General features: G+C 32.1%; 6 protein-coding genes across 8 annotated transcripts; 2 read left to right on the top strand and 4 right to left on the bottom strand.

Annotated features, from left to right (window-relative positions):
• Positions 1-3226: 3226 nt before the first annotated feature.
• On the bottom strand, positions 3227-7870 carry LOC129315755 (leucine-rich repeat receptor-like kinase protein HAR1). Its single transcript, XM_054959765.1, has 2 exons — positions 5176-7870; positions 3227-4095 (listed from the first exon to the last, which is right to left on the bottom strand). Exons 1-2 carry the CDS (start codon positions 7742-7744, stop codon positions 3731-3733), a joined length of 2934 nt encoding a protein of 977 aa, XP_054815740.1. The 5' UTR covers positions 7745-7870; the 3' UTR covers positions 3227-3730.
• A 12972-nt stretch (positions 7871-20842) lies between these two features.
• Positions 20843-22569, bottom strand: LOC129315926 (uncharacterized). The gene is made up of 2 exons (XM_054960088.1): positions 21911-22569; positions 20843-21050 (listed from the first exon to the last, which is right to left on the bottom strand). The coding sequence occupies exons 1-2, from the start codon at positions 22423-22425 to the stop codon at positions 20960-20962; spliced, it is 606 nt and encodes a 201-aa protein (XP_054816063.1). The 5' UTR covers positions 22426-22569; the 3' UTR covers positions 20843-20959.
• Positions 22570-28943: 6374 nt separating this feature from the next.
• On the bottom strand, positions 28944-31429 carry LOC129315213 (leucine-rich repeat receptor-like kinase protein CLV1B). Its single transcript, XM_054958780.1, has one exon. It carries the CDS (start codon positions 31335-31337, stop codon positions 29379-29381), a length of 1959 nt encoding a protein of 652 aa, XP_054814755.1. The 5' UTR covers positions 31338-31429; the 3' UTR covers positions 28944-29378.
• On the top strand, positions 30719-37376 carry LOC129315216 (protein PELPK1-like). Its single transcript, XM_054958782.1, has 6 exons — positions 30719-31417; positions 32555-32695; positions 33655-33805; positions 34001-34064; positions 34334-35381; positions 36205-37376. Exons 5-6 carry the CDS (start codon positions 35267-35269, stop codon positions 37035-37037), a joined length of 948 nt encoding a protein of 315 aa, XP_054814757.1. The 5' UTR covers positions 30719-31417; positions 32555-32695; positions 33655-33805; positions 34001-34064; positions 34334-35266; the 3' UTR covers positions 37038-37376.
• A 222-nt stretch (positions 37377-37598) lies between these two features.
• On the bottom strand, positions 37599-41912 carry LOC129315215 (probable nucleolar protein 5-2). The gene is made up of 9 exons (XM_054958781.1): positions 41786-41912; positions 41272-41370; positions 40781-40822; positions 40503-40682; positions 40255-40419; positions 39352-39552; positions 38630-39127; positions 38415-38549; positions 37599-38327 (listed from the first exon to the last, which is right to left on the bottom strand). The coding sequence occupies exons 2-9, from the start codon at positions 41347-41349 to the stop codon at positions 37956-37958; spliced, it is 1671 nt and encodes a 556-aa protein (XP_054814756.1). The 5' UTR covers positions 41350-41370; positions 41786-41912; the 3' UTR covers positions 37599-37955.
• Positions 41913-43231: 1319 nt separating this feature from the next.
• LOC129316240 (CSC1-like protein At3g54510) lies at positions 43232-50111 on the top strand. 3 transcript variants are annotated; one of them, XM_054960558.1, is made up of 10 exons: positions 43232-43612; positions 44131-44271; positions 44832-44895; positions 45055-45267; positions 45983-46177; positions 46306-46604; positions 47365-47644; positions 48039-48317; positions 49136-49369; positions 49673-50111. In XM_054960558.1, exons 1-10 carry the CDS (start codon positions 43329-43331, stop codon positions 49823-49825), a joined length of 2142 nt encoding a protein of 713 aa, XP_054816533.1. In that variant the 5' UTR covers positions 43232-43328; the 3' UTR covers positions 49826-50111. The 3 variants fall into 3 exon arrangements, with proteins under 3 accessions (XP_054816533.1, XP_054816534.1, XP_054816536.1); XM_054960561.1 differs by having other exon boundaries at positions 43418-43612; positions 44163-44271; XM_054960559.1 differs by lacking the exon at positions 44131-44271.
• Positions 50112-72089: the final 21978 nt, after the last annotated feature.

Raw genomic sequence — 72089 nt, 5'->3', positions numbered from 1 at the left:
ATCTTGATTACTAAGGTAATTAAATAACAACCAATAAACATTTGTATGTAATTCTGAATTCTAGGAAGGTTTCCAATAAAAGTATGAAAATCAACTGGTTTAATTTCTTTTGTGATGGTGAAGCTGATTCTTCTTTGAATCCCTCTTTTCGTTAAAGGCCTGAAAGAGTATTTGATTAAGGAAGAATAATTTCAATAATTAGTAAATATTATCACATATGGAAGGATATGTATAAGAGATATCCTTGCCGTTGGTTTCTTTTTTAGGGTAACTTTTATGAAACTTGGTAACCAATTAATAACTTATGTGACAGAATTTAAAACCAATCTTTATGTCACTGAGTCTTAATCAAAATATATAAAAGAGAATAATCTCTTAATAATAGCATGACATATAAATGACTTAATTGAACACGATATATTCTTTGTAAAAAATTATCCAACCGTTAAGATATTAAAACCTAGTATATATGTATGTATGTATGTATATTATGTGATCATATAATTATTATGCTACACACGATAATTAGTAGTTAAAGTTATTAAACATGATAGAGAGACTTCGCTAATAATTTTCACATCAAATTAAGCCTACCCACACTTGACTTCTCAATACGTTGACACATCTTACAGCTTACAACTTTTGCCAATATACCTATTTGCTTGTGTATGAAAAAATATTGTTATTGAATATTTTGAAATTTTCAAATTATTTACTGATTAATAATAATAGTCTAAATTAAATATATTAAAAATTTTATTAGAAAGAGTGAATATAAATACTTGTCCATCGTAATACTTCCTCTATGTCCTATTTTATAAGACATTTTTTAAGATAATTTGGCAATTCAAAATATAAAATGTTTAGAAAAAGGGGGTTTTTTTTTAGTGATGATATATTTTTCTTCCCTCTTTCGTATTTATGAAGAGTATTTTTGGAATTTTATAAAAAAATTAATATTGTAAACTACTCCTTTGGTCTTATTTAAAGAGAAAAGAAAGTGTATTTGTTTTGATTATATTTACAAAGCTTATCAATGATTATTATATTAATCTTTATCCTTATTAAACGTTAAAAATATTATTAAATAATATAATATTTTAATTTTAAATTATATCTATTTAATAGAAATAAAATTAAAAATTTATTGAATTTGTAGATAGTTAATGAAATTAATTTAAGGTTTTCCTTGATTCCAATAAAAATATTAAAAAATAATTTTTAAATAAGATTAAAAAATTATATTTAATAAATTTTATTAATATTTGTAATTTTATAAAAAAAAGGAAAGTGTAGAATCTATGCTTGACCTTTTTACTATTCTTGTCATTTTACGTGGTAAGTGTGTGAACTAACTTGCCAAACTATATAGCACTTATATAAGTAATCATTTATTACCATAATTACAAGGAGACAGAAACAATATAATATTGTTCGTGTCCACTAACTAATATTATTATAATGATCATAACCTCTAAGATGTGAAACAAGTTTATGCATGATTGATGAAATTATCAAACTTATTTCAAATCTCAGTTTATGCCCTGTCTCCTTGCGGGTGTTTTGTCAATCATTTCTTCTACATTTATAAATTATAAATCTTCCTATTTTCCCCAATAGCATTCTCCATTAAGTTAATGGCAAATTTTAACACAGATTTTCTTTTGTCATTTCTTTGTCCACTATTCTTCCATTTCACGGTAATTAATTAATTAATAAGAATTTCATTTGTGGCTCCACTTGTCAGGTTTAACAGATTGTGTCTCAATTTAATTTCATGATATTCTCTCTACAGGAATTTAAACTAACCCAAATAAAAGGAAAGCTCCTATATACTTAATAAATTTATATTCTTACGGCAGTTATATTCGATTAAATTAAAATAAGTGAATTTTTAATTCAAATATAAGCTTAAAAATTAAATTATCAATGTACAAAAGCTAGTAGTTTTTTTTATTGCTCACATGTATCTTTTTATTGAAGACAATTTTATTCAAAGCATAGTTAGTCACTAAATATGAACACATCTTTGAGCACAAATTTAAACCTTAATTCATTATATTGTAAGAGATTAGTCTTTTTTGTTGAACCTAATTTCCATTGATGCAATTGCTAGTAATAGTTATGAATGCAAACTGGGGTAAGGCTGGCTAAAAAAAAAAATACTGAGTAAGTAATGGATAAAAATTAAATTCACTTATTTTAATTTGATCCATTGAAAAAAAATCATTATGTGTGCCAGAGTCGGGAATAAGGGCCAGGCCTGGAGGGCCGGGCTTGGAGGTCCTGTTTAAATAAGGGTTCGGGCTTTTAAAATAATTTTTTTTAAAGTAATCGGGCTTGAAAGCTTGGCCCTGATAAGCCTTGTAAAAAAGGGCTTGGGTTCGGGTAGCCCTTCAAGCCCTGTTATATTATTATTATTATTATTATTATTTTCTTTGGTGAAACACATGTTTAAAGTTAATGACCTGCTCACCTGATCCTACACACATTATATTATTATTAATTTTAATTTCTTCTAAAATTAATTTAATATAATTTAATAAATATTAGTGTATAGTATAAAATTTTTGATATTTTTTATTTTTATATAATTATTATGTTTGTATATTTATAAAAAATGAATTATTTTTTAACCAAGATTTAAATTTTATTATTAGACTTCTAAATGTGTGTTGTTTAATTTTTTAAAAATTATGAGAATTTTATTTTTTAATTTTAGAATATTTTAATTAATTTATAATGTTTAATTTTATTTTTTTTAAAAAGGGCTTACGGGCCCAGCCCTAAGCCCTTCACATAAGAGCCGGGCTTGAAAAACAGGGTTCAAAATAGGAAACCGAGCTTTAGGGCTCAAGCCCTTAAGGGTCAGGTCCGCCCGTATTCCTAACTTTAATGTGTGTGTGTGTGTGTGTTTTTTTTTTTTTTTTAGAATATATATTAAATATTTTTAAGTAAAACTTAGTTATGTATGAGAAGAGAAAGATGCTAAGCTCTTGAATGAAAACGGATCAAGACACCTTGAATACATGCATTAATAAATTCGAATCCCCGCTCAAAGGTGGTCTCAACAAAAAGATTGTAAAATAGACAATATATATTATTAGGCACAAAATATTCATTACATTATAATTTCATCCTTCTAACTTTCAGAATTCTTAAATAAGTTCTGCAAAAAAAGTACCACATACATAAATGAAAAAAGGAATTAGGGAACAAAATCACAGAAAAACATAATCAACCATTCCTCACTTAAGTTCTATATATACATATTTTGATTGATTTTGACTTGAGCAAACTTACATATATAATTACACCAAAATTCAACCACATCACAAAGAAAAAAAAGAAAGAAACAACAAGACAATATATATATATATATATATATTTATATATCTTCTACTTCCACATAATGATTACATTTCATTTTTTCTTTAAAATTTCCCCTGCGTTTATTCACTAGTCACGAACAAAAGCTTAGGTTGTGCATGGATTCCATGCAAAATAAGACAATAATTTTCAGTCTAATTTTACTAAGAAGATTTAATTCACCATTTTCATCGTGCCACGTAAACGTCACACCTCGTGATGACGTGGCACACGATGATAAGTGAGATAGATCAGAGAAAAACCGAAAATATGATCTTCTCAATAATCTCGGACTGAAAACTAAAACTGGTGATTTATAAAAGTATAGGGTTTTATTAATTATAGAGCTTATATGATATTTTTAGAGGTGAATCAGATTGGGAGGAGACTGAGGAGGAGGATTAATATTGGTGAGCATATGAACGACTTCTCTCATGGTGGGTCTGGAAGTGCCTTTCTCTTCCACGCACATCATGGCTATCTTGAACATATGAATCACTCCTGTGAGAGGATATCCAGTGAGCCTCGGGTCCACAACGGCCATCACCATCGCCGTGTCCGACGGCGACGGAGCCAGCTCCGACGTCGTGTTCTTCACCCACCCAACGATGTCGACGCCGTCGCCAAACTCGCCCACCGGTTTCCTCCCCACTATCAGCTCCAGCAGCACCACTCCGAAGCTGTACACGTCGCTCTTCTCGTCCACTTTCAGTGTGTATGCGTACTCTGCAACACCATTCGAGAACCACAAGAAGAAGAAGAAGAAGAAGAAGCTGTGAGAAGAGCTATGGATGTTGAATATGCAGATGAGATATATTTACTGAATAACCGTTGTTTTTTTTTTTTAAATTTTTGTAGTGTTTCTAACTTGTTGTCTCAGAAGGCTTTGCCTGGAAATGAAGACCATTTATCTGTTGCAAAATATGTGGCTTTATGATGAAAATAATAATTGAATTTTAGTATGTTTTTATGTGCATTTAAAATGGATGAAGTTCAATATTTAATTCAATTAAAAATAAGTATTTACTTTGAAATATCTGACAAAATTATGATACTTCTTTGATAAATATGTTAAACTGTATGAGCTCATTTAATCGAGCATCTAAATTTTATTATTTGACTCATTTTAAATATACATATTTAGACAAATGAAATCTGAATATATGTGAAGTACGAAATTCATATATATTGACCTCTTGGAAATTCGCTTTGTGCCTCTATGCTATATACATGCGTATCATATAATGAGATTTAAATTCTCTTTGAAGTTTTGAGATGTGTGAATTTTTTTTTTGAATTTTTTAACATTTTTATTATTTTATTATTTTTTATAAAAATATTTTCTTACTTTTTTGAAAGACACAAACTTCACTGAAATTCATATATCTTAATTTCAGAAGATTGCAATCTCATATAATAAATTTCTTGACATTCTTAGATATAAAAAATCAAAAAAATACTTTTGAAGTGAAATAATAGGAAAAGAAGAAATAAATTCAAATTAAAATTAAAGTAAATGACAAATTTAATATCCAACGTACCTCTTGTAAAAAAAAAATAGAGATTAAAAATTCTCATAAAATTTGAAAAGAGAGATGAAACATGAAAAGTAAAAGTGTAAATATAGAATCTAGTCGTTTGTTTTTTTACCTGTAATTTGTTTTCTCTAGTTCTCTAAACTCCAAACTCTATAAGACAAATTTCACAGAATATAATGATTTGTGATCCAAATTAAATATTACGAGTATTAAAAGAATCGTAGTTAGTTATAGGTAGTTAGAAAGAGAGGAGAAACAGAACCAGAACCTGGAGCGATGTAGCCGTATGAACCAGCAATGGAGGACATAGACTGAGAAGCTCCAGGATCAAGAAGAAACTTAGCCAATCCAAAATCTGCAACATGAGCTTCAAAATATGCATCCAACAATATATTATTCGACTTCACGTCCCTGTGTATGATCCCCGGCGAGCAATCATGATGAAGATAACACAGTCCCTTCGCCGCCTCGACGGCGATCTTGTATCTTGCTTCCCACTGCAAATGGCCTCCTTTCGCGCCATGAAGCCATTCCCCTAAGCTTCCATTGCTCATATACTCATAAACCAGCAAGTTGGTGTCCTTGTTCGATACGTACCCTAACAGCCTCACTATGTTTCTGTGTCTGATCCTCCCTAACGTCTCTATCTCCGCCTTGAACCCGTAATCGTTCCGGCCGCTCCTTCCCTGACCCACTAGTCTCTTGATGGCCACGTCGTTGCCATCTCTGGTGGACCCTCTGTACACGATCCCTGCCCCGCCTTTTCCGATTATGTTCTCTTCCTTCAAGCATTCGAGGACGTCGTCGGCTTTGAAGTTTAGACGATGGAACAAGGTGAGCTTCCAGGTCATGGATTTGTGGTGCTTTCGTTTTCTGAGTGCGTAGATTGTGATGAGGACGACGAGGATGGTGGTGAGGAGGGAGATTGTGATGACTATGATTTTGATGGATTTGAGAGGCTTGTGGGGTTTGCAGGAGTGATCTTGTGGGAAGCAAAGTTTGGTGTTCCCGGCGAAGCTCTCGCCTGAGAAGACGCTGAATTGGCCGCCGGTGGGGATTCTGCCTTCCAGATTGTTGTTGGAGAGATCGAGTGTGGTCAGGCTCACCATGTAACGGATTTCGTCTGGAATTGAACCTGTTAGGTGGTTCGATGAGAGGTTGAGAATGCTTAGGACTGTTATGTTATTGATTCCTCTGGGGATTTCTCCAGCGAGCTTGTTCCGGCTGAGATCCACGGCCGTTAAGGAAGCACAGTGAGTTATGGAATCTGGAATTGGACCCGTGAGGTTGTTGAAGCTCATGTTCATCTTCGTCAGCATCGGCAGGTTGAACATTTCCTCGGGAATCTCACCAACGAATTGGTTCATGTCTAGTAAGAGACTCTGCAAGCTCCGGAGGTTTCCGATCGCCGGAGGGATTTTTCCGGTGAATAAGTTATTCGAAAGCGTCAAAATCCCGAGAACTTCGCCGGACATGTCCGACGGAAGCTCGCCGGAGAACATGTTGTTACTGAGGTCGATCATCGACACAGAAGGAAGATTGAAAAACCCAGAAGGAATCGAACCGTTGAGGAAATTATTAGAAATTCGAACTTTCTTCAGAGATTTACACTCACCCAACTGCTCAGGAATTGGACCGTAGAAGGAATTGTTCATGAGAATGAAAATCTCTAACCTTCCTCCTTTACACAAATCCTTCGGAACCATCCCGGTGAAATGATTACCGGCAACGTCAAGCATCTTGAATTTCCCGTTCGTGCCCAGATTTTCCGGCAAGATGAACGAGAAATCGTTCTCCCAAACTTGAAGAACTTCCAAATGAAGAAGGTCGCCGATGAATGATGGGATAGAGCCACGAAGCTTGTTCTCGTACAGATTGATCAAAGTTAGGTTCCTTAATTCCGAAAAACTGGAGGGTATCTCTCCGGTGAGGCTGTTGGCGGATAAATCCAGCGACATGAGGCTAATCATGCCTGAGAGTTCAGGTGGGATTTCTCCGGTGAGATTGTTCTGCTGCAGAAACAGACTATTCACCTTCTTCAAATTGCCCAAGCTCGGTGGAATCTCGCCGGATAAATTACAGTACGATAAATCAATTAGTTCAAGCGAACTCGTCGTGCCCAGCTCCGGTGGAATACCTCCTTGGTAGGCATTACTGTACCCCAAATGCAATTGCCTGAGCTTCTTCAATTTCGCTAAACTCGCCGGGATTTTCCCTCCAAGGTTGTTCATGTTCAGCCGCAGAATTTCCAAGCTCTCAAACTCTGAATAACTCTCCGGTATCTCGCCCGAAAAGTAATTCCCGGCTAGCCAGAGCTGCTTCAGTTTCTTCAGTTTCACAACCTCCTCCGGTAACGAGCCGTTGAAGCTGTTATCATAAACGTCTAGAATCTCAAGCTCCGGCATGTTGAGTGTGATCTCGCTAGGGAAGTCTCCGTTCAAGGCGTTGTGTGAGACATTGAGGACTTGCAGAGAAGTAAGTTTGGCGAGCTCTTTGGGAAGACCGCCAGTTAGGTTGTCTTGTGAAAGGGTTAGATTGACCAGCTTGTCCAGAAGACCGATCTCCGGCGGAATAGAGCCAAACAGAGGATGGAACGAAACATTCAAAGAGACAACCCGGGAATAGTCGTCACAGGAGACTCCGGAGAAGCCACAGTGAGCAGAGGGAGAAGGAGAGGGTTTCCAATCCTCCATGGCTGAAGGTGAAGCGTTTGGTCTCTTGAGGGAAGCTTTGAGCTTGAGCAGAGCATCGAGGTCAGAGGATGCACTGGACAGAGTGGAACCGTACCAGACGAAGGAAAGGAAGAAGGGGATGCAACAGAGAGTGGATCTTCTCATGGCTCTCTATGTTTTGTTCTTCTTCTTCTTCTTGGGAGTACGGTGAAGATGAAGATGAGGGTTCTAAATTTGCATTTGGGAAGTTGATGTTTGTGGAGTGGCAAAGCTGATGAAGCTCTGTTTTGGGTTTCAGTACATGCAGTGTATTTAAACTACGTTTCAAATGCAAGATTAACGAAGGGGCGTTGGCCTCCGAAAAAGACAAAACTCAGTCATAATTATCGAGTTATTGAAGTGGAATTTTAATCTCTATTTGTTTATTTTTCACATTTCCTAATTATATTCTAGCTAAATATTTTGTATAAATACTTTATTAATAATAATTAAAATCTTAATGTATCACTTTTAAAAATAATAATAAATGAAGTAATTGTATTGTATATTTGGAAAAACAAGGCTAAAGTATATAATTTTTTTTAAAACTTTAAAACAGTTGCACGGAAATCTTTATATTTAAAAGTTTAAAATTAATACCTCTAATTTTTTTTTATCATGAACTTTCTTGTTATTTTTTTTAATTATCTTATTAATAGAAATAATTATGTCATATTAAAAAAAAGCACTCAATAATTTATGTGGCATTTAAAGTAAGTTAATAATAATTTTATAAAAAATTTATTCATATTTTTCTATTATTATTAGCTTTCATTGAATACCTTATAAATTCTTATATATCTTTTTTTTTTAATATGATATGACAACTTCAGTTAGTAAGATACTTTCTTCATTAAAAAATATAAAATATTTTTAACTAAATTTTATCTCTCAATAAAATAATTATTTATCTTCAAATTAGTCCTATCTTTTTATATTTATTTCTATTTAATAGGATGTTTCATCCTAAAATAAATATAAATAATTTATTTAATAGGGACACTTAAAAAAAGATAATAATTATACTTTGAAAGATTAAAAATATTTTACATTTTCTAACATTTAATCCCTAAATTTTTTTACATTTTTTAACGGAAAGAATATTAAAAAGTAAAAAAAGAAAGTCTATAGTAAAAAAAATAAAAATTTAGAAAGGCTAATTTTAAACTTTTAAATGTGAGGAGATTCTATGGAACTATTTCAAAATTAAAGAAAAGTTTGCATATTTTTAAAAAAATCAATTATAAAAATTATATAATGCTTTATATTTTTAGACCATGATTTCTAAATAGTTGAGAGGGAGTAATGGGTAGCTCATGCCTTGAGGGCTTACACTTCAATAAATCTTTAAAAAAACATTATTTATTATTAATTTGATTGTTTTTCAAGTTTTTTATTAATTAATAATGATTAAAAATTGACATATTTTCATACAATTATGCTGGACGATAAATAAATGTAAATATCTGAATAATCCTGTTTACTATTATTTATATAAAAAAAGTTATCTTATTAGTTTTGTTGTAGATATATACTCCCATTAATTAAATCTCATCCCAATAAAATAGTTACTTATCTTCAAACTAATCATATCTTTTCATATTTATCTCTATTTAATAAAATATTTATTTTAAACTAAATATAAAGTGATTTATTCAATAAGAATATTTAAAAAAAAGATGATGATTATATCTTGAAAGACTAAAAATACTTTATTTTTAACATTCAACCCTTTAAAAATGCTTTATAATTTTTAACAGATGGAATATATATATATATATATATATTACAATTTATGTGTGAATCTGTTTGTGATACAATTTTTTTTTGGGTAATACAATATATTCTAGTCTAGTATCAAATTGAGTATCATTTTTTTGGTTTTTTAAACTAATAAGCTACTCTCTCTCTCTATAAGATATACAATCAAAATATTTAAAAAAATATGAGGAATAAATAATTAGCAATAAGAACAACACTTGGATAAGACTAATTTACTGATAGTTATAAAATATTAATTTAAATAATTATAAATATTAGTTGTAAATTAGACATTCAAATCTATAGATTACTTCTTTTTCATATAGCTATTTAATTAGATTAAATTTGAATATTATGAGGTCCAATAAGGATAATTTTCTAAAGACATTTTTTGCATTTACACATGCTCGAAACATTATACTTAAGCGATCATAGATGAGATCTAATGCCAGTTGGAGATATATTACTTCAATGATTTGCAACTAATATTCTCACGTACAGTTGCAATGGACTGAATTCATATTTACAGTTTCTTTTATAGTAAAAGTTATATATTAGTATCTAACTATCATCAGATTAATCTTTTGAGGTATATAAGTGTGATTCTGCCTAATTAATATAGAATGGGATCTTTGAGAAATGAAAGAGAAATTAGGGAAATGAGAAAAGTAGAAGAAAGTGGAGATAGAGGGCAAGAATAAAAATGGAGGAATTGATGCTCGTGGGCTTCAAGTTGTGTGTCAACGAAAATCCACTACGTTTTGGAACATATTCGTATGCTGTAATGTATATTTATTGCAGTGGCAACAGAATTTGAAATCTCATATACTTATTATTAATTTATATTCTTCAATATTTATTTGCATCTCTCCACTGCTAATGCTCTCCTTTACAGCTTTGACTCCTCATTTAACGTTCCCTGTTAAGTCAACTACTGAGTATTTGCATTTTCATAAAGTCTACTTTTATTATTTAATCTAATAATTTCACAAATGTTAACATGTTCTGTTACATTCTTTACAAAATTTATTTGAAACAAGAAACATGATCTTGCGTTTTACAAAATTTAAAAATTTAAATAATATTCCCCCCCTCCGCTTCAAATTACAAGATATTTTTGAAGGCAAATTAAAATTTTAAAATATAAGATATTTTGATAAAAATAAAGTTTCATTAAATAATACTTTTTAAATATTACTTTTGCTATATATATTATTTTATAAATGAAATACTAAACGAATGACATTTTTAAAACTTTATATTTTTATTTGAAAAAGTAATATAGAGTGTATTTAAGAAACTTTATTAATATATTTAATTTCATCTAAAAGTGTCTTATAAATTGATACAGAAAAATTACTATTTTAATTTATTATATTAATAATAAAATTTATTAAAATTTCTTTAATACATTTTTTCATTTAGCATACTAAATAATGAGGCAAGGAAACACAATTAAAATGTATGGATAATATTTTTTACAAATAAATTATATTAAAAATCCACATATTATACTGAATCTATTTTTGTAACTATAAGTGTATTATTTTTAGGATAAAATATACAAAACTCTCTTAAATTTTGAGTTAGTTGCATAGAATCCCCTTCATTTTTAAATATTTAAAATTAACTTCCCTAACCGTTTTTTTTTTGTCATATACTCTTTCTGTTCAAAAAATATAAGGTATTTTTTGAACAATTAGATGTTAAAAAATATAAGGTATTTTAAGTCTTTCGAAGTGTAATCATTGCCTTTTTTTTCAAAAAGTTTCCTTATTGATAATGACTTTATATTTATTGTAGGATGTTTAATAGATGTAAATATAAAAAGATAAGGTTAGTTAAAAAATAAGTAATTACTTTATTAAATGGTGGGAGTCGATTAAAAATATTTTATATTTTTAAATGAAGAAAGTATATACTCTCTTACTATTATTTTTAGTTATTTTACTAATAGAAGTTGGTATGTTATATTAAAAATAGAGATGTAGTAGTTTATGTGGTATCCAATGTAAACTAGTAATAACTTTATAAAAATTTTATTCATATATTTTTGTTGTTATTAGTTTACATTCGATACCATATAAACTATTACATGTCTTTTTTCAATATGATATGACTATTTCCATTAGTAATATAACCAAAAAAAAAAAAACCACTAGGAGAGTCATGGGTTAAAACAAAGTTATAAATGTTAATTTTAAACTTTTAAAGTTGAGGGGTTTTTTATATATGCCTCAAAATTTATAAAAGTTTTATATATTTTAAACTTATTTTTTAAAATCAAGAAAGGTAGATATTTCATTGTTTCCAAGAAAAATTAAATATCATACTATTCATAATTTATAAATGATATGATTTGTTATAAATTTTATATTAACTTATCTTGTCATTTTTATAAATTAAATCACCCACGAAGGTAAGTGATGTGGTACGTGTTTACTTAGGAGCTATCATGAATTTGACAAAAAAAAAAAAAGCATCCATCCACTGAAAATATGTTACTTGTATGAAACAAAAGAGATATAAATGATTTCAGGAATCAATACATACATTACGTATATAAAAAATAGACTCACTTATTATTCGTGTTTTGGAATACATATATTATTTTCATTTTACAAAGATTCTCGAACATTTTAAGTCAACTACGAAGGATTTGGAATTCAAAAAGTCTACAATATCTTGTTTAATCTAATGCAACAAATTTCTCTTTCCATTTTAATTTGAAAGATATGTCAACATATTGTGTTCATCTCGTCCCAAGGTGTGAAATGTTCATTGGCACAGTGTTTTTTTATTCTAAGATTCACTTGAAGTTATTGCTATCTAATCGTTGTTGTATTTAAAAGAAAAAAAGTTTTGTTAAACTCCCTAAAAATTTCAAATTTGAATAAATAATATGGGATACGTGTACATTTCAAAAATTTTGAAATAAGTTGCTTTGTTAATGATTAATGTTAAGCCTTTAATTAAATCTTTCTCTTAAATAAATGTTAATATTATGTTCGCTCCGTTCATGTTTTTATGTTAATTTCTTATGAAATTTGGATTTCATTATTCTTAAGTTTACACACACACACACTCTTCATTGTTCATAATTTTATAGATAGCATGATTTGTTATAAATTTCATATTTCATGTTAATTTCTTAATCTTGCAAAATGTACACTGAAAGGCTTCAAAGTTTTAACATTTTTGTCCAAAAAGTTTTAATATTTAAAGCTTCAAAAGATCTTAATTTTTCATACATGCTCAAACTTTTTATGGAAAAAAATTATATAATGATTTTAGAATATTTAGAATTGAAAATTTAAATAAACATAATTGAGAATCTGATAAGAATAATTATAAATTTTTTTATAATTATCAAAAGTCTGTTTTTACCGATGAGTTGTGAACATTTTTTGGGGGTATTTTTATATCCATAAAAAGGTTAAAAAATTAATATTTTAAATTGTTTGAATTTTTAAGATCTTTTAATTATAAATTTTCACAAATTTAGCAATCTATAATTTTATTTTCAATTTTTGAATATAATTTTTTGAGAGAATTTGAGTTAAGAGTCATTACAGAAACTAATTTCAAGGTTTATTTTTTTAAAATTTTAATTCAATCTGGAGGAAAAAGGTCAAAATAATTTTGACCGTAAAAAACACAAAATATCCTTAACTTATTATACAGAATTAATAATTATTAATTTTTTTACTGTACTTATTAATTTACTAATATTACTTGTAAATTATATTTGTTTGTCAGACAATCAATAACATTAGTTATTAATTTACTAAATTTATTTATTAATTTACTAACATCAATTATAAATTACAAAGTCTATCAATAATTTATAACTATTGTTAGTAAATTAAAAAATAAAGTTAGCAATTTAATAATTGATGTTTTTGTTTATGATTGAATAATTGATATTAAATTATACATAATTATTAACATGTCAACTCATATAATTTATAACTTATATTTATAAATTAATAAATAAAATAAAAAATTACTAAAAAGTGATTCTGTATAAAAAATGAAGAGTATTTTAATTTTTTTATTATTAAAATTTTTTTATTTTTTTTGGATTGAATTACAATTTTAAATTTTTTTAACCTACTTAAGATTAAGTTTTTATTGTGATTTTTAATTGAAATGTTCCCTAATTTTGTTCCGAGCACTGACACCTAATGGGACTAATTGACTAGACAACAGGATTGAGAGTGACATGACCAAAAGTCCAATTTTGAGCTCCTCATTGGTGGCCGCTGACGGGGATTTATTTTTGTTCATCCCAAAACATGATGTTTGTTTTTCAAAAAGATATTGGCAATAATTCTCTCAATCACAAAAAATGACAAGTTGAGAATATACTCTAATAAAAGAAATTCCCTGAAACCTTGAAATGTAATGATAGTTATATATATAATAAGGTGCTTTTGAGGCCAATAAAATGCTTAGCTGGAAAAGAAGGTAGGAAGAAAGCATAATTTTTTTTAAATTATTATTGGACGTTTGAGAGGAAAGAATTTAGAAAGGAAAGGAAGGAGTAAAAGTGGCAAAGGTCTGAATGGCCTGATAACAATACGGAAGTTGAGTTTTTAATAAAGTTGATAATTTAAATGAGGTGAGTTTGTTCGAATCGAGTTTAATTTAGGCTAATTTATTTAGATTGAATTTAAAGTATCTCACTCACTTAAAAAAAAAACCTAAATAGTCAAGCCTGACTCTTAAATTTTTTAAGATGAATTTAGGTTAGCCTATTATACTTGACTCGAATTATTAACTTTAGTTTTTAAAATCATAGATACTATTTTAATATAAGGTAGAAGATTAATATTTTTTTTTTGAGAAATGACACTTAAATATTTATATGAAACAATATTTACTTTTTTTAAAAAAAAAGTTAGAAATTAAGATATTTTAGATTACGAAGGGATAAGATAGTCAAAATTTTTATAATTTAGCCCAAAATTAGCAATGAATCATTTTGTTCTTAGTAGAAAGCACCTTTCCTTGACCGAAACAATAGAGGTTTAAACCTCATGGACGAGGGATATATCAATTTCTTTAGTAAACTTATTTAGATAAATAATCTTTTCTCTATCTCCCTTTCTTAAAATTCCAATTCATGCAAACATGGCTTTAGTGGTCAACATGACATTAATTTGTAATTTGGCACTTCAACTTCAATTTTTTTCAAGTACCAAGTGATATTGAGTTTAATTTTACTAGATTACACGATCATTGGCTCACTCTTTTCTTAATCTTAAATACTCTTAGGTAATGTTTCGAGTAATAAATTTATATTTGAATTTTGAATTCAAAATCTCACACACACACATATATTAAATATCAAATTTAAAATTCATGTATTTCAAATTCATACACATACAGGTAAATCTCAATCCATAAATTTTTAAGCATTCAAACAAAAAATTTAGTTCAACTCTAAATCTAAATTGACATGTGTCCAAACATAGTATCAATATTTTTAATTTTTTTGTTCCCTATGTAATGAACTTGAACTTGAACTTTGCTCCTATTAGTAATGTAGTCCATATCATGGACATATACTCACATAGCAAAAGGAGCTGCAAAATAAATGATGTGACTAAGGAAAGAAACACGTGGAAGTTGAATTGGCTTGGCCGAATATTGTCAATTGATCACCACATTGAAATGAAATGCACAAACAAGTGAAAGTGTGAAGCATGATATACGATAAAGAAGATGCAAGGATTAAGAGAATGATACTCTACAGGTGGATTTGACTTAAAACCAGTCCCATGTTTGGTGTGGTGTAAGGGAGAATGGCATTAAACGTCTCCAGATCAATAAATTTATGACAATTAGGCTATCTATATAATTTTATGTAAAACCAATTGTAAATGTTGATTCAGATAATTATAAATATAAGAATTATAATCATAAATAAAATATTTAAATTCTAAATAAAACTTTTAACTTATATTTGTAATTCCATTTGAAATTATTAAAATCAATATTTACAACTTATTTCAAAAAAATTATTGAAACTTAAATATCATAAATTTCTTATCATGAGATTCTATTATCATTTTCTCTTGGTGTAATAACAGTAGAATTAGTCATATTAGCTTTAACCAAGTAAAATCAATGGGTTAACTAGTCAAATCAATCGTATACGAATGCTCGCTCCTATCTACAGTATATATATATATATATATATTTATATACTATGCTATTTTTTAAAAGTGTTTTATTTGATTCAAAGTATAATATGTATTAAATCCATGCTTTGTAACTCCCTAATGTCCTGTGCTCTGGTGTTAGTTGAGAGTTTATTTGATGTATTAATAGTTAGATGAGAGAATTTCACAGTAAAGGATCGCTGTAAAAGTTTTATATCAAATTAGGACTACTGAAATACTCCCTCAATCTCAAATTATAGAGCATGAAGGGATTTTTCTATTTTAAAATATAAGATATTTTGAATAGCTTAAGATTTAATTTTAATATTACTCTTTCTCTCTTTATAATTAAGTTTCATTCCTTTTTTTTAATATATTAAATCATGGATATTTTTGGAAGTATATATTTTTGTTTTGAAAATATAAGGTTGTTAGATATATTTACTAAGGTTTATTAGTATGTGAGATTTTATCTAAAAGTATCTTATAATTTAGAACGGAGGAAGTATGAAATAATATTTGCAAGATCAAAAAAATAAATTAAAATTATATTTTGATAGGAAATAATTAAAATGTCCTTTATTTAAATAAAATAATCCCATTCCGCCGGAGTTCCATTGCCGATCTCGGACCCCCACCACCACTGCATCTCCGGGATTAACAAGTATTTTCAATTAACTTTCACATTATTTACAATCATGTGATGGATCTGAGCACTATTTGGAAGCTCCTAGTGAAAAACCAAAGCATTTTATATTAATAGTATACACCAACTTATGCTTTCTTTTAGTTTGTACAAGTATATATATTCCCACACAGAATTCTTCAACTATGAAAATCAAAATAGAAAGAAATTTAAATAAATTATATAATACTTTTATAAAAAAAATTAAAATGTTGTTTTCATCCTTTCTTTGGAGTTTGAGTTAAATCACATTACTTATGACTTAAAAAATGTAGTGTAATATATTTTATATTATCCTATAGATTATGGGTTTATGTAAATTTAGGATTGGTTACATTGCTTAGAACTTACGAAAAAATATGAATTTTTATAAATTTTATGAAATATTGACACTGATTATATACAAATATGATATTTTAGAGAATTTTTAATCACTGTAAGAATGAAAAATGGATAATATAAAGTACTAGCATAATGTGATATTATACTGATTACTGAAGCTAGTACTGCTTTGAAATCACAAGGCATGAGACAACCGTCGATTCACTTTTAAAGAGCATAAAAATGTCAATAAAAGGAAGGATTGTTCAGAAAAAGAATGACTATAAGAACACCTTGAAAAAACAAGAATAAAAAAACAATACAAGGAAAAGAAGGGCCTGTTTGATTTCTGTTTTATTTTTTTGTTTTCAAAAATTATTTTGTATAATTTTTAAAATTGTTTTTCAAAACAAAAACCACATGAAAATCTGTTTGGTTATATTAATTTATAAACAGTTTTAGAACTAAAAAATATATTGATAGTGATGATTATAGGTGGTTAATGATGGTGATTTATGATAAAAATTGATCAACATAATTATAATTTTTAATAATTAAATGTAGCATATTTTAAAAATAAAAAATAAAATGAAAACAACTTCAAGTTGTTTCTATTTTTTTTAAAACAAAAAAGTAAAAATAGTTTTACAAACAAGTAAATAGAAAATACTCAACCAAACAAGTTTTTAAATTTTTCTGTTTTCAAAAGCAAAAAATAATTTTTAAAAATAGAAAGCAAATAGGCTCAAAGAAAATGAGCAGCAGCATCACAACAGCAGATCATCATATATTACAACAAAAGCTTGATGAATCAAAAGGTTATTTTCTCCGGCATAACGATGATCAAATAGCATCTTTCACTGAGTACACTCAATTCATTAGCCAAACTTTATCAACTCATCCAATCCACATACCAATTTCACCTAATAAGACAAGGCTTGTTGTTATTGTTGTTCACTCAACTAGAATTCTCTGCATTCCTCCCCTAGCAAGTAGCAAATAGAATCTGGTTGGAGGAAAAGCTAACATCAATACTTGTAGTACACCCTCCAACCTCATCCAATTATTTGCATTCTAAGAATGTGATTGGAACAGTTTAATCTGCAGTAAAGTAAATCCCACATGGCCAAGAGTAAGATTGTAGTTAAGCAGAAGCAAAGGCGAATTAGGATCATAACTTTGAGAGATCAATAACCAAGTAAACATGTTTGGGTGGACAGTAACAACAAGAATAAGCCTATGGTAGTTGATTAAAATACACAAACATTGAGGACAACTAATTTATGTTTGGTCATGTAACTCAAATAACGTACACCGATCAGAAGGCTCAGACGGGGAATAAATAAAACGGCCATAACCTATAACAAATGAAGAAATGAATAAAAAGATTAACCCTTCTAGTTCAGTAGTTCAGGTTACTTTACTTCCCATCTAATTTGTTTGAGTCTCTAGATAACTTGATAAAATGTCTTGAAATTTTGCAACCCCCCTACCGCGGATATAAAACTCGCTCACACACACTTGCACAAATCTAAACAGAGGGAGAAAGAGTAGAGAGAAATCTAAACAGAGAGGGAGAGAGACGAAGAGATTGGAGATGGGAGCTGGGGGAAGCTATCAGAACATTCAATCAAGCATTTTCATTCATTAAGTCTCCATTTCAAGAGCAAAACCTAATCTATTTAAACTAAACTTCCTTACCTATCAAGGAAACCTTAATTACTCACTCTTATAAAACCAATGTTCAGATTTTCTTTTACAAAATATTGCGGGAGATTCTGCTATAATGAATGAAACGTTTGTTGGGATATGTTTTGTGAATAAAAATATTTTGTTGTTAATGAATAATATTTAGGTAGCATGACATTTAAGTTCCATACGATCATGTTATTTAAATAAAGTCTCAAAATTTTTTTAAAGTGTGCCATATATAGCATTTTGTTTCCAATTTTAAAATCAGAAAAACGTGTTAGAAATTCAATAATACAAAATTGCAAATTTATGAGATAAAATTGTAAATTTTTGAAAGTGTTCAAATAATGATATGTTACTTTTGAAATTTAATAATTGAGATTTTTTTTATTAAAATTCAAAAAGAGATTTAAAAACTCAAGACAACTAAATTGCAAATTTGTCTCCCAAATTTGATATTTTGTAACTTTATCTTTCAAATTTGCAATTTTATCATCTTGAATTTGCAATTAGATATCCCAATTTTAATTAGAAACACAAATCTTAATAAGTAAACTTGACAAATGACATCTTACTGTTTAAACACTTCAAGGAACTTGCAACATTGTCTTCCCAATTTGCAATTTTATTTCATTGAATTTGCAACTCATTTTTTCAATTTTAAGATTAGGAATAGATTGTATTATATGAAAATATTAGTTAAAGGTCTAAGGAACATACTTTACATTTTAAAATTTATTGGGACTTTAATTAAATAAAATGAAGACTTAAGTGTCATTACCCCTAATAATTATTAAACATTTATAATTGTTGTTTCATAACATTTTTATTCTACAAATACAAATGTGAAGCGTACTATTTTTTTCTTCTCAAAAATTAAATTTTTGTTTAATATTTTATTTTATCCTTGTTTATTAAATTGATTTCTAATGATTGGAGATAAAAAGTTTTAGTTAGATGGATACACGGGGACGGACCTACTTGTAACATAGCGGAGGCAATTTCCCCCACAAGCCCAAACAAAATATACATAATGATTCTAAATATTTTATTTAAATTTATTTAAAAATTTCATTTGCCCTGCCCCCTGAAAAAAAAAAGAAAAGAAAATTCATATGACCTCATTAAAAGCTTGACTAATTTTCTAAAAATTTTATTTGATCAAGGTCTTATTTATGTATTTTAACCTTAAATAGATAGAGTTTTAAAAAGAAGGGAGCAATAATTTAGAAAATAATTTTTTTTGATTGTTTAAATTAAAAATTTTACCACAATAAATGTATATTATGCAAAAGAGTTAAAATTTGTTAGAACAGAAAAGTTTAGATGAAACAGATTTTAAGGGATCATGAACTAAATCCTTATTAATTGAATTCACCTTTATTGATTAAAATTAAAGAGAGTTAAGTTTTATTTATTAAAATGAACAGCAGAATTTTAATAGATATATAATTTCTATGTTATTATAATTTTATATTTTATGTTTAGTTCTTTGATATCATTTAATTTTAATAAATTTTATATTTAAATAATTTAATAAAAAATTATAATTAATTTATTAATAATATTAATATTTATTTTATGAATAAATTTTGTCCCCACAAACTAATTTTTCTGGATACACGTCGCAACATCAATTCACCTAAAATGTACTGTTCTAAGTTTCGACATTAATATAACACTAGGCTGGCTAAAACGTGTGTAAGTTGTAACATTAAGTTTGGGATTGATTAAGTTACTAGGAAACTGGAAATGTATGCATGGATGGTAACAGCAAAAGAGAATAAAAAAATTAATTATGTGTAATATAAAATATAGAAAGAAACAAGTTTGGGATTGATTAAGTTACTAGGAAACTGGAAATGTATGCATGGATGGTAACAGCAAAAGAGAATAAAAAAATTAATTATGTGTAATATAAAATATAGAAAGAAACCATAATACTTCTGCTCGTTCATGTTGGACAACGGAAAAATAAGATTACGGAAAAAGGAAATCTACTTAAAAGGACCAAAATAGCACAAAGTCCTTTAATAAAAAATCATTCAATAGGTAATTTTCTTTCGTAGCTTTCTCTTGAACCAAAAACTCAAAGGTTGGTGGGCTTAGATTTGTACTAAAATTTCCTTGACCTGCTAAGATGTAATACTATTTTTTTTGTTTTTTGAGTAAATATAAGATGAGGCCTTTTAATTCATATCATCTAGGCGCTAGACCAAACGCATGGGTGCAATTAGCAACCTTTCTCTGGTCTCAATATTTGTTTGTCCCAATCATAGTCTCATCCCTTTCAGAATCCTCTATTCTTCAATAAATTATCTTTCTCTAAGCTTCCTATTATTTTTTAACTACAAGAATCAGAGTTCATAACAATGGACTAACTCATGGTTAATTATTATGAATAAAAAAAATTCTAAAATACTCCTCGCATTAATCTAGTTTAGATAATGAAGATGAATAATTTGGAGAAATATTAATTAATGATACAGATAAAAAAGATAACAACAAATTTATCAGCCCCGACATTCAAAATTGGAGGGAGCAGTTAATATCCACATTTATTGCTGGCCAATAACAAAAAAAAAAATACACTCCCTTTTTTTTTTTTAGTATAACAAGTTTAGTCCAGTTGATTTTTGAAAACTCACTAAAGTCAAGGTATTCATTACCAACTGGACTAACTTTTAATTTTGAAATACAAAAAGCCCAAAATCAACTCTTGAGACCGGCTCTAGCACTTTTAGCCCATAATGTATCTTTGCACCAAGCCAGTCTTATTTCGCCAGAAGAACAAAAAGAGTACCTCAATCAACATCAATATAAAGTGTTGTTAGTAATACAGGTTGGTCCAGTCAGCAATGATTTGACTCATAATTTACGAAATCATAGGATTAAATCTGACTGTTGATGTGTGAATCTTATTAGTAAGTGATCATGAACAGTTGTTGTGTGATCAATATAAAATATAAATTCCTCAATCCTTAATAAATGGGCCAGAAATCCCTTGTAAATTGTTAAATGTGCCTTTATTTGTGGGCAAAACAAATATAGAAAATGCAGGTAAGGCAATGCCTTGCCTTCTATAATCAATTAAAATAAATAGGAAACATGCTGCCAGACTAGAGCACTCAATCAAAGTGTATTTTTACCCTGCTCTTTCTTCTTTGATTATTAAGAGGCGGCATACCTGAATAAGAATAACTAGTCTGTAGAGTCTGCAGTATAGAGAGTTAGAAACATACACAAACTTTAAGATATTAAATCTTCAATCCACTGTTTTGCCACACTGATGTTCCTTCCTATGAAGTACTCTTTTCATTTAACTTTGAAATTTATCTTTCTCAATCCTTCACTCAAAAAATCTAACTTTGAAATCATTGAATACTCTACTACAAATCTAACAACTATGCGGAATGGAAGTTCCTGGTGAGAAACCAATGCAATCCTAGGATGTCAAATAGCATAACCTCCTACACTTTTATTCATCAGGCAACAGCATGATCATAATTGATTAAACCACTAACTGCAGAAAACCAAAGATAATATGTTTTCCATTCTGAAATGGGGTGAAGAGATCATCATTCACCAGCAGAATTGGAAACCGGCATTTGGGCACTCAAATTTCAAAAGTTAAGAAATGTTTCCTATATATATTTAGACTACCTAGCACTGAAGGTACCAGACTTCATGCTGCTCCAGGGAAACTTGGCAGCACCATCAGCACGACTTGTCCTTCTATCGTTCAAAACCTTCTCAGGCTTAAACCTCTCGCTCTCCTTCCTCTGATCAAGCCAATGCCTCTTGGTTTCGCCATCCTCAACGACGCTCGACTTGGACTGCTTGTTAGCTCGCTTCTTCTCCTCCTCGATCATGCGAATCGGGTAAAGATCCGGCGAGATGGAGAGCGGGTTCCTCAGGGTTACGTAGGCCTTTTTATAGTCGGGCTTCGCGATTAACAAACCACCTCGTTTCTTCTTTTTGCCCTCCATGTTTAGGGTTCGCACCTTTTCGACGTCGAAGCCATATAGGGATTCGAGGACTCGCTTGATCTCGATTTTGGAAGCAGAAGGGATGGTCTTCAGCGCAATTTCTGTGACGTTGGTGAAGGAAGATGGCATGAGGAGCTTGATCGGTAGATTTGCAAAGTGAACCACTCTCCTTCCCAATCGGCTTCCCATGATGTGAAGTCTCCAGAACCCTCTAAAGTCTTCACTTACTTGTGGAGACGAATATGTCTGACCTGAAACACAAGAAGCGCAGGCTTGAAGAGATTAGGAAGAAGGTGCGAGAGATGCGTGAAGATTGGGAGAGAAGACAGCAATCAGCAAGGACTGCCGAAGAAGATGGTGAAGATTAGGCTTTCTTTTTGGGCCATAGATTGGGCTTCCATTTCTTTTAATTTTTTTACGAAAAAACATTGGGCTTTAGCATCAACGCTTTTGTGCAATTTAATAGCTTTGGGCTTATCATATAATTCATTTTTTTATTCACAAGACATGTTTTCTTTTTCCCCCCTTTAATAATTTAAATTTTTAGGATTTTGCCGAATAATATAATTTTTCCTTACTTATTTTTATCCTATACTCATTTTAGAATTCTTATCTCAATCTCATTAATTTTTTTCCTCTAGACTAAATAGGGCCTTAGGATTTGCAAAGGGAGAGGGATTTGAGAGATAAAGAATGGGAGTTACAGATTTTTTTTAAAAAAAAAAATTGAGAGGCAGGCACTCATCTGCGTGATCGAATCAGTGACCTCCCATTTATAGGGAAGCTTGCATGTCTCTAAACTATAATGCCATTGACTAGAGGCATTAAATGTATGAAGATCATGACTCTTTACCACTTTATTATGTTGCCAATTTGCCATGCATATAAACGACGGCATTAACTAATGAGGTGAGGTGAGGTAACAAAAGATCCCTAGACTCTTAAGAGCCTGTTTGGGATAGGATGCTAGAATTAGACAGCATGGATATAAAAATGGAATTGGAACTTGAAAAAAAGTATTTGTTTGGTATGAATTCCATTAAAATTGGTGGAAAATTCTAATATCAAAATCTTTATGATTTATACATGGGTAAGCCAATTCACAAAACTATTCATTTTTGTGAATACATGATCAAGTGTGAAACGGAGAAAGCAGAAATGGAAGACGCATAATGGAGATGAAATGGAGAGAGTAGAAACGAGAGACGTATAATGGAGCACAATAAACTCTTTGTAACCTCCCATTAATTTCTATAACCTCTCTTTTAATTTGTAAGCTTCAGTTTTTCACGATTCAGGAACTATAAATAGGGCCCTTTGGTTGTCTAAGGAGCTCAGACTTGAAAAGAATAAAATTGCTTGTTTTTCATTTGGTTTCTGTGCCATTTTGGTATCAGAGCAAGGTCCAGAGCGCGAGAGAGTGAGTTACAGTTGAGAAAGTACGCCGGAGAGGAGAGAGATTCAGTAGAGGAGTCCCTGACGTCTTCTCGTTTTGAAATCCAGGCCTTTTCTCAGAAAACTAACGTCACCATCGCACTCAGGAGGTCTGAAAATGTGGAACAGGAGGTTCCCTGTCACTGAAAAATTCTTCACGCGCCTACACGCGCCTCCGCCTTCTTCACACGCGCCGCATGCGCTATTCCAAGGTAGACGACGCTGACGTCATCCACCACGTCATCTGTCTGACCGGTCAAACGCTAGGTAATCCAATCATTAACTGCCACATGTCACATTCGTCCACGTCACTACACCCAATCAGCCAATTTTTCATAAATTACATTTTTGCCCCAAATCTTTCAGTAATTCCATATTTCCCCTAATTTTTTATGAAATTTCATATTGACCCCTAAATTTTCTGAAATTCCATTTTGAACCCTAAACTTTCTTAAAATTACACTTTTGCCCCTTGATTTTACTTGAATTTCATTTTAACCCCTATATTTTCCATAAATTTCAATTTGAACCCATAATTCTTCCATAATTTTTTTACCCCCTAGACTGTCCAAAAATCCCATTTTGACCCTAACCTTTCAAAAAAAAATCTCACTTACCCCTATATCCTTCAAAGTTTCCATCTGCACCCCAATCTTTCCCATATCCCTAGCCTTGACACTTAACTAAAATGCCTCCAAGACGTAGACATGTGCACGAGGTTGAGATGGAAGAGATGAGACGTAGGATACGAGAATTGGAAGCCACTGTGGAATTGCAGCAAACTCTGTTAAACAACAACAAAGAAAACTTAAAGAGAGATTCGGGAAGTAATAGTTCGTCATCTACCGACAACCGTCGCCGCCCACGACAACAACAATTCCGCCCTAATGACATCAAGGTTGATAGTCCTGAATTTAAGGGAAGGCTCCAGCCAGACAAGTTTGTAGATTGGCTGCAAACTGTTGAACGAGTATTTGAATACAAGGAGATTCCAGATGCACAGAAAGTCAAAATTGTCGCCCTCAAACTCAAGAAACATGCATCTATTTGGTGGGAAAACCTCAGACGGAAGCGAGAACGTGAGAGAAAGCGCAAGATTGAGACCTGGGAGAAAATGAAACGCCAGCTCACCAGGAAATTTTTACCAGATCATTACCACCAGGATAATTTTATCCAATTGCAAAATCTTCGACAAAGATCTTTATCTGTAGAAGAATATACTAGAGAGTTTGAACAACTCATGATGAAGTGTGATATTCAGGAGAAGGAGGGGCAAACAATAGCCCGGCACCTTACAGGCTTAAACACAGATATCAGTCGTCCAGTCCAGCTTCAACAATATTGGACCTTGGATGATGTCATCCGTCTGGCCGTGCGTGTTGAGAAGCAGATGCCCAAGAGATCCACTTTCCAACCTTCATCCTCTAGGAGTTATCCAGAAGGCCGTAAGGCAGAATTTCAACAGACCAACTCCTCAAGCAAGCCACAACCTACTGCTATGCGCAAACCACCATCCAATGCTGCCAAGGAATCTGGTTCTAAAGCAATCAAATGCTTTAAATGCCAAGGATTTGGCCACATTGCTGCAGACTGTCCTACACGAAGGGTTGTCACCATTCGAGAAGGATCAAGGTATGAAGCACTTGAAGAAGATGAGGAGGACACTGAGTTCTACGGCACTGATCCCGTATATGACGAGGAGGTCACACCTGCTGATCAAGGAGAAGCATTGGTGCTTAGACGAAGTCTGCATACAACAATAGTCAAAGAAGAACCTTGGCTACGACGCAACATTTTTCACATTCGTTGCACGGCCCAAGGAAAAGTTTGTAATGTCATCATTGACAGTGGAAGCTGTGAAAATGTAGTATCTGACTACATGGTGGAGAAATTAAAGTTGCCAACACAAGATCATCTGCAACCTTACAAGCTTCACTGGCTCAACAAAGGGAATGAGGTAAAAGTTTCTAAACAATGCCTTGTGACCTTTTCTATTGGGAATCGGTATTGTGATGAAGTTTTATGTGATGTTGTTCCCATGGATGCATGCCACCTTCTCTTGGGGAGGCCATGGCAATATGACCGACATGCTATACACAACGGGCGAGCGAACACTTATTCTTTTATGAAAGATGGTGTCAAGTTCACATTAGCGCCTCTACCACCCAATGAGATTAGCCAATCTTCAAGGGAATCTAGTGTCTCTAAGCCATTAGTGTCTTTGTTGACTAAGAAGGAATTCAAGGTGTCGAAATCCGAAGCTCAAATGATGAGCTTTATTCTGGTGATTGAGGTGAACGACGAGACTACCAATCCACCTGGAGTCATTCCGTTATTGTTAGAATTTCCAGATGTAATATCTGATGAAATACCACCAGGGTTGCCTCCAATGCGAGACATACAGCATGCTATTGACTTCGTTCCAGGAGCAGTCATTCCTAATAAGCTTGCTTATAGGATGAGTCCCCAGGAACATGTCGAAGTCCAACGACAAGTTGAAGAGTTGTTGAAGAAAGGGTTAGTTCGAGAAAGTATCAGCCCTTGTGCTGTACCTGTTCTTCTAGTACCTAAGAAGGATGGAAGTTGGAGAATGTGCATTGACTGTCGAGTCGTCAACAAGATTACTATTAAATATCGGTTTTCGATACCTCGGCTTGATGATATGCTGGACCAGTTGCATGGTGCCACTACTTTCTCCAAAATTGACCTTCGTAATGGGTACCATCAAATCAGAATTCGGCCAGGAGATGAGTGGAAGACCGCTTTCAAGACCAGAGATGGCTTATACGAGTGGAATGTGATGCCTTTTAGGTTAACAAATGCCCCTAGCACATTTATGCGCCTGATGAATTAGGTATTGAGACCCTTCATTGGTAAATTTGTTGTTGTGTACTTTGACAATATTCTTATTTACAGTAAGAATCAAGAGGAGCATTTAGATCACTTGCGGTAAGTTTTGCAAGCCTTACGTGAGCAGAAGCTTTATGCAAATCTCAAGAAGTGCACCTTCCTCACCAACGAAGTTGTGTTCTTGAGTTACATCATTACCGCAGAGGGTGTTCATGTTGATCCAAGCAAAGTTGCAGCCATTGACAGCTGGCCAATTCCAAAATCTATCTAGGAGGTTCGAAGCTTCCACGGATTAGCTTCTTTCTACAGGAGGTTCATCCGTAATTTTAGTTCAATTGCTGCACCACTTACAGATTGCACCAAAGGGCAGAAGTTTCAGTGGACAGAACAAGCTTAGAAAAGCTTTGAGGAGCTTAAGAAGAAGTTGACTGAAGCTCCAGTCCTAGCTCTTCCTAACTTTGACCAAGTGTTTAAAGTTAGTTGTGATGCTTCTAACACCGGGATTGGTGCTGTCTTAAGCCAGGAGAGCCATCCTATTGCCTTTTTTAGTGAGAAGCTTAATGATGTCAAGCTTAGATATTCTACTTATGATAAGGAATTCTATGCCATTGTTCGAGCTCTCCAACATTGGAGTCATTATCTCCTGAATAAAGAGTTTATACTTTTTTCTGATCATGAGGCTCTCAAGTATTTGAATTTCCAACAGAAGATCAGTCGCAGACATGCTCGTTGGAGTGAACTCTTACAGTCTTATCCATTCTTTATCAAACATAAGGCTGGAACTTTGAACTCCATAGCTGATGCCCTTAATCGTCGCCATGTGCTACTTACAACACTACAAACTAAGGTTGTTGGATTTGACCTTGTCAAAGAGTTGTATCAGGATGATCCTGATTTTTGAGGAGTGTGGAAAGCAACTGTAAATCAACCTTTCCACCAGTTCTATAGACACGACGGGTTTTTATTTCGAGGTAAAACCCTCTGTATTCCATAGGGTTCCTTGAGAGAAGCCATAATTTGGGAAGCACATGACGGTAGATTAGCAGGACATTTTGGACGGGATAAAACAGTTAACCTGGTGAAGGAGAACTTTTACTGGCCTCGACTTGAACGGGATGTCAACAGGCATATATAAAGATGCAGGATTTATCACTTGGCTAAATCCAAGGGTCAAAATACCGGACTATACATGCCTCAACCAATTCCAGAAGCACCTTGGGAAGATATAACTATGGATTTTATTCTAGGTTTACCACGGACTCAGAGGCAAAAAGATTCTATCATGGTAGTTGTGGATCGTTTCTCAAAAATGGCCCATTTCGTTCCATGCCAGAAGATTAATGATGCTGTTCAAGTAGCAGACTTATACTTTAAGGAGATTGTGCGTCTTCATGGCATTCCCAAGACTATCACTTCTGACCATGATGTGAAGTTTCTCAGCCACTTTTGGCGGATACTATAGAAGAAGATGGGAACTAAGCTCCAGTTTAGCAGCGCTAGTCATCCCCAGACAGACGGCCAAACTGAAGCAATAAACAGGATTCTTGGTAATCTTCTTCGTAGTTTCGTGGGAAAGAATTTGAAGTAATAGGATCTCATTCTTGCTCAAGTTGAGTTTGCTTATAATAACTCTGTCAACCAAGCAACTGGGAAGTGTCCGTTTGAAGTTGTTTATGGCACTCGTCCCCTTAGTCCACTAGACTTGACCTCTTCACTTGATAAGCAGCAATATAGTTTTGATGCTGACCAAAGGGCTATGGAAATTAAGAAGTTACATGAACAAGTTTGTGCCCGAATACAAAAGCAGAACTTGAGATACAAGACTCATCGTGACAAGCATCGAAAGTATCAAACTTTTAACGTGGGCGATTTGGTTTGGATACATTTACGAAAGGAACGATTTCCTAAACAACCAAATGCTAAGCTGTCCCCGAGAGCTGATGGTCCGTTCAAGATAGTGCAAAAGATCAACAATAATGCTTACAAGGTAGAATTACCTGGTTCTTACGGTGTATCTGCCACCTTCAATGTCGCTGATCTATCTCCGTACATTAATAAAGATGATGAATTTGACTCGAAGGCGAGTTCTGCCTAACTTGAGGAGGATGAAACGGAGAGAGTAGAAACGGAAGATGCATAATGGAGATGAAACGGAAAGAGCAGAAACGAGAGACGTATAATGGAGCACAATAAACTCTTTGTAACCTCCCCTTAATTTCTATAACCTCCCTTTTAATTTGTAAGCTTCAGTTTTTCACGATTTCGGAACTATAAATAGGGCCCTTTGGTTGTGTAAGGAGCTCAGATTTAAAAAGAATAAAATTGCTTGTTTTTTATTTGGTTTCTGTGCCAAAGTGTAACCTGGTTCTTTTTAATAAAGTCTCAAATATTTCTAATATGATTGATGAGCAGGTGATTCTGAGTCTTCAAATAACATAAATATTTTACATTTTGCATTACACTTGAGTCAGGGAAACAAGAAAGGCAGGGATCCAAATCAAAGACTGGTTATCTTAGTATGGCCCCCCAATCTCAACAATGACCACTGACAAAGCTCTAACGAAGCTATACAATGTGGCGCAGACTACCTTCGTAATACTCACACACTACTTTTCATGGCTAATTCAAGGACCAAACCAGTAAGATCGATGAGATGACTACAAATCAGTGCATCACTATTAAAATCAAGCATCAAGCTTCACCGCTCAACCTCATCATTATTTAGGTTTTGAATACTTGCTTTAATATTCTCACTCACTATTTATTCAGATTGATCCCTATCTACACTGGTGCACCATCATGAGAGAAATATGTTCAGGAGACTTTTTATTCACATATCTTCCGGTCGCCGAAAGGATTCAATTTAGGGGCCTCATGAATGTTGTCGTCATTAAGAAAACCGAAAGAGGGATCCACTTGTCATGCAACAAAGTGATTGCAGAAGATGTTTTGCAGAACTGATCTTGTGGGAAGCAGAGATTGGGGTTCCCGGCGAAGCTCTCACGTGGGAAGACACTGAATTGGCCGTCGGTTGGGATTCTGCCCGTGAGGTTATTGTGGGAGAGGTCAAGCGTGGTCAGGCTCGTCATGTCTCCAATTTCTTCTGGTATCGGGCCTGTTAGATGGTTCGTTGACAGGTTGAGAATGTTTAGGACCGTTGCGTTTTCTATTCCTCTGGGGATTTCTCCGATCAGCATGTTCCGGCTGAGGTCGACGGTCGTCAAGGAAACACAGCGAGATACGGAATCAGGAATCGGACCAGTGAGGTTGTTCTGGCTCATGTTCATCTTTGTAAGCATCGGCAAGTCAAAAATTTCCACGGGAATCTCGCCTCCAAATTGGTTCATGTCTAGTAACAGATTTTGCAAGCTCCGGAGCTTGCCGATCGCCGCAGGTATTTTACCGGTGAATGAATTATTCGAAAGTGTCAAAATTCCTAGAACATTGCTTGACATATGCAGCGGTAGCTCACCGGATAGGTTGTTGTTGCTGAATTCGATCACCGACACAGAAGGAAGATTGAAAAACCCAGAAGGAATCGATCCGTTGAAGAAATTATTAGAAATCCGAACCTTTTGCAGAGACTTACACTCACCTAACTGCTCAGGAATCTGACCGTCGAAGAAATTATCCATGAGAATGAAAAGCCACAACCTTCCTCCTTTACACAAATCCTTCGGAACCAAACCAGTGAAACGATTGCTTGCGACGTCAAGCATCTTCAATTTTCCGTTCTGGCCGAGATTTTGAGGCAAGACGAATGAGAAGTTGTTGGCCCAAACCTGAAAAACCTCCAAATTCGGAAGGTCGCTAATGAATGACGGGATAATCCCATGAAGCTTGTTTTCATACAAATTGATCAAAGTTAAGTTCGTTAGTTTGGAAAAACTGGAGGGTATCTCTCCGGTGAGTTCATTACAGGATAAATCCAGTTGTTGGAGGCTAGTCATGCCGGAGAGTTCGGATGGAATTTCCCCGGTCAGATTGTTCTGTTGCAGATACAGCCACATCGCGTTCTTCAAATTGCCCAAGCTCGGTGGAATCTCGCCGTTTAAATTGCAGTACGCTAAATCAATCCGTTCAAGTGGGCTCATCGTGCCTATCTCCTGTGGAATACCTCCTTGGAACATATTGCTATACCCCAAATTCAATTCCCTGAGCTTCTTCAATTTTGCTAAACTCGCCGGGATTTTCCCTCTGAGGTTGTTCATGTTCAGCCTCAGAATTTCCAAGCTGTCGAACTCTGAATAACTCTCAGGTATCTCACCGGAAAAGTAGTTCCCGGAAAGCCAGAGCTGCTTCAGTTCCGTCAATTTCACCACCTCCTCGGGTAACGAGCCGTTGAAGTTGTTATCATAAACGTTTAGAACCTCAAGCTTCGTCATGTTGAGAGTGATTTCACCAGGGAACTTTCCGGTAAAGGCGTTGTAGGAGATGGTAAGAACCTTGAGAGAAGTAAGATTGGCGAGCTCTTTAGGAAGCTCGCCGGTAAGGTTGTCCTGTGAGAGGGTGAGAGAGACAAGCTTGTCCAAGAGACCAATCTCCGGCGGAACAGAACCGAACAGAGGAAGGAACGAAACGTTCAAAGAGACAACACGGGAACTATAGTCGCAGATGACTCCAGAGAAGTTGCAATGAGCAGAAGGAGAAGCAGAGGGCTTCCAGTCATCCATTGCAGAAGGTGTAGCATTGGGAGCTTTCATGGAAGCTTTGAGCTTGAGCAGAGCATCGAGGTCAGTGTATGCACTGGACAGGGCCGAACTGTACCCGAGGAAGGAAAGAAGAAATGGGAAGTAACATAGAATGGATCTTCTCATCTCTCTCTGAGTCACTGTTGTTCTTTGGACGACGACGACGATCCGATGATAGGGTTGCGGGCTCGCATTTAACGCTGCATGTTTGTGATACGTTCTTCTTCTTCTTATTGTCAGTACTTAATTTTTTGGTAGTACAACTAATTATAATATTAACTTCTTTGGATATTCAACTTACCATAATTAGACTTTTTAGATAGTCAATAATATATATACGGTCACATAAAAGTTACTTGATTTAGAACATAATAGAGAGCATTTGTAATCACTTTACAATTCTTAAAAACAAGTTAGGTAAAATTTTGGTTTCTTTGAAAATTTTTACATTTTTTTATTTATACTTTTATTAAAAAATTTATATAATTATATTAGTACTTTAATAATGATAATTAAAATTCTAACACATTATTTTTTTCAAAAAGAATAATAAATAAAGTAGAGATATAATTAAAAAAATAATTTATAAAAATTATTTAATATCTTATATTTTGAACTAAGTTGAGTTTTTAAAAGATAATTTATATTGTGATCACAAGGAAATATATGAAAGGAAGGAAATTATCAAAGCAACAAACAACTACTAAATGGGTTAATGGCATAAAGTGTTTTTAACATAAAAATTACCACCATATAACTTCTTTTAAAATAATATAATTATATGTCGTAAGATAATTATTTTTTCACTTTTATTATTTTATTTTATTTTTTTACTTGGCCAACTAAATTACTTGACCTGAATCATTTGGGTGCTAGGTCATTTTGAGGCCAGTCAAGTGATTAGTTATTTCTTTTCTGTCCACAGACAAAAATAAACAGGAAGTCACTATTCCAAAAAAAATTGTTATTATCATTTTAATAATAATCAATTTCGTGTTTGTCTTTATTTGCAAATAATTTTTTTAGGAGATCCTTCAATGTAGTATTTTTCTTTAATAATTCATAATGTTCTTGAACCATTAGCTGGATTGAAATGAAACCCGATCCAATTTAAAAATTTCCCTTTGTAAGTAATAAAATTCTAGAATTGGTTTTTCTTCACCCTGATAATATTGAATTCTTCTCAAATGCACGTCTTAACATAGCAACATGTTTGGATTATTTTATCTTGACTACTAACATAGCAACATCTTGATCATGTACATGCTAGATTCATCCACCAAACAGATTAACAAAGTCAGCTAATAAGTCCTTATCTGACTTGTGCTTCTTCTTGAACTCAGCTTCCAGATTCTCTGTTTTGATGCCATAGTCTGCAAATTTGAAGGACTGTTATCAGAAAACAACACTTGCTCCGACGAACCCTGTCCATGCACTTGTTTGTTTTTGACTTTATACTGAGAAAATAATAATTACTGTGTTAGGTAAGTAATTATATTACCATTAATTTATCATACAAAGGAATCAAGTTCATGTTGAGTCATACAGATTAAAGCTGATGCCATGAGAGATATTAGTTTATTGACTACTTATTTAGTTTGTAATCTTATTTTATTAATAAAATGAAGTTTAACTAGCAAAAGATATGGAATATTGCAACAGTAAAGAAATCAAAACTAAAAAAAGGAAGAATAAAGTATGAAAGAACAAATTCTAAAAATTTTTCCAGTCTCAGTATCAAATTCTCCACTTTCACTTTGGAGTTTCTGATTGAGTTCCATCTTATTTTAATAAAAACTTTTGTTGTTTTATGAGCTCCCGTCATTTGACAGAGCACTAGAGTATAAAAAAATTGTGTTTTGATTGATAAATGTAAAGTTTAGGTATATCAATTATTAAATATTTCCAATGCAAAATTATCTGTTAAGCTTAATCCTTTCATTATTCAATAACATGATTCTCTGAACATTTTTTTAAAAGTAATCAATCAATTTAATATTTGCAACTCATGCACACACGTCAACCTGTGGTTGAAATCCTTGACCTCACATTATAGAAAGGTGATGTTACCAGTTTACCACTAAGACTAATAGCGATTCTTTGAACATAACTACCTTTGTTGGTGACACACACACACACACCATTTCATTGGTTACAATAGTGACTCCCATTAAATTTTATCAAAAAGAAAAATTATAACATGAAGGATTTTTTGAAATAGTAAAGAAGATTAATAATGTGATGCAGAATTATCTTTAAGCCTAACCCTTTCATTGATGAGTGACACGTAGTGTCAAAAGAGGCATATGATTCTCCAAACATACATAAACATAATTTGATAGCAGAATGTGTAATCTGGTTCAGCAATATTATTCCATATGCTTGACATTAAAACCAATGAAGCTGTTCTGTAAAGTTCTGATTCTGGACAACTGTATCATAGGCAGAATCAACAAGCACATATTGTTATAAGACCTTCAAAATTGCATAAACACATGAACAAACCAGATAGAACAGAAGAGAGGACCACAAAACTTAATCTTAGATGGAGAATGATAGAGCTATTCATACTGGACAAAATCAGCATCAATCAGGTGTTCTTCTGTTCTTTAATTGCTCAATCTCTCTCTCTCTCTCTCTCTCTCTCTCTCTTTATTCAAAAAGTTCAAATACAATTTATTTTTTTATTCATTTGCATTGAGATTAAGTTTTTTTCTCCAATTTATTTTTTGCTCTGGAAATTTTTGTTTAATTTATTTATCAAGTTGAGGTGCTGATATGCTTGACAGGTAGAAGAAACAAGTGTTGTCCTTATGTGAAGAAGAAAGGAGAAAGGAGCTTCATTGAAGGATGGTAACATTAATTCTTTCTTTCTTTTTATTATTTTCAACCAGAGAATTTTTTTTCTATAATATTTTACCATATCATGAAATCAAATTTATCAATACTTGATAAAAATGATGGATTTTCCTAGCTACTCTATCTATTAGGTGAAAAGTAGGGAATGAAGATTAATTAAAAAAATAATATTTATTGGGAAAAATGAATAAGTTTAATTACATGATTTAATCTTTTTATCAATTGATTTGAATGATTATAGTATGTAATTTGTGATATTGCAGCCTCTTTGCCTTGTGCTGCTGCTGGCTCTGTGATGCTTGCTTTGATGTTACAGTTTCTTAAGAGGCAGCCACATGCCAATGAAGATTGTACTTATACTGTGATAATATTAATGTATGTTTTGTACCACTTTTAATTTCCTTTTAATTCTAACTATTTATTAATATGTAATAATATGTTGTTTGATGATCTCAATATTAATAATTATAATTTTTATAATATTTCTAATCGTTAATTTCTAGTCTAAGATAGTGCATCTCAAAATAAGTGCCTCCATGTTCAAGTCATTTTATTTTACTGTCACAGAACATATGAATGCAAGGACATTTGGAATATTTTTTTTAATGCATGATAAATATAAATGCATGTGAAAATATTTAAACATCTTTATAATTATTTTGTCTTTTAATAAAAAATAAGTTTTTTATCCACAGCATAAAAGAATGCCAGTGATGAAAACAAAAAAGTATTAAAATTATGTTATCGATATGAGTATATTATTGGTAGACAATTTATAAATATTTTTATAAGGTTCTTTAAACTTGGAAGTATATCTTGGACTTAATAAGTTAATGAGACTTAACTCATCCAAATTTTTTTCATTAAAAAAAAAGTAGCTTACTTGCAAAAGAGAACCTAAACATCATCTCAATACACCAAAGTTGGTGATAATTAATCTCATTGTTCATCTCAACCAACAGATCTTACCTAAACCCAACCTAGTTAATTGATAAACTCTTCATGACTCATGAGTACTGTTCATTAAAATGTCAGAAGTGAAGCAGATAGGCCATTCGAACTGTCACTGTGTTACATTGTAGCTATAAACCCCAAAAAAAATTGGCTATATATATCACAAGGTTTACATCTGAAACTCAATAACTCAGAATTAGTGTTCTGGTTTTTAAGTGTATGCGCACTTGAGAAAGAAGATCATGGAGAAGCATTCTGGCTTTCAATCTGCAGTTATGCTCTTCTGGGTATTCTTGTTTATCACTGTAAAATTTTGCAGTGCTGATTCTGCATCTTTTGTAACTCAAGCATTTCCAGGTTTGGAACCTTTATTTATAGCTTCAATAAACCTGACATGTATAAGTGTTTGATATCACGTTTGCTAAAGCCAAGGCCCAAAACTATAGTTTTGGCAAAAGACACTAAAAAACTGCTTCTACCAAAACATGGTCTTGGCTTTCATAAACTTGTTTCCAGAAACCATTTGGAAATTCAATATGTGCTTGTGTATTCTATATAACATGTTACATTTGCTTGCAAACAGCGTTCCATCTGATTTTAATTTGTAATATTTTTTCAAGCCTTTGCTGATTTTAAAAATACTGTTCTATCCTCCCTTATTAACGATTATTGACTAGTTTTCATAAGCATTGACATTCTTTAAAGAAATGGTGTTGTATTGAATAATCAGGCTATGATATATAGAAAAATTTAAAGAAAATTTTAGTTTTCATCCCTATAATTTTATTTTTAATTCAGTCTTTCTTATTAAAAAATTTTGAAATAATTTTGTTTATTTTTTTGTATGATATAATTAATTTTATACATTATTTTGGTACCCAATTATATGCATGATTTATGACTACAAAATAGTAAAAATATTTACAATGAAATAAAATTAATTCTACAATGTGACATAATATTGATAAAAATATAAAAACAATGACAATAAATGTGATTTAAATTATAAGAACTTGATTATCAGTTTTAAATTATCCAAACCAAATTTAAAATCAGGTGAAAACATGTGGATCAAAAGTATAATTTCTCCTAAGGTTCGTTAGCTTGTTGGCAAATGTTAAATATTCATGAAGGAAGCATGTATAATGGTTCTCATGATCTCATCGGATTCTACATGCAGAAAATGAAGCCAAGCCTGAACATGGAGATTTGAGAAACACAGGCTCAGTAAATCACATTGAAGAAGACAAGTTCAAATCAGTCAAGAAGCACTTTAACACGAAGCCTCTTCAACCAAAACCAGTAATATTCAAGAAGCCATTCATCAAAGTCCCTCCCAGAATTCATGATATTCAAAGGATTTCACCAAAGCCATCAATTTCAGTTCTTGAAGAGGAGCCAGTTTCAATGGTTAAGAAGCCAAATTTTCCACTAATTCCTTTCCTTAACAATTTATTCCCAATCATGAAAAAGCCAGAGCCTGTTTCAATTCCAGAATTTAAGAGGCCTACTTTTAAACCAATTCCACGTATCAAGAACTCAAAATTTCTACCAATTCCAAGATTTAGAAAGCCTATTCCAGAACCAATTCCAGTTGTTAATAAACCAATTCCAGAGTTTGAAAAGCCTATTTCACAACCAATTCCAGCAGAGAGGAAACCAATTCCAGAGTTTGAAAAGCCTATTTCAGAACCAATTCCAGCTGTAGAAAAACCAATTCCAGAAAATGAGAAGCCTATTCCGAAACCAATTCCATTAGCAAAGAAATCAAATCCAGAAAATGAGAAGCCTATTCCAAAACCAATCCCATCAGCAAAGCAACAAATTTTCAACAACGAGAAGCCACTTTCCATCTCAAAGAAAAACTTGTTACTCCCTCAACTAGATCCTACCATTGATTCAGAGTCACTGAAGTTGAAGGAGTCTTTATTCAAGAAACCTATTCCCAAAATTCCATTTGCTCCAAAATTTAAGAGGCCCCTTCCAGCCCAAAAGCCAATTCCTCCTCCATGAGATGCTTGCACCATGTCCCTGTCTTATTTATGATCACTTCTACGTTTATGTCTGTATTATTATGGATTGAAGAACGATATGGCAGTGTGTTAAAATTAATCAATGAATAAAAATGGCGTTATGTACGGGTATGAGTAGCTGAACCATGAAACCATCATGCAAGGTTTGGTTTAGAAAATACCATATGGTTCATGAACATGGTAACTTAATAATGAGCATGTTTTGTGCGTAACTTCTTACTCATTCATTACAACTTTATTTATACTTCTTTCTAGAATATGTTTTATCTATGTTGTATAAGAATTTAATGTGACTTCAGATCACTTTATCCGTGTTAAACTCCGACTAAAATTCTAATAATGGCTCTAATTAATACGACCGACTAACTTAAGTTCAATTTTTAAATGCCAAACATCAAAACTTCCAAGAAAAAATTCTGTTTTTTTTTTTTTGAGTGAGATAGAGAGATGACAAATAAGAATTTTTCACAGCCTAAATTTTAATGATTTAGTCTTCCAAAAAGCTATTCCCCGCATGTCCTTACTGAAGAACCTAAAGATATACCTGATAAGATTGATCACATGGTACACCACACCATGTTATATACCAAGTACCAACCTATGATTAGCATATAAATATTTCTTCCCGGATAGTCTTAAACAAAACGAGAATCTTAAAACAATACGCTAGACAAGAGCGGAATAGATCTAGATATCACACAAGTACTGGTAAGATCAAAAATGAAAATTCTACATTTTGAACCGTGATGCCTGCAGGATTTCAAAACTTTGACAAGCCAGTCTGATGAGGAAGATTGGTAGCCACAATCTGTTGCATTCTTCTCCTTTTCAACCAGTGACATGTGGGAGAATCACCTCAAACCAACATGACACTCAGATGTCGACACAATGTTACATTCTACTCCTCACTTTTCTTCTTTTTGTCTTTCTTCTTTTTCTTAGGAACTTCAGCAGAATCATCATCATCAGCATGCTTTTTCCTCTTTCTTTTCTTCTCCCCCGCATCAGCATCCTCCTCCTCACCCTGCATCTGGCCATCCTCAGCAGAATCCTTACGTTTCTTCTTCTTCTCCTTCTTTGCAGTTTCCACTTGATCTGATTCCTTACCAGCATCAGCTTGTAGAACAGCATCGTCGTCCCCACTTTTCTCTTTCTTCTTTTTCTTCTTTTCTTTCTTTTCTTCAGCATATGGAAGCTCTTGCATTTCCTCATCTACAGACGCACCATGAGGAGCTTGACCAAGAGTAGAATCAGATGTAGGATTATATGTCTACACAAAACACAAAACTCCAACACATTAAAAAAAAAAAATTGTGGTGCATCCTTTCACACATAGCAAATGAAGCAAGCATCACACCTTAGCCGGAGTAATTAAGCCTCCAGCTCCCTTCTTCCGATCTTTGTCATAGCTTTCTATCTTCGGCTTTCCTTTAGCTGAACCAGCAAGTCTACCTAGTTCTTTGCCTTCAAGACTCCTCAGGCGTGCTTCAAGCTGTGTGAAAGTATATATAAGAAATGGTAGCAAGTGACAACAAAAGTAGGAGAACTAACTAGAGAAGATAGCACAAGCACCTTGGCTCTGTTCTCCAATCCCATCGAATTATCTTGACCATCCCCAAGAGCATCATACCTAATGGCCAATGCTGTCTTTGCAGCAAGTGACCGAGAAATTTTACCCTTGAACTTTGGAGCAGCCTGACCAATCAATGATGCATGATAAATAAGCCCATATTTTGGGGTAGCATGCTTAGTCTTTAGGGCCCTAAAGAGAGCCTTTTCAGCACCAAGTATCTGTACAGTACTCCCTGGCTGCTTTGCAAGATTGAGCAAGCTACCACCATGGGCAATAAGGCGAGCACCGACAAGCTCCCCAACAAGAGCAGTCAAATTGGGTGCAATAGTGTTCATCCTGCTTTTAAGATAATCATATAGTTGTGCTCTGTACTCTGAAAGAGACAAAACCTGGTCACATAGTTCTCTAATGTTTATCAAATCAAGCTCACCAACTTCAGTTCCCATGGATATCACAGCCGCTTCTTTCAGTTCTGTCTCAACTTCCTCAGGCAAAATCTGTGAAATATGCATTAACAGAACATAAAATAATTCATTCACAACATTTGCATTCTAAGCATCTTAATATAAACAGTCATGCAGATGTTTGAACAAGACTAAACCTTGTAATTATAAAAGATCTCAGGAGATTTAAGATTATTAGAATAATTCATGGTAACAAATAAAATTCCATCGAGGAAGTTGAGACTGGATAATCAACCTAAATCAACGTTAAACCCTACCTCAGAAAAATCAAGATTTGCAGCATTAGTACGATCTCCCATCAGTTTCACTGCTTTCGCATACTGGATATTGTCTTGTATTATTTTAGTAAGCTCAGGGAAGTGCCAACCATACCATTCTCGAACTCTCATGGCATATGTATTCAGCTCTTTATCAAGATCATCAAGAAGACCAATGGCTTGAACAATCATGGTATCCACCTGAAAAATTGAATGAATAAATGAAAAATTCCTACCAGCCAAAATAACAGATTGAAATGAATTAAAGCACAAGAGAACTTTTTAAGTAAATCGAACTTATAGTGAAAAACATCAACTGGATCAGAGTTTTTGAAGGTCCCATTTTACCATAACAAGATATCTGAGTTCCACGACAAACAACTAAGATGTTTAACATATTACGATAATAATTTAAAGTTTGAGCACACAATTTTTTATTATCCAACAAGTCTATAAAAAATAAAAAATTCATCCGTCCTTAAAGGTGATCTGATAGAACTTGTAAATGAAAAATAACATAGAAGTATAGCTTCCACAACACACTGCATTTTAATCACACCACGAGGTTTTTTTTTCCTTTTTAAAAAGCCTCAATATTCTAGCAATATACTTACTGTTCATAGTGCTGTTTAGAAAAACACAATGTCTCACTCACATTTTGAAATAAATATAATATCTTTCAATATATATACATATTAAGAATCAATAAACCATAGTGAGAAAAAATAAAATGGCTTTTCTAAAATGAATCATCCTATACATCAAATGGTTAACAATTTGGAATGATGAAGCAAGCAAATGACTACACGTGCCAAATCGCCAACGCCAGCGGCATATTCAAAAGCTAAAAACAGAAAAAGAAATAATATCAGATCACTATGTTCAAACCAAGATGAAGCATACCTTATCTGCACTGAACTTCAGCTTGTATCTTGATAAACTATGAGATAAACCCAAACTCATAGGGGCCATATCTTGCACAGCAAGACCATGTATCAGTTCATTTAACTGATTCCTGACACCCCTCATTAATTCCATAACAGCATTGTTGTGGATACATTCTATTTTCTGCAATCATAGTGATTGTTAAATTACAGTACTTGAGTAAAACAAACAGTTATCAAAAGTTTCCAGATGATAAGCAGTCATACCAATTTGTCCTTAATCATATTCCCAAGCTTCGAGTCAGCAACAGCTAAGGTTTCATTCTCGCAGTGAGCGCGCAAGAATTTGCGCAGACCTTTACTAGCTTTACTTTCAATTAACAAGGATGCAGCCTCCAGAGCTTCAGATGTATTCTCAAACTTTGAAAATGCTTTTAACTTGACCACCTAATGGAATGCAATACACGATAAACTTCATAGGCCATTTAAAAATTCAAGCACACATCACAATAAAAAAGTCAATACGTAACAAAAAGAAATAGAACCTGTCTAGCTGCATCTGCAGTGGAAAATTCCTTCCATAAGTCCTGCATAAAAATATTTCATATAGAAGAACAATCAGACCACTTCAACAGTAAGAAAATTGGAAAAGTAAACAGTATATATTCATTTGCAAATTGTACTAACAGGTTTAGTGGAAATCCAAACAAAAAGCATTGGAAAGCTCAAGCGTGTATATAAAAACCAGTAATTTCGATTGTCTCATATCTTCCAAAACATGCATGAACTCTGACCCAAGGCGCTATTGAATACTTAAAAAGACGTTTACAACGCAACTTCACAAATGTTTTTGATTGAAGGACACGCAGGTATCAAAAGAAAAACTAAGGTAACTTAAGGAAAAGAACATTTTTATTAGTGGGCAGCCTGAAAATGAACCAAAATCACTTGGGCCCTTGATTAGGTTGTGAAAAATTGAAAGAAAAATAACCTCAAATGCAAGTTTTCATTCTGTCAACATTATTAGGATAATTACCTCTACTTTAGAAAGCTTCCCTTCATCAAGAACCTTAAAAAGGGCAAAGCCCGCCGGTGTCTCAAACAACACAAGCATTTTATCGTCTCACGAATAAACCTGAAAGGAGGGCAAAAAAAAAAAAAAGAGGAAACAAGTTATACATAAAAAATTCCCAAAAATATAATCAATTTTCAAAAACATAAATCTTTCCACGAATACCAACTTACATCAACCGCTACACTAGTTTATATGCATCACACCAGGAGGAAAAAAAAAAGGTACTTCATTAATCCGTTTTGCCCATGGATACATGAGATGAGAAGCACCAACCCAACGCAGAAAACACAGTGACCAGAAGCAATATGAATGAAAATTTTAACTACACGCTCAATAATAATGTTCAAAAGGCTTTAACACTAGCAATAACATAACATAAAGAAATACCAAAAAAACAAGTATGCAGCTAACTTAAAGAGGAGGAGAAGGGCAAAGAAAAAAAGAAAACAGTGCAGATTAAGGAGAAAGAACATACCCACTAGATGACTGACGACTGTAACTCCAAGGGTTTGAGTATGTGAGACTCCGAAAGAATTTAATGGAAAACTCGTCGCAAATGCAGAAGCCAGGCGGCGGAGCGGCTTCTGCTTCTCGCAGAAAATATAGAGGGAGTGGCGCTAAAGGTTATGCCCACATTCTTGGGCCTAATCTATTTGGGCCTCCAGCAAGCCTAAATGTTTGGGCTCAATTCATTTTAACTACCAATAAACAGTTAGTTGCATTTTGTTGGGCCGATAACCAATACCTGAGTCAGATGAGGTACCATTACCGTTAGGACTTTGATTAAGGGTAAAATTACTAGAATATCCGAATTACTTATTGTATGTCGAGTACTTTTAACAGTGTGATGAATTTAACTATGATCTTAATGATATTGATAGTTGAAAAGTAAGGATATTAATTTTAGGCGTGTGCGTGGGTCTAGCCGCATTGAATTAAAATTAAGGATATACATAAGTTGAGATGAGTTAGATTAAACTAAAGTTAGTATTTTTAGAATGCGATGAACTTATTCAAATTAAATTTAAAATATCCAAACATGTTAAAAAAAAACTCATAAATAAGTTTGGCCTTAACATCTCAAAGTTTTGTGCTTATTTGGATTAACTAAAATATTAGAATTGTTTATACTATTTTATTTTACTAACTAGCACATAATTCAACTTATAAGGAATTATGCTAGTTTAATGATGGGTAATTGTATAAAAAAATATTATTTTATTTTTTTTTAGCCAATTTCAATTTTGATTCTATCTTTTTAGTCAATTTTTATTTTTATATTATTTTAATTTTATTTTATTAATAATAAAATATATTTAAGTATTTAAGCTAAACACATTTGAGCTTGAGCTTGACTTAAAAATAAAGAAAAAATTTTAAGCTTTCAAGCTCAATTTAAAAATTTTTTAGATTTATTCAGATTAACTTAAATTTTTAACTCTAAATCATAATTTAGTGTCAGCTGTGAATAACTAATGCAGGATTGGATTTACTGTGACTGTCTAAGCAATTTACTATTTTTTGTGATCAAGTTGTATGAACTTGATTCAATACCCTAAAATAAAAAAATATTATCTTTTGTCTCAAGTAAATGTCTAGAATATAAATTACTTTTTAGATCATTAAATGTATTTTTCTTTGAAATGAGAAAGATTTAAAATTCACAAAGTGCTGGGACGGTCAACCAATATTTAAAGATATATATATTTTGCCAAAATAAATTACTGAGGAGGGGGGTCGATAAAGATAGAAACGGGCAAAGTAACGGTTTGTTAACTCCGTTTTTGGGCAGTGTGGAAGAATGAGGAGTGAAATTAGGAAGGAAACAGAGTTCATGCAAATGGAGCCAAGGCAGTTACGTCTTCTTCTCTCATCACTCTCCGCCACGTACTACTCTCTCAGATGTGTCACCCTCCACACACCCCTCTCAGCTTCTCCTTCTCCAGTTCTCTTCTCTGCTCTCTCTCTCTCTCTCTCTCTCTCTCTCTCTCTCTGCAATTGACGTTTGTTGGTCAAAGATGAACCCTCACAGCCTTCTGGCTTCAGCCGCCATTAACATTGGCTTGGCCTTCATCATTCTCACTCTCTTCTCCATCCTCAAGAAACAGCCTTCCAACGCCACCATCTACTACGCCCGCCGCCTTGCCCACCGCCACAGCATCCCCGTCCCTCCGGCCTTTTTCCTCGCCCGTTTCATTCCTTCAGTCTCTTGGATTCCTCGCGCTTATCGCGTCACGGAAGATGAAATCATTCAAACGAGTGGCCTCGATGCTCTTGTCGTCATTAGACTCTTCAAGTTTGGGTCAGTTTATACAATAATTAATAATTACTGACTTTCAACCGTTTCTTTTTCTTTCTTTCTTTCCTTCTCTGGCGATCATACCTTGGAATTTAAGTTCTTAACGATTTTTTTCCGGCAGGATATCATTTTTCTTTTTTCTTTTCCTTCGTTGTGTAATGAATTTGAATATCTCCTAAAAATTGAATATATGCAATCAAACATTGTAATTATAACAAGCAAAATAAGCAGTCTGTTGAAAATATCAGTAAAGAATGCTGTGCTAAGTTAGTGAAGAGAAAGAAATGTACGTGTCGTTCTATGAACTAATTGGTTTCTTAGTTCCAAAAAATCTACCAGTAATGTTCTTCTTGGAACTTTTGTCAGCGATCACTTTATAATAAGTATGTATAGCAGTGGAGCATTCTATGATCCAGTCGCTACTAGCTTGCAATTTTTGTTTAAGTTGTCAAAGTTCTTAAATCTTAACCATTATTCTTATTATACATTATATATATTTTTAATATTAATGTTCCTTGCAGCATCAAATTTTTTGCGGTGTGTACTCTTGTAGGATTGGTGGTACTACTCCCGGTTAACTACGGTGGTGGGGATGTTTCAGAAAGAAATCATTATTCAATGGATTCGTTTACAATATCCAATATTAGTATAGGATCTGACAGGTGTGAATGTCTTGGCATCGGACAGGAGTAACTGATAATATCTTCTGTACTTCCAATTAGATTCTCTGATGCACCAAAAAAGTAAATTTACTGTTTTGCCTTGGCCAACCCCCCCCCCAAAAAAAAAAAAATTGTTTGTTGTTTGAAATTTCAAGAGGTCATTTTTAAAAAGATGGTTATAACAATTGTGAATTTATATATTAAAGTACCCACACACATATGAGCTAAAAGAGCAGTATATATTAGCAAGGAAAAGAATATACCATATGCCATTACTGCATATCTCTCTTGCCTCCTGAGATTTTTCCTCCTCCTGTTGTCTTTCTTCTCGTGTTCCCTCCCTCAAGCTTCAACTTGAAATTTACTTCATAAAATTATTTATGAATCTTCACTTAACAATTTAATTTTTTAAGTTGAAGTGATCATGACAATCATAACAGGAGATTATTATGGATCGTCTTCTGATCTTGTTCTGGAAATATATTCCTAGATGATAATCTGGTCACGACTTTTGATGCACAATGCACTTAAACAAATCTGGCTTTATGCTTTTCTTACAGGCTCTGGGTGCATTTTGCTTGTTTGTGTTTCATTTCTTTCTACGGACTGCATCTACTGTATAAGGTATGTTTTGAAGTTTCGTTTCCAGATTTCATGTCTTTCCTCCACTTCTGAAAGCATTCTTAGCTATGTTTTCTAGCAAATTGCTCATAGACGTACATAGACATGTCATTTGTACAAATTGTAACATAAAGGTGCCCTTATTTATCCTTTCTTTTACAGGAATACGATGAAATTTTGACCAGAAGGATTCAACAGGTTCACAACATAAAGAATAGACCTGATCAGTTTACCATTCTAGTTCGTGAAATCCCCTTGTGTGTCGAACATAAGGCACGTGGATGTTTTGTTGATCACTTCTTCTCCAAACACCATCCTTATACATACCACTCAAATCAAATGTTATATGCTGCAGAAGATCTTCAGGTGTTGCTGGTAAGAGATGTCCTATGGCTAAGTTTTAGCTTTCCATTTTGTTTGTTAAGAATCTGTTGTTATCTTTCTATGCGCTAACTTTTGATTTGGTTAAAGGATTCAATTTGGCTACCTGTTAAGCCTTATATGCTAAATCTAGTTTTTATGGTTCACGACTCTTAAATACTTCTCAGGAAGTCTATTATCATTTTTTGGGTTTGTACAAAAGTAAGAAAGCTGTGGGAAAGAGATTTTTTTTTTTAAAAATAAGCTTAATGTTCATTTATTTAATGTTCTTTCCTCTCAATCCAAAATAAATAAACAACCATGTAGAGAGTGAGCAACTGCAACAATTACAAATAAATTTGCATTTCATTTTATACGGCTTAAATTTTAAGTTATTCTTAAGTCAGAATAGTGGAACAACGTTTTTCCATAAAATCTTTGGATTTTGAGTTTTGTAAATTATCAATTAGTTTAAGTATTCTGCATATGGACATGTAACACTAATGAAATTATAAGTCCTGCATAATTTTAAAATAATTTAAAGTCCTCTTAATTTATTCCTGCATATATTCTTTCTATATTCCTGCATAACTATAAGTCCTCTTGTGTCTTTAAAATAGCTGCTTTCCTAATGAAATTATAATTTGTCAGAAGTGAAGCCTATTCTTAGTCTACTCATCGTCTGTCTTGTTTGTTGTGGGTCCTCTCAGTTTTTTTTTATTAAATGTAGAACCAGGCAAAATCTCTTGCAAGAAGAGTAGAGGATTTGAGAGAAAATTCCAAGGGCAAGAGGAATAAGAACAAACTTTCACTTGTTGAAGCATTGCAACACGATTCTTCTAAGGAAGAATTACTTGAGGAAAAGCTTCAAGCAATTTGTCACAAGATTCACCAGTTACAGAGTGCAGATGTGCTCACGCAAAAGGTAGTGGGTCAGAGTGATGCTCACAATTATGTTTTGTTTTGAATGAGAAGTTTGTAATTCATTTTTTTTCAAAGGAAAAAATTTGTTAATAGACTTGGTGTTATAGGGTAAATTGTTTCATGTGCTAGGAGTTGCCAGTTGCTTTTGTCACATTCAAGACTCGCTCAGGTGCTGCAGTAGCAGCTCAGGTGCTGCAGCACTCGCATCCACTTCTTTGGATTACTGAAATGGCTCCAGAACCAAGGGATGTTTCATGGAGGAATATGAAAATATCATATAGAGTGGTGCCACTTTACAGACTTGGTGTTCTTATTGCAGCATCACTGCTTACAATTTTCTTTGCCATCCCTGTTACTGCTGTGCAAGGCTTAGCCAAATATGAGAAACTCAAAAAATGGTTTCCTCCGGTCATGGCTGTGCAGTTAATGTAATATTCCTTCCCTTGTGTATGATCTTTTGGCATTCTGTAACATCTGGTCTTCTTTTCTTCCATTGTCCAATAGCGCAAGAAGTTTGGGAACATGATTGAGAATGATGATTGCCTATATATAGTATATAATTTCTCAGGTTTTGGAGACCTTCAATTAGGTTTCTTTTGAATCATCAACCAAACATATAGAAAAGATAATTCCCAACTTATAAAAGCCATTACTATGATTCTCTCAAAGAAATCCCTTACTCTTCATTTTATTTTTTTCTCATCAACTTTTGTGTAGTTTTACTCTTTCTACAGGCTCTCATACAAAGTAAACCCACATAGACAAAAGTATTACATATTATTAAGGGACTATTACCAAATGAATCCAAATTACTTCTGAGTTTGGATGCATTTGGTTTAACTTCTTGCTAGATCAGATTGAATGGCTCTATAATTCTTTCTAATTATGCATCTTTTGTTTATTAACTTATGCTCACCTCAAGCTTAAACACTAGGCCTGATGCCATGTGAGCCGAAACTTCATAATAATGGTTGTTTTCATTACATAAAGGATTTTTAATATAACTTATTTTAATAAATATTAAAAATGAAACAGGATATCAGAAGAATTTTTAATTTGGGCTGCATCTATTTACCTGTCACCTATATTTTTTTTTTCTCCTTAATGTATTAATCATTGGCTTCAGCTCAAAGAAAACATTTATTTACTCATCCTGTTCTGACACATAACACATTTGTTATTCCTTAGACCAGGATTAAGCTCGGTAGTGACAGGGTATCTTCCTAGTGCTGTACTCAAAGGATTTATATATGTTGTGCCCTTTGCAATGTTTGCAATGGCTAAAGCAGCTGGGTGTATTGCAAAAAGTAAGGAGGAGATCAAAGCTTGCAATATGGTTTTCTACTTTCTGGTTGGGAATGTGTTCTTCTTGAGTGTCTTATCAGGATCTCTTCTAGATGTGCTTGGACTATTCATCAGTCATCCTAAAAATATTCCTAGCCACCTTGCCAGGGCTGTCTCTGCTCAAGTAAGTTGGTTTTGTTTCTACTGTTCTAGACGCATTTTGCCTTCCCCATGTCATATATTTATCTTTTTCCTGCACAAAATTTTTAACATCTTGGAAGCTACAAATGTTTCACGTAATGAGGCACAGTTTGGATTGTTGCTTCATATGTACTTGAAGGTTGTGTTTCAATGGTGAACCTCAGAAATTCCGGGGAAATTCACCTTCTTGGATGATTAATCAATATAATGGAATTTTCTCTTATGGAACTTTGCCAATTAATATCTTTAATTATCTTCAGAGCAATATAAGTGGACGTATTTCAAACACTCAAAAATGATCCTCAGCTACGAAAATACCTTATCCAACTTCTATAGTTGCTTATATTTGATAACCATTTTTCACTATCTTGTTGCAGGCAGATTTCTTCGTGACATATATATTGACAGATGGTCTGTCAGGGTTTTCTTTTGAGGTTCTCCAACCTGGCTTACTACTTTGGGATATTATGAAGTCTTGTTTTAATGGGTGTCGACGAGAGAAAAGTCCATATCTTTACTCTCTGCCATACTTCAGAATTATCCCTTTGGTTTGTCTTTCAATACTAATTGGTATAGTGTATGCAGTCGTAGCACCATTGTTGCTTCCATTTCTTATTGGCTACTTCTGCCTAGGCTATGTTGTCTATATCAACCAGGTAAGTTTCTCAGCAACAAGTGCATTCATTGAACTTCTACCAAAAACTGTCCATACACATGCCCATAAAAAGACATTTGGGATTTGATATTGTCTGATTCCAAGCAAGTGAAAAGAAATGATGTTAAAAATTTAAATTGTTGAGCAGATGATCATAATAGTGTTATAATATCTCTATACATGTGTCTTACCACATAAGCTTTTTGGACTTGAAATGGGGGCATATAACAAGCCTAGCATTGATAATTTTGAAGCTTGAAACTTCAGAAAGAGTCATAGTTTTCTTCCTATCTTTTATTTGAAAGTTATTTTTTTCAATGCACTTGTCTCCAGTTGTTAAAAAAAAAAACAATTAGATAAATGAAATCTTATTATGGTCTCAAGCTAAGGATTACCCAGCACCTACCCAGATGCCTTCCCCTTCCTGTTCTTCATCATCATTTGGAGATTTTTGTTTCTTACAAGTCAGATAAAAATCATGAAAGTACAAGATGCTAAATTGCTGTAGAAGCATTTGTTGACACCAGAAATCTAAAGTAGTTTTTCTTGGAGGAAGATTCCAAGTTTCCAACATTCTTCAGTTACCTCCTACAGTAATCCTATTGACATTGAAGAGTTAAAAGGCTGAAACTTCATTAAGATGACAGTAATATTATTAACCATTTTTAATTACTGGACTCTTTATTCCAAATGCTCGTTATCCTCATATTGACTGTCACATAGTTTCCATCTCCTTTTATGCCTATTGAGTTAGCGTTCATTTCATTAGTTCTAAACTTTTAGTTATTGTTATGTTCAAGGGATGTAAATGTTTTGCAGATTCAAGATGTGTATGAAACAACCTACGAGACATGCGGACAGTATTGGCCGTACATTCATCACTATATTCTTCTTGCAATCACTCTAATGCAGATTACCATGATTGGCCTATTTGGATTGAAGCTGAAACCAGCTGCTTCCATAGCAACGGTTCCACTACTACTGTTCACTTTGATGTTTAACGAGTACTGCAAGATGCGTTTCCTTCCTTCCTTTAACCATTATTCTCTTAAGGTACACAATTGACACCACCTTATAAATGTTGAAGACGGCTAGAATTAGCTTATTGTGGGGAAAGCTGAGATTTACATCCAATATTGATATTGATTTTCAATTTGCCCCTTCATTGAGTTAATTATACTGAGGCGTCTCCAAATTCACCAGATTCCAAAACGATGCTTCATGAGTCATGTGATCTCGTGTAGTAATGTTTTAGAATGCAAAACCTCTGGAGGCACCAAAATATAATTAAGTTGTTTGTCATTATCTTTGTAATTCGGTGTGTCTGAATGGACCTATATTTATTTGTTTGAACAGGATGCAACCGAAAATGATGAACTTGATGAGAAGTGTGGTCTTTTGGAGGTTCACAGCGAGAATGCTATGAATGCCTATTGTCCACCAGGTTTACGACCTGTGAACTTCATGTCATTAGAGTCTAGCTCCACCCCATTAGTTTCTTCAGCATGATCTTTTATTTTATGAGCACCTTATAATCTGAACCCCCTGCGCCATTGATGTCTCATTCATTCTGAAAATTCAGAAAGGACGCAATTTGACAGCAAAGGTACCGCAAATGGACACTTCGATAAAATTCAATGTGCTATTTCTGAAGTTTTGGTCCCCCGAGCCAGAGAAAATCCTGCTTACATCTGTGTCCAAAACTATATGCTTAGCTAATATTAATCAAAACGATACAATAATGTATACATGGGGAATGATTAAATAAATAGACTCGGAAAAGGGCATTAAATCAGGTGGTGGACAGACATCAACGTTTAAAAGATCATTTTTTATATTCTTTATCTTGCCGATTACAGAATTAAAATTAAATGTGCGACATATTTATTATGATGAATACATTCTTACAAAATATAGGTGGACCTGACAATTTCAGTGGGATTCAAGATTTGACAAGCTTACATGTCTATTCAGAATCGACTTAATCTACTTATGTTTTATAAAATGATCTACCTCATGAGAATCTCTATACATTGGTGAAGTGCCAAAAACTAGCCATTTCTTGTAAGAAATGCTTACTATTGTTTTGTTGGAGAATTTTTTCTTATCTCCCATGAAATACCAAAGACATTAAAGAATAATTTACATTGAAGGAAACTGAGTGACCTTTTTAGGCTAATGAAATAGAGCCAGAGGAGCTCATGCTGGATGAAGTACATGCTTGTGTAATGGCCCGACCACTGCACGGATTGGTTCGCTCACTTTGCCCACGGTATTGGAAGTCAGATTCCAAATTATGGGTGAGCTTGCTTAAGCTTGTTATGCATTTACGTTACATTGTGACTCACTATTGACTTCTATTTTCTCTTTTCTAGCTTAGGCCTCCCCTTTTTATTAAAACAAAAATAATGACTCAAAAGAATTGGGAAAAGTTGAATATACACAAAAATTTGATTATTTTCTCTTTTTGGTATGAATTTTAGGGAAAATGACAATTGAGGGCCCAAAGGCCATTAATTACAATTAAGGATCCTAGCTTATTGAAATCCCAATAATAAACTATAGTCCTTACTTGAAATTAAAAAAATGCGAATAGTTTAAAATGCTTCTCAAAAGTACTTTAATAAATTTTCAAGTTACTATTACATATTCACAAGTGTTCTTAAAAATTTCAAAAGTAAATTTTAATTTCATGCTAGAAAACAATCAATTCTCAACTATTATCCATTGGTTTTTCAATTAAGATTAACAATATTCTTATTTCATAATATTAATTTTAGTAGTATTACTTATTTATTTTTTAAATAGTTCACCTATATATTAACAAGCATAAAAATTTACTAGTGATTAGGTTTAAATTCAGAAGTAACTTTAGTAAATTTTTAAGTAACTACTTTTTGTTCACAAACACCCTTGGAAAGTTTCAAAGGTCAATTTTAGTTTTATATTGGAAAACAATCAATTCTCAACTATTGTTTTAGAGTTTCTCAATTGACATTAAATTCAGAAGTAACTTTAGTAAATTTTTAAGTAACTACTTTTTATTCACAAACACCCTTGGAAAGTTTTAAAAGTCAATTTTAGTTTTATATTGAAAAACAATCAATTCCCAACTATTGTTTTAGAGTTTCTCAATTGACATTAATAATATTCTTATCCTATGATAATAATTTCAGCTATGTCATTTTTTTTATTTTTCAAGTAGAGGGTAATTTTGTATATTCATCTATGTTTTTAATTCCAAATAAAGACCACAGTTCATTATTGATATTTCAATAATTTAGGGTCCCTAATTGTAATTAATGGCTTTAAGAGGTTTTCCCTAAATTTTATTATTTTCTTCATGTATTAAATCACGATAAAGGCTAATATGTATTGCAATACATCGAAACTTATCTCTGAGCCTGTTTGGATAATCTACATTTGGCGTTTAGAAAATGTCAAAAATACTTTTTAAAAACCAAATGTTGTTCGGATAAAATAAAAAAAAGGAATGAAACTATAAAAGTACTTTCTCAAATTGCATCTCAAATATAGCTGAAAGTCTTTGTAAAATACTAAAATCACACGAGTGTTAGTTTTGCATTTGGAAAAGTTGGATGAGCATCTAATGGGACAAGTAAAATTCCCAAATTCATATATTACCCTCGTTCTTTAGCGGCTCAGCCTTTACTTTTTTATCTATTTATTTTTTCTTTATAAGTAAAGTAATGGGTTCAGTCTTTATTGAAGGGCTTATTTTAATTTTATTTAAAATGAAAAATTATATATAAGTACCTTAATCAATGAATAACAGGTCCACGACAATCATATTAAAAAAGTTAAATTTATATATTTTTTAATATTTCAAAATTATTTATACATTTTTATTACATATATTATTCAACATATAAAATTTTATATTATTTATATATTTTTATTTTATATATATATATATATTATTAACCATATCAAATCTTATACTATTTATATTTTTTTAATAAATCAACTTTTACACAACAAAAATTATATATAATAAATTCTTTATCTCTTTTTTAATACTTATACACTCAAAATTACTTTTTGTTATATATTATTTAAATAACTTTCAGTTTAGAAAATTGAATTGTTAAAATAAAAATCAAAATACAAATTTTTTTGATTGCCAAATTTTGTTTTATTAACCGACTCTTATCAAATGGATTTTGAGCGGGGGGAAAAAAACTTTTGTTATCGAAAGTGGTCGAAGGCGAGGCATAGAGCCGTTTGCTTTGATTAATAATAGTTAATAGATTCCGAAATGACATGAACCAAATTCTCTTTCATATGCTAGCAAATGCAAGGCCTTTTTTTTTTTTTTTTTGATAAAAAGCAAATGCAAGGCTTTAATTTCACTACTTTTACAAATAGTTGAACTAGTTCAATGACGAGACTTGCTTCTTGTTCTCCCCCCCCCCCGGGGGGAACATATCAATTAATCAAAGCAAAAGCAAATTACAAACAATAATAATAATAACCAGAAACCATATAAAGACACACAAACAAAAAAAACCAGCGGACAACATTTAGACGATGACAAGAAAAACACACAACATAGCAGAACTATATACAGATCGACGAGGGAACTAAAAGAGATCACCATCCAATTATATCAACTAGGCCTGCCATACCCACCATCCCAGCTTCAAACTCAAAGGTGTTATCGTTTATATATTCACATAATAGGTATTAGTTTCAGCCCGCCATTTAATACAAGCTGTGCGCTTCCTCGCATTATATCTTCTGTCTCTCGGTTTCTCATCTTTGATGTCAATCTCAGTACCTCCATGACCTTTCCCACGAATTCTCTCCTTCAACTTGTTCAGATCTTCTGTTCTTTTGGCTTTATTGTTAAATTTGCAACCATGGCCTGTATGACCGATATGGCCACACTTGGTGCAATGACGATAAACTCCCTTGTAACTACACTGGATCCAACCATAGTCTTTGTGATCATCGTCGTCAAACACACGCTTTATTTTCTGAATCAACGGAAGATTTAGATCAACCTTAACCCTAACTCTCAAGGACGATTCTGCAGAATTATTCTGATAAGTCACCTCTCCATCATCCTCACGAAACACTGGATCGCCCACTATGTTCCCCAAGTATTCTGCCATCTCTGGATCGTTACGCCCTCTGGGTACGTTGTTGAACTGCACCCACATTGCAGATACACGTGTATTTTCATCAGTAAGGCTTGAATCAGCTGGATTCCATGGCTGAATAGCCATGAAGGTGTTCTTGACCACCCATGGAGCTTTTTCAAATATGAAGCGAAGGTCTTTCTCCGAGTCAAAGTGAATGACGAATGTATTTCTGGCACCGGCAACTCCATAGACGGAGAAATTTCCATGAAGCTGCCACGCAGATCTGAGGTGGGACTCCAGTTCTTCAGCCTGAAAGGCATTTTGATCGACGATTTGAGCAACGAGACACTTGTCGGGCTGTTCTCGCACGGGGCATGGCAAGGAGGAAGAGTTTGTAGTCATGATGAAATAGGTTGCTCCAAGCAGTGTGTGTGTGTGTGTGTAGAAAAGTATATAATATATATGAAGGAGACTTGGAGGACATACAGTTGAAAGGAAGAAGAGCAAGTGGAGGCAAAGAATGAGCTCAGAGGAAAAAGAATATATAGAAGAGGCTATTGGAGAAAGAGTATTGGTTAAGCTTGCCCTAAATTCAGGTGAAATTGAGGTGACGTGTTTCTCTGAGTCCTCACATGAACTTGAGGAAGAGTATCTGTGTAACTTACCCTAAATTCAGGTGACGTGTCGTGTTTCTCTCTGGTTCCTTAATGGCTATTCCTCGGCCTGACTTGGGTTAATCAGTCAGCTGGAGAATGCATGGATGGTTTCGATTCTGAGTGGAGCTTTGGAAATTCCCCGTTAACTTGAAAGCTTGATGAAGAAGATAATAATCTCTCGACGCTGGAAATGGGACGAACATCATCATGCTATGTTGATTGTGTCTTTTATCATCCAAAAAAATAAGCCTCTGAATACACACACATCACAAAATATTATGGATTCTCAATTTGGCTTCTCACACGAAACCGTTCCATTTTCTTTCCACATCTTCTCCTTTTAATCATTCAAATTTAACATTTCGAATTTAATTATTTATTCATTTATTTTATACTTCAACATTTTAATGATTTTATGATATTTTAAATCTGAAAAGTTCTAATTGAAGTAATATTATATAAAGGATATTATTATTACTTCAGCTTCTGGGGAAAATTTTTTAAAAAGAAAAAAATAAGGTTCAGAGGCTCTGTAAAAAGATTAAGACAAAGTGTGCCTTACATTTAGCTTAAGATTCGAATGACAAAAGGAATTGAAGTTTGCAATTTTTTTTTGAAGGAGAAGTTTACAAAAAGTTAGTTAATTATGAATCAAATTCCAAAAGGAATTGAAATTTACCAAGAGTTAACTAGTTAATTTGATAATTTGTATTTTAAAAACAGGATTTCCATATGTATTTTCCATTTTTACAGATTGATCTTGGAAAGTAGAAAATAGGGCAAAAGTTCATTTTCCAAAGCCCCTTTTGTAAGGCAATATAATTGTAGAATCCAGATGCACACGAATTTTTCCGATAATATTTGTTTGCATGTAGGTGATTAATTTCATAATTTGTTACACGTTCCGTGCATACCATAATTAGTCTTCAGTAAATGATGAGTTTACCAGTATACTCTTCTAATAAAATCACGAATCTCACTTGTAAATTAGCAGTCATAAAATTAAAAATTAGAATATATATATATATATACATGAGTATCAAATTATCTATGATAAATCATTATATCTCTAACAAGTTAATTTTTTTCTTTTTTAATAAATAAACAAATTTCATTTGGAAATTAAAATGTAGGGCAAATAAAGTCCAATCAAATCTTTTAGTCAATCTTGCAAATATTAAAATTTCATTTGCAATTAATTATATCTTTAACATTTAAATTATTGAATATTTTAGTATTAATATTTTAATAACATATTACTTACATTGCTAGTCATGGTGATCCTATAATCATGTGGTAGCTAGTCAAAGTGGTTCATTAAAATTGTATTTTGGTCTTTTGCATGGATAATAAATAATATTTGTCCTTTGATGTTATTTATAATTTAATAGACTTAAATGGTATTATTTTTTATTTATACTTATCTATAAGTTGGAAAAATTATGTATTAGTGCATAATTACAGCTATTTATTTTTTAGTTATACTTGTTTATTTTTTATTTATACTTATCCCGTAGAGAAAACTTATTTACAAATAAGTTTTGTGAAATTTAGAAATCACAGCTAGATTCTTGAAACTTAAGTGTAATTTAAAATTAGGGTACAAAGACAATGATACTCTTATTACTTATAATGTATGATTAGTTTAACTATCAGATATGTGAAGTTACTATTGTAAAAAGTTAAAATGATAGTTGTAAATTACTGATAAAGTAGTTATAAACAATTATTGTCACAAACTTTGTTAGAATCATATGATTAATTTAATTATTAAATATGTAAAGTTATAATTACAAAATATTAAAATGATAGTTGTAAATTACTGATGAGGCAGTTGTATACAATTAGTATTAAATTTGTAATGCATAGTTAATTTGACTATTGGATATGTGAAACTACAATTGTAAAAAGTTGAAATGATAATTGTAAAGTATTAATGAAATATTATAAATTACTTAATTAATATTATATATTTTTAACAGTGGCCTTGTATCTTTGCACTTCAATTTTAAGTTACACTCAGGATCCTTAATTATGATTTTTGATTTTTGTAGGGCTTATTGTAAATAAGTTTATTCCATGAAACCTACACATAATTTTCCCTTATAATTTTCTAGATCCTTTTTATATAATTTTTGAAGGCTTCTTTTTTTTGTAATTTTTTGTAAACTAATAACATTGAAGTTTTTTTTTAAAATAACAAAATAGCTAATACACTGTTTTCAAATGTATTAGTGCCACGAGGGAGATATTTTCGATTGGCGATGGACAACGCCTGCTCCTTATATATACAAGAAAAAAATGTTGAACCAAAAAAAAAACTTACACCACAAATAAATTCTATTTAAGATATCAAGTGCTCATCGTTAAACAATTAAGAAGCAAAACAGTCATTTAACCTTTTTTCTAGGATTTTGGATCCTTTTGTTTGTTTAATTGTCTTATCTCTACAAATAAAAAACAAAAAAAATGATTCTTTTTTATAAGAAGGAACATAAGAAACAAAACCAAAACCAACAAGGAAAAATACAAAACGGGAAAGCAAACTACGGAGGCCTTAACAGCTCCCAAAAAAAATGATAAAAGATGTGAGATTTCACTATTTCTATAACGTCCAAGTAAAATAACTGAACATGCCCAGTTAAACTAAATTCTAATCAATCAGGCTTCATACACTAATGTGTGAGATTTTACATTTTCTGTTCACTCTTAAAAGTATTATCTATCTGTTTCTCTGCTCTTTTTAAGATTAAAAAATGCTAACTTGTTTGTTTATTTGAAAAAGTTTCTTTTTTCACAAATTAATTTGTAATGAACATGTGAAAGTTTATGTACACGAGGACGAATGGTGGGAATGAATAGTGGGAGAGAAATATATAAAAAAAAATGAAGATATGTAACTCCTTTTTTATATTCATAATTTCATTTCATATCTCTTCCATATTTCAATAAATATATCATATGCACTCAATTTTATCATTGTAAAAGGCGTAAATTTTCATGGTTTAGTTGAAGTAATGGCGATATTTTTATTTCCAAAAATACATAAATTGAGCTAACCCAACAAAAAAGATATCTTTTATACCGTAGTTATTTTATACATACAATTACTAGTTTACATAGATTTTTTTATATATATCAAGGATTAAAGATACTTTTGAAATGTTATAATATTTTTTAGCTAATTTGTAATTACATTAATCAAAACTTGAAAAGTATATTCTCATGAGAGGGACGAGACCAGAGAGTGTATACATACCCCACAAACCCTCTTCCTTTGGACACCCAAAACGATGCATATAGCAAAATGTTTTAAAACGAGCATGCACAACTTCACTTGATTGATCCAGTGAAATAATTTTGATTGAGTAATATTATATTATTATAATTATCATTACTCAATTTTTTTTATGTAGAATCACCTCAATATTTCCGTAACTATTTAACAATAAAATAAACTAACATATAAATTTTGTCCTTGGAAATTTTGATCTATTTATTCATTGAGTTATATTAAATAATGATGATGTTATTAAGTGATAATTTATTGATGGTCCTTGTATTTGAGATTTCAGGTTTTTAATGCAAAAGCAAATCCAAGGTCTGATTATTAGGATTAATTTACACTTGGTAGGGATGTTTTCAATGTTTATGTTGACTTAAAAAAGCGCTGGCCGTTTTTTCTTTAATTAAAACAAAGAAGCAAATAGTGATTTCGAACTGGTTCGATGGTTATTTACTTCTTGTTTTGGTGGGGGCAGAAACAGTCTCCAAACGGAACTTAACTAAAAATTACTATTATTAATCATAGTATAATTACTAGCAGCTAAATGCCAATTTCAAATCAAACAATCTGTAAAATTTTGTAATACGTTGAGTTGTAAAATATTATTCCATTAAGTTGAAATTAACATATCAACATCAAGATGATCGATTAGTAAATTAGTTTACTATTTATTTCAACCTAAATCTATCTTTCCTCAGTCATTGAGTTAAAAAATCTTAGCCCTCTATTAATTATATTCAATGATTCGTTGATATACCAGGTAGAGAATACTAGTTATTATTTATATTAAATATTCCTTGATCGATGGGGAAGGAGAAGCAGTAGCTCCAGTTAGCGAAAAACACAAATGAAGAGCAAGTGCGTGGCTGCAAAGGCCTGTGTCCGCAAGGTTAGTAATAGCTTGGTTAGGTGCAGCAAAAAAGGCGAGTTCCTCACGAATTAATATTTGAATTCTTATTAAAAATGTATTCATATTTAGTATTTAATAGTACCTTAAATAAAATTGTTTCGAATAGGAAGTTATCTATGGGCTGGCAAAAAGAAATATCATCAATAATTAATTTGGCGTTTATTACGTACTATGCTTGATTTTAACAAAGGGAGACATGAATTTGGACCAAATAAAAACAAAAGCTAATGAACAGTTAGCCGTAACGTTTGTTTGCATTGGGTGGATTTCTAAACTAGGCTCTCCATTATCTCTTGTATCAGATACAGAACCAGCCTCCCTTTAAAGTTTTTTTCCCATCAACAGCTAATTAATCTGATCAATTAGCAACTACACATCTACATACTTTGGGCCATGAAATATGTTATGAGATTTAAATTATTGAAGCATGTCACCTTCATTTGCGAGAGATAGCAAGCTAGATGTGTTGGTTTTTGTTAAAACAGACTCATAGTACAGATTTCTCATATCCACCAGCTGAACAATACATGTGCATGTCTTCACCGAAAATAAGCCTCGCCTCCACTTCGCTCTTCATTTGTGCTTATCACTAACTTGAGAGCTTGTTCTTCTTCATTCATTATCCCCATCCATTATGATGGATACAAGAAATTCATACATTAGTCCTACTACCTCATTGCTGTAGTCGTTGATGATGGCGAGCGCATTGATCGTCAAGACCTGGAATCTGCATGGCATCTATGTAAAAGCTTCCCCACGAGCAATGGAGATTCCAAAAGTAACCAATTCATGATTCGTTTTGGCGATTTGCATGACCTTCAGTTCGTGTTGGAAATCGGCCGTGAGTGTTTCAGAAAAAGTTCATTGCTGTTCATCGGCCAGATGTTATTGCTGCTGAAGGCACCTATATGTAGTATCATCAATATCACGGTCCATACCATGTTGCTGCAAACTTGGGGCACATAGTATGATAGTAGGTGATACCATGTCCTTTGATGATGTTACAGAATCCTCCTTGAGAGCAAGAGTTAAGGTTGATCAAAAGCTTCCGCTGATTCAGAAAATAAAGCTCATGTCTGCCGCAGGTGATGTTTGGACGATCCAGTGTACGTACGAGGGAGTTTGTCGTCATTGCACCACATGTGGCCGTATCGGTCATGTAAAGCATGATTGCAAATTTAACAAGACAGCTGAAAGATCAGAAGCTCTGAACAAGTTGAAGGAGAGAATTTGTGAAAAGGGTTATGGAGATACTGAGATTGACATCAAAGATGAGAAACCAAGAAGAATACAAGATAATGCAAAAGGTATCACAGCTTCTATTCACTGGCGTTGTGGAGAAGGTTAGCATCGTATGACTTATAATCATTTTGCAATCCCAAGTGCCTGCGGGTTTGAAGTTGGCGGGCCATCAGACATGGCTGCTTACGTGGCAAGTGCCAACGAATCAACAAGCTACGTGCAACAACTGGATTATTATTCCGGCACAACACAAAACCCAATGACTGTCGCTGATGAACCGCTGTTCGCATCCTAGAAGAATAACATTGCTGCAGCAGAAAACCCTAATTATCATGGGATTGATCAGGAAGATCCAATATGGGACTTTGATAATCTAACGGACTATAATAATGTGCCATTATTGTAATGCCCAAGGTAATGAGGAGGAGGGCTTTCGTACATGATCTCTGCATCATGGGCTACGGATCCCTCTGTTGTCTGTTGAAGTATTTGTGATTTGCTTTGCCTCTTGTTATTCCCGCTCATGTCATTTTGTTTCTCTTTGCTGTTTCCGTCATTCATTTGTCTTTCTGCTTCTCGTTTACTATTACTCTCTTTCTAACTTGCTTCTCATGTTGTTGATAATGGATGGATTGTGTGTTTCTGCCCCAAGAAGAAGAAGAAGAAGAAGTAAATCTAGTCATCAAACCGGTCTAAAATAAATTATAAACCTCTTTTGTTTTGTCAAAATTTATTATATATTTTTTGGAAATAAAAATGTATCCTCACTTAATTTACTTAATTCAACCAAACCTTTAAAATATCCATAATATAAAATGTGGTATCTTTGAGCAAATTTACGTCTTTTGCAATAATAAAATTGATTCTATGGATATGATATATTTAAAATATAAAAATGAGTTACAAATATTCATATTTTTAAATTTTGTATTTCTTCCCCACTTTTCATCCTCGGCAGCATATTCACCCTGCCTGGTGCATTACATTACAAATTTAATCCAATGATTTTTCATGGTAGAAGAAAAGTGTTTTGACAATTAGATACATGCATTTCCTAAAAGAAAAGGGCATGGGCAGCATTCTTCTCAATTCTTATATGTAAATACTAAAATTTACAGGGTCCACTTCTTTAGATTAAAAAGTATATTAAGTTGACTGGAAGAAGTCAACACAAGGCATATCATATATACAAGATTTTTTTTTTTTTGTACTGAGTAAAAAGGATGCAATGTGCTGTTGTTAATTGATCAGATCAGATTAGCTGTTGATGGGAAAACTTTAATGGGAAGCCTCGATCTGATACAAGCGATGGAAGAGCCTAGTTTAGAAATCCACTAATCCAAAAACGAAACGGCTATCTCTTCAATATGCCTCCTTTTGTTGAAAAAACAAGCATGCAGGAAGTAAAACGCCAAATCTGTACGTACTTGTGAATTTGCGTTGACAAATTAAAGCCTAGCAAGAACAATTCGTTTTGGTTGATGACACTGTTAATCATTGATCACTTGTTGATGAGAATGGGACACAACTCGATCGCTGCGTAGCAAAACTTTATATGCAGGCTCGTTCTGATTTACTACAAGCAAAACTCCGTGCGTATTTAATGTAATACCAGTAAAAAAAAAAACAATCAAAGTCATGAAAGATGATGGAAAAATGATAATTAGAGACTCTATAAGAACATCAATAATAATTATAAATCTTGAATTGTTGCAAACTTGAAATCCTAATAACCGACCACATTCCTTACTTGCAATTAAAAAATATGAATAATCAATTAAAAAGTTTATTAAATATACTTATGATTATTTATAATATAAGTTGAAAATTTTATGAGAGTAGGCTGTAAATCACAATTTTTTGCTGGCAATATACATATAAATCACTTGGGATTATTTGAAACGTTAGTAAATAAATAGCTTGAAAATCTGCTAAATATATTTAGAATTATTTATAACATCAGTTGAAAATTTATGAGAATAAGTTACGAATCATAAGCCAATATACCACTTGTAATTTTTTTGTTATTGTTTGAAAAATCAACAAAAGATAGGAGTTAAAAATCTTTGTATTTGTAGTTAGAAATTTAATAAAGTCTATTGTAAATTTCATGCCAATTAATAAAAGATATTTTATTGTAAGCAAGAATTATGATCAGCTAATATTGGGATTTTAATAATTTGAAGTTGGTATATGTTATTAATGTTCATGGGTCCCTAATTGTCATTCTCCCGAAAATTATTTGCCAAAACGAACCTCATCTTGGTTGGTGCGAGTAAAAAGCACTCCACATGGAGGCAAAACTTTCGTCTATATTGTTATTCACGGAGTTATACTTATAATGATGATGTCATCAATTCATAGTTTATTTTCTTTGATCATTCTTATAAATCGATACATGACTCATGACCATATATGTCATGGTCCCACACCTCCACAATAAACGCGCTTGTCTTGCCTGGGGCTCTCAATCACTCTCGATGGCACGTAATACAGTCGCTCACTCCACGTGGACTAGCTGCATGTGGGGGCCGGGGGGTGGCTCGATCGGTGACTGAAATGCATTTGTTTTAAAAATTATTAATTTTTATATAAATTGATAATGAAAAATTATTATCATTTTTTATCATCAACTTCGGCAAACTTGTTATCAATTTTGGAAAGTTAATAAATTTATTATCAACTGATAAATTTTATAATTTCTTATTAGTTTTACTATTGTATTACAAATTGATAATAAAATTTAGGAAAACCATTCTCAATTCATAGAAAAATTTATCATCAATTTATAAGAAAATTAGTATTAAATTTAATTGGAAATAAATTTAGAAACTAATACTAATTTAAAATATTTTAGTAAAATTTTCATTTTATGTTAAAATATGTAAATTTAGCTTCTGGGGCTAATTTCTAAATTTATAAGTAAAGTTCAAAGACTCTAAAAAAATTAAGATGAAGTGTGCGTTGCGTTTCAGTTTATGATTCAAATGCCAAAAGGAATTGAAGTTTACCAAAAATTAGTTTGATAATTTGTATTTAAAAAACTAGATTTTCATAAGATTTTATTTAATTGAATTTGTGCAATTTTATTGGATGAATGGATGATATGATACATTGAGCCCATTCAAGAATTTCTCTTCTATTCTTTTTATTTTTTGGCCAACATAATTTCTCTTCTATTCAAGGCATGCATAGTCAGGCACACTAAATGTGAACATTTTTTTCAGCAGGGGATCCAAAAGTTGGTACCAAAAAAATTTTATTGGTCATTTTCTATAATTTTTAGTTCTTTTTTTGTTATTTTTTCACCAACTAACGGTTAAAATTAATATTTGAATTAACATTTGTTAACATTAGAAACTAGATTATACTATTTTTAAAAGTTAAAAAAAAACATTATATCAAAATAAGTTTATTGGGTCTATAGTTAAAGATGAATTTATTCTCTTACCCTTCATTATTTATAATTATACAACTATTCTTGACAATTTAGAAAGAAAAAATTGGGTATAGATGTTAGCTTTTACTATATATAATTAAGGACTAAAGATACTTTTTGAAACATTATATATAATATATTTTTAATTAATTTGTAATTACATTAATGAAAATAATATTCTCATGAAAGGGACGAGATCAGGTAGTATATACCCACAAAGCGACTTTAGTTGTGTTGTTGGATTAATGAATGGGATTCTCTTTTGGATTAATGAATGGGAACTCTTCCTGTCCCTTTGGAATGGATGTGTATGGCTGGTCAGTTGTTAGGGATCAGAGATATTTTTTTCTTTTTTAACCAAAGGAGTCAGAAATCTTATCCTTGCGTGTGTGAATGTTTTGGTCATTGCTAGGCCTCTCAATTTCGTTCCCTTCCACTGGACCACCCCACAAAACGACGCTTCTTCTCCAGTATTCACTGCATCTTTTACTCTCCCTCCCCCAACGCTTTGTCGTTTGGCCATTCTCTTTTGCATGATGGTCCTCTCTTCCTCTCCCTTTCGACACGCAAAACGGCCACTTTACTTGATTAATTCAGTGAAATAATTTTGATTAAGTAATATTATATTATTATAATTATCATTACTCAATTTTTTTACATGGAATCATCCAATTGTGCATTTGGATTAATGAGAATTTGGATTTAGACCAAATCTCTCATTTGGATATAAAAAAAATATTTATGAATTTTGATTTGGTTCAAAATTCAAACTTTATTTAAAATTGTAATTCCTTCCTAATTTTAAATTTCCTGTATACTTTAGTCATTTAAAATTTTAATCATTTCAAACATTTTCTTCTCTTTGTGTTTTCAATATTGATACCTCTGTGATTTTTGTATCTTTTCTCATTTCTTATCAAATATTGGTTCATCTCTCTTGTTAATTTGAAATTTTTTTAAACTATCTAAACAAAGAATTTTAAATATATGAATTTTCAATTTGAAATTTTAAATTAAAGAGTTTGAATCTAAAATCCAAATTCAAATTCTTCAATTCAAATGCAACCTAAATGTTTTCCTGACCATTTAACAATAAAATAAACTAACATATATATTTTGTCCTTGGAAATGTTGGTCTATTTATTCACTGATCATTTGTGTTAAATAATGATGTTATTAAGTGACAATTTATTTTTTTCGCAAAAAAGTGATAATTTATATTGTAGCATATTCTTATCAAGCATTACATGACTAAGGAATATACAAAATGATATCCTGATATATCCTTATGGAAGATTTTATTTCACACATATGGGATGCAACCATGTTTAAAGTATATATAGCCAGATACTAAATATAAATACCTTTTTTAAGTTTTAATAAAGATTTAAACATTAATTCATTACCTTGCAAATAATTAGCCCCTTCTGCTAGACTATCGTTCCATACGTGGAGATTTTAGATTTTTAATGGAAAAGCAATTCTGCTAGAATCTGATTGAATATTGATGATATGGATTTTCACTTGATGATAGGGATGTTTCAAATTTGTATAGAAATCTGAATAAGTGGACCCTGCAAATTTTAGTATTTACACGTACAGATGAGAATTGAGAATTAATGCTGCCCATACCTTTTTCTTCTAGGAAATGTACATATCTAATTTTTAAATATGTAACATTATTCCAGAAAAATTAAATTTGTAAGGTATTAATGCACAAGGCAACAGACAACAGAGAGAACCATAGCCCATGATACAGATTACGTACGAAATCCCTCCTCGATCCTCATTACCATATTGGATTATCAAAGTCCATAAGATTATCAAAGTCCCATATTGGATCTTCCTTATCAATCCCATGAAAATTAGGGTTGTTTTGTACCGCAACAACGCCGTTCTGCTGGGATATTTGATCAAAATAACTCACCTGTAGCTGTGGGTTGTAATTATCTGCTGCAACAACGTTATTCATCTGGCCTGCAAACACTGGTTCATCTGTGCCAGTAATTAGGTTTTGTTTTGCGCTGGAATAATCATCCAGTTGTTGCACGCAGCTTGCTGATTCGTTGGCGCTTGCTGTGCTTGATGGCCCACCAACTTCTGCCCTTGGGTCATATTCATAAGTCACCCGATGTTCACCATCACGCCATCGAATACAAGCTGTGTGCTTCACTGCATTATATCTTCTGTCTCTAGGTTTCTCATCTTTGATGTCAATATCAATATCTTCATAACCCTTTTCACGAATTCTCTCCTTCAACTTGTTCAGAACTTCTGATTTGTTGGCTTTGTTGTTAAATTTGCAAGCATTGGCTACATGACCGATACGGCCACACTTCTTGCAATGACGATAAACTCCTTCGTACGTACACTGGATCCAAACATCACCCGCGGTAGAGAGGAGCTTTATTTTCTGAATCAGCGGGAGTTTTAGATCAACCTCAACCTTAACTCTCATGGACGATGCTGAGATATTCTCAAAAATAATCATCCCACCATCCTCACGTACCATGGGACGACCTACTATATGCCCCAGGTATGCAGCAGCTTGGTACGGATACTGATATTGATGATACCACATAGGTGGAACTTCGAATTGCACCCACATCGGAGATACGTAGAGATCACCTTCAGCAGCGATAGCATGTGGCCGATGAACAGCAATGATTTTTTTCTGAAACACCCATGGCCGATTTTCCATTACGAACTGAAGGCCATGCTCATCAGTGTGAAAGCCAATCACGAATTCCTTCCTTTTGGAATCTCCGTTGTCGTCGATGCTGAAGCTTAGACTACTCCAAGCAGATTTCAGGTCTCGAGTATAAATGCCCTCACCATCATCAACGACTACAGCAATGAGGCAGTTAGACTGATGTAAGAAGGAAGAGTTTCTTTTTTCCATGATGGATATGGGAACGAAAAAGAAGCTCAAGCGAGTGAGAGAAGCACAAATGAAAGGAATTTGGAGTTCAAAGGCAGAGAAGAGCAAGTGGAGGGCGAGGGCTTAATTTTGGCGAGTCATCTCTGATTCTTATAAAGCAGTCAAGTGGCTTCTTGAGGAGTATACACTCAGATTTTGATGTTGATGTAGGTGTCGTTGTTACACTCAGTGCCTCGTTCTGACTAACTGACAAACGCGTAATTATTCATGCACGGTCATCGTCCTCTCTATCTTTGTTATCGGATATCCCTCCTCTCTTCTGCTGTTGCTTTCTGGTGTGAAAGCTTCGTCAGCTTGATTATTCAGGTGAAATAACTTGATTGTGTCTCAACTCTCAAGTGACAGTTAAGTGAATAAAAGCTAAAGCTACTAAAGAACATGCATCTAATATTAATTAAGGGGACTCCAATTCTTTTTAGTTATGAACTAGTTAAGGATAGTTAATTAACAATTTTACAAATCACTTAATTAGATAATTTTTATGAGCTCACCGTGCAATTATATATGTTTATCAGTATTCAGATCTTTATCGAGTCTAGAACTTGAGTCAAAACATGCATGTATGATAATAATATGACGACATGCATATATGATAATAATATATAATATAACTTAACTAAAATTGATCAAGTAAAGTAAGCAATACGATTGTGTTGAAACTTTTTGCGACATGCGTCGTTTTGGGCGGTGACAAAGCTCATCAGGAAGAGGACCACCATTCCTTAATGCCAACAATATGGCAATTTTATGCCCCGAAACAATTCCCTTTCACATGAGAATATAATTTTGATTAATGTAATTACATATTAATTAAAAATATTATAATATATATTTCAAAAGTATCTTTATTCCTTTTTTTCCCCCTCACTCAAACACCTTTTATTTCTCTATAGGAGAGCCCACACTCACGCATCCAACACCATATTTACCTCAACCTTATCCAAGCCCCGACCTGCAACCTCTCGCATCAGAAGATTCCTTTGGTGCCACTAGGCCAATAAGTCTTTGGCAGGTATCTTTATTCCTTAATTCCTTAATATATACTCCCTCCATTTAAAAATATAAGATATTTTTTAAAAAGTTGAATGTTAAAAAATATAAGGCATTTTTAATATTTTGATATATAATTATTGCCTTTTTTTTTAAAGTGTCCTTATTGATTAATGACTTTATATTTATTCTAGGGTGTTTAATAGGGGTAAATATGAAAAGATAGAGTTAGTTTGAAAGTAGGTAACTACTTTATTAAAAAGTGAGATTCGATTGAAAATGCTTATATTTTTTAATAGAGATAGTAATAAAAGCTAGCATCTGTCTATATCCAATTTTTCTTTCCAAATTGTCAAGGATAGTTGTATAAATAATTAAATTAACACTTCACTAAATTTTGTCAAGGTAGTTTTTATGTTAAGAATCAAGGATATCTTTTTAAAGGGATCTGATAAAAAATTTATTATAAAATAACTGAAAGTGTAAACTAATTTTTGTTGGTTTAACCTTTTTTCATAAATAAAAATTTATGTAATTTTGGAAATAAAAATATCGCAATTACTTCAATAAAGAGAGTACGTATACATGTTTTCGTATAACATATAATTCTGTGTGTTGTGTAAAACAAAAATACATAAAAAGTATATATGGTACATATATTATATATTCATATATTTCAATAATGAAATTTGAATCTATTTCTACCAAAAAATATCCGTAAACTAAATAGATGAATGATGAGCGTTATATTTATTTTTAATAAAATAAACATGTCTTATAATTATATTTTAAAATTACCAATGAATTACATGTTTTTTAAATATTGATACTTTTGAAGACATTTTATTTAAGACATAATTTTCATATTTTAATATAAAATGAAAAATTTAACAAAAATATTTAAATTAATATTAATTTGTAAATTTATTTCCCTCTAAATTTAATTTTGATTTTCTATAAATTGATGATAAATTTTCCTATGAATTGACAGTGGATTTCGTAAAAATTTTGAAGGAGAATATTATTGATAATAAATTTTATTATCAAATTACAATATGGTAAAACTAATAAGAAATCATAAAATTTGCTAACTTTCCAAAATTGATAAAAGTTTGCTGGTAGAAGGAGAGTTAAATTAGCTTATCATGTAATCTTGAATTTGAGTTCTAAGATAAGTAGTGACAGTAAATAAATATGCCAAAGACATCTCCGAGACCGCTATGGGTAATTACAGCACCACACAATGGGAGTTCAGATTGATCTGGGTGGAAAGTGGTAATACCCCGAGGCTTAGGATACCGAGTGATAGAATTAAAAAAATAATTTTTTATTATCAATTTGTATAAAAATAATTTTTAAAACAAATATATTTGACTCATGACATATGTGGTCATGAGTCATGTAATTCTCGATCAGAATCTGCTAAGAAAATAAACTATCAATTAATGACATCATTTTTATAATTATAACTCAATGAATAATACGGACCAAAGTTTTGTCTTGATTGACGCGGATGCATTTTACTCGCACTCATCGAGTTGAGGTTCGTTTCGTGTGTAGTAAGTCAGGACGAGGCTGCGTATACAGTTTTGCTGCCAATGAGTTGAGTCCCATTCCCATCAACATGTGATCAATTAACCATGTCATTAACAACAACACGTAATATGTGTATGATTTTATGCATTATACTTAAGCCATGCATGAAACTAAGCATATATTCGGATCATATATTTGTTGAGATTGAGATTTATCTTGGTAATATATACTCCCTCCGGTCCCATTTATAAGTCCAATTTTAAAAGGTGTATTTGGTCCCATTTATAAGTCACGGTGCGTCTTTTTAAGTAATATTTGAGAGGTATTTCCAAAATTACCCTTCATGAGAGAGAAAAAGTAACAGGACATTACTTTTTAGATTTATTATATAGGGGCATGTTTGGAATTTTACTTACTTTTATTCCTTGTACTTTTATTGTATTGGTATTAATGAGGTTGGTAGAAATGACTTATAAATAGGACCGGAGGGAGTATTATGTACTAAGATTTTGTGCCCGAAACTAAGTGTTTTTGCAAGGCTTTAATTTGTCAACACAAATTTACAAGTATATGCAGATTTGGCGTTTTACTGGCTACATGTTTAAAGAAAAAAAAAAAAAAACAAAGGGAGGCATATTGAGCACTTAGCTGTTATTTTTTATTTTTTTTTGCAATAGTGGATTTCTAAACTAGGCTCTCCAAAAAAAAAAAACAGGTACTGGATAAAATTTATATCTTAGTTTATTTTATTGTTAAATAGTTAGAAAAACATTTGTTGGTAAAAAAAAAGTTAGAAAGACATTTAGATGATTCTATATAAAATTAAAATTTGAATAATGACAATATTTTGCTATAAAGTTTTGCATCGCACACGTCGCAAGATATTATGGATTCTCAATTTGGCTTCTCACTCGAAGCAATTACCTTCGTTCCATTATTTTATTTCCACTTTCTCGTTTTAATCTTTCAAATTTTAAAAATTTGAATTTATTCATTCATTTATTTTATACTCTAACATTTTGATAATAATTTTATGATATTTTAAACCTGGACAGTTGTAATTTAAGTAATATTATATAAAGTATATTATTATTACTTCAGCTTCAGGGGCTAATTTCTAAACTTAAGTAAAGTTCAGAAACTTTATAAAAGATTAAGATAAAGTGTGCATTACGTTAGTTCATGATTCGAATGCCAAAAGGAATATTGAAGTTTACAAAAAGTTAGTTAAGATTCAAATGCCCAAAGGAATTGAAGTTTACCGAAATTAAAGTTACCTAATTAATTTGATAATTTGTATTTTAAAAGCAGGATTTCCATATGTATTTTCTATTTTTACAAATTGATCTTGGAAAGTAGAAAAATATGGCAAAAGTTCATTTTCCAATACTCCTTTTGCAAAGCAATATAATTGTAGAATCCAAATACACACTAATTTTTTCAATAATATTTGTTTAATTTGTATGCAAATCATTAATTTCATAATTAGTTACACATTCCGTGTATACCATAGTCCATGGGTACGGAGGAAAGATAGAATTAGTCATGTGTACGTATATCAAATTTTGGAAATCTCAAATAAAAACCAAGACCTAAATAATGAATTTAATTACCGCAATACTCTTGTACTAATCTCACTTGTAAATTAGCGGTCATAAAATTACAAATTAGAACACACACACACACACACACATATATATATATATATGAGTATCAAATTATGAGAAATCATTACATCTCTAACAAGTTAATTTTTTTCTTTTTTCTAATAAATAGACAAATTACTCACCCAGCAGTGTCTCATATGATGTAATTTCTATGTCAATATTTGAAAATGGTATGTTGGCCGGTACCCTAACTTTTAAAAATTTAACCCATTAGTTGATCCAAAAAATACATAAAAATACCTCAAAAGTTATAAACAAGGACCCAAAAAATTAATAATAAACACCCTATAAAAAATTAATATTGATTGAGTATCCTAAATTACAAATAATACCAAAAGACAAATGTTATATATTTCTTACTCTTGTAAAATATCAAATACCATTTTTGACCAATTCCTTTGGTTGGATATTGATTGATTATCGAGTCACTATTGTTGGTAAAAACACTGGTAAATAATTAAAAATATTATGTTTATTTTAATAATATCTTATTAATTTTTTTTAGTTGCTCAAGTTATTCCCACAACTGGTAACCGTGAGATTAATTTTTTAAAAAATTTAAGCACCATTTAAGAGATTATCTCTCTTCTAAGTAATAATTTTTTATATATACATTTGAGAATCGAACCCTAAAATAATACTTAAAGGGCTCAAACTCCTGCCATTTGTATATCTTATTAGAATTTTGGAAGGACTTATAATTTATTACACTATTTTAAATTATAACTTAATTAGTGTGAAAAACATATATATCCACCCCTAAATCTTTGTTATAGTATTTGAGCCACTAATTTTTTAAAAAAAGTTATAATTCCTGGAGGAAGATTTATAAATGATAACATTTAAATTATTGAATATTTAAGTATTAATATTTTAATAAGGTATCATTTAAACAATATATTATTTTTTTAATTACTTATTTTGCTAGTCATGGTGATCTAATAATGATCTTGTAGCTAGTCAAAGAGGTTGATCAAAATTGTATTTTAGTTTTTTACTTGGTAACACATAATATTTGTCTTTTGATATTATTTATAATTTAATATACTTTATTGGCATTATTTTTTATAGGATGCTTTTTTATAATTTTCAAATATATATCGCAATTTAGTTGGAAGAGATTAATCTATTGCTCTCAATGCCACAGGAGATATATTCTCGATCTACTGTGGGTAGAGCATACTCCTTATGCAAACAAAAAAAATGTTGAAAGAAAAAATTACACTACAAATAAATTTAAGATTACCAAGTGCTCATCATTGAATAATTACCAAGCAAAAATGTCTTTGAACTTTTTTTCTTCTAGGATTTCGAATCCTCTTGTTTGTCCAATTTTCTTGTCTCTAAAAATTAAAAACAAAAAATGATTTTTTTTAATTTATAAGAACGAACAGAAAAAACAACACAAAAATCAACAAGGAAAAATACAAAACAGGAAAGATACGGAGGCCTTAACAGCTCCAAACAAAAAATGATAAGAGATGTGAGATTTGACTATTCCTATAACGTCCAAGTAAAATAACTGAACGTGCCCAATTAAACTAATTACTTTATCAGGCTTCGCACACTAATATGTGAGATTTGACATTTTCTGCTTTTTTTTTTTTGCTCTTAAAAGTATTATCTATCTGTTTCTCTGCTCTTTTTAAGATTTACAAATCTTACTTTGTTTATTTATTTTAAAACGTTGTTTTTTTATTTTACAAATTAACTAGTAATGGACATGTGAAAGTTTATGTGCACCAGGGTGGATGGTAGGAACTAGGAATGAATAGTGGGAGATAAATATAAAAATATATATATTAAGATACGTAACTCCTTTTTTATATTCATAATTATATTTCATATACTCTTCCATATTTCAACAACTATATCATAGGCATCAATGAGAGTTGGATCTAAAAAAAAAAAAATTAATTTCTCATAACATGATAAATAAAGGTTTCACTACTAGAAAAATTGAATTTAGCGAGGGACGAATCCCTCGCTAAATACCAT

This window comes from Prosopis cineraria, unplaced genomic scaffold, assembly GCF_029017545.1.
Source record: "Prosopis cineraria cultivar Desert tree isolate PC_DT_omini unplaced genomic scaffold, ASM2901754v1 PC7, whole genome shotgun sequence".
NCBI lineage: Eukaryota > Viridiplantae > Streptophyta > Magnoliopsida > Fabales > Fabaceae > Prosopis > Prosopis cineraria.
This window is presented reverse-complemented; position numbering and strand designations above follow the sequence as displayed.

Coding starts and splice junctions, on each gene's coding strand:
- LOC129316240 (XM_054960558.1), top strand. CDS start 43,329: ATGAACCCTCACAGCCTTCTGGCTTCAGCCGCCATTAACATTGGCTTG. Junction 44,272..44,831: donor ATTAGTATAGGATCTGACAG/GTGTGAATGTCT, acceptor CTTTTCTTACAG/GCTCTGGGTGCATTTTGCTT. Junction 48,318..49,135: donor ATGTTGTCTATATCAACCAG/GTAAGTTTCTCA, acceptor AATGTTTTGCAG/ATTCAAGATGTGTATGAAAC.
- LOC129315755 (XM_054959765.1), bottom strand. CDS start 7,744: ATGAGAAGATCCACTCTCTGTTGCATCCCCTTCTTCCTTTCCTTCGTC. Junction 4,096..5,175: donor ATACGGCTACATCGCTCCAG/GTTCTGGTTCTG, acceptor ATGGTGTTGCAG/AGTACGCATACACACTGAAA.
- LOC129315215 (XM_054958781.1), bottom strand. CDS start 41,349: ATGCTTGTGTTGTTTGAGACACCGGCGGGCTTTGCCCTTTTTAAGGTT. Junction 40,683..40,780: donor CTGCAGATGCAGCTAGACAG/GTTCTATTTCTT, acceptor GCATTCCATTAG/GTGGTCAAGTTAAAAGCATT. Junction 39,128..39,351: donor CAAATCTTGATTTTTCTGAG/GTAGGGTTTAAC, acceptor CATATTTCACAG/ATTTTGCCTGAGGAAGTTGA.
- LOC129315216 (XM_054958782.1), top strand. CDS start 35,267: ATGGAGAAGCATTCTGGCTTTCAATCTGCAGTTATGCTCTTCTGGGTA. Junction 35,382..36,204: donor TGTAACTCAAGCATTTCCAG/GTTTGGAACCTT, acceptor TTCTACATGCAG/AAAATGAAGCCAAGCCTGAA.
- LOC129315926 (XM_054960088.1), bottom strand. CDS start 22,425: ATGGGAAGCCGATTGGGAAGGAGAGTGGTTCACTTTGCAAATCTACCG. Junction 21,051..21,910: donor TCTGGTACCTTCAGTGCTAG/GTAGTCTAAATA, acceptor ATGTTGATTGAG/GTACTCTTTTTGTTCTTCTG.
- LOC129315213 (XM_054958780.1), bottom strand. CDS start 31,337: ATGAGAAGATCCATTCTATGTTACTTCCCATTTCTTCTTTCCTTCCTC.